Consider the following 71938-nt stretch of genomic DNA (forward strand, 5'->3'; position numbering starts at 1 on the left):
AACTAAAAAGCCCAAAGGAGCACCTCAGATGTGAAGTTTTTTAGCAAAAATGCATCAAAAGGACTGTCTTTTTCTTACCTGTAGTTGAAATATATATTTAAATTAATAAATAAACAAAAATATAAAATACAAAATGTTAAAATATTTAAATAATAATCTCTATTTATCTTATTCTGAAATTTAGACATAACACACACAATTTCCATCAGCGGAAAAGAAGAGCAAATCATATCTTCTGGGAGACCACTAGCAGTCTTTCTCTTTAGGCCTTAAGACATAGTGTACAAGACAAGGTGCTGGAAGATGCAATGATGGACACATTCTGACACATTTCTTCTCACCTCGCATTAGAGACAGATTACTGTAGGTTCATTTCTTTTTTGCACTATTGTCTTCTTCAATACTTTGGAGCAGTGCTTTGGGGAAAAGAGTATTTTAGATTTACAACAACATGTTCTTTGGTCTTCCCCATTTGTGTGACCTTGAGCCAGTTTCTTCATATTTCTCTGCGTCAGTTTATCTAGAAAACAAAGACCCTCCTACTTTATGTTAGTGTTGCATGGACTTAGCCACTGATGCTCAAAAAAGCTTCAAGTTTCATACACTACAAAACCTGCTAGATTCCCTCTAATGTTTCCCTCTTGCAACACCCAAGCAGACCTGAATCGTAGTTATTTCTTCTTCTCTGCTGTTGTCTCCCTCCTGCTGTAGAATCCCCTTTGCCAAAAAGTAACAGGTTTAATTTAGGGTCTGCTGACCAAGTGCACCTGGTGCTTAGTTCCGTGATAGAAGAAACATGTCCTACCCTTGCAACGCACCCATGTCTACATCTCACAACCATCCCTTGTCCTGCAATGTACATGCTGCTCCTTTCCGCATTGCTCTGGGAGGGTGGGTTTTAAGCCTTGGAAAAGCAGAAGCCTGAGGAACTCAGAAGATCTGATCTGAATCCCTGTATGAATAGCCTCAGGGTAAAACGAGGTACTTGTTTGAGGAACCATAGTTCTTAAAGGTGAGGCTAGTCTCTGTGTTTTTCTAGTGTATAGTGTATATGTCCTCCTTTAGAAATTTTGCCTTTTTTGATTTTTTATTTTTCAAGAAAATTTTGCAAATTAAAGAGGCGTGTTCACTTTTCTTGACCTTTTAAGTATGTTTTGCTTGGATAAACTTTCCAAGCTGTTTCTTTTACACATGTTAAAAGCTTGTGCGGACATGCAGGAGACAGGCAGGTGATGTACAGAATGCTGAAAGGTTAAATGGCAGGTGTGCAAAACACTTCTGTAATTTGCGGAATATATGAGGGACAATGATACATTGTTCTTATTATAAGAAGGAAAGGAGAACAGAAAAATACTCTCACGATCCAACTGTCTGTAGTCCTACTGTGAGGATGACTCATCTGCATTCATTTTTCTAGTATTAAACTATTGAACATTTTTATTCTTGTGACCTAGGCAGCTGATGACTTTTATTCCTGCATGCTAATATGCATTTCATTTTTCTCTCTGTGTTTCATGCATCAATAAAGTCATCTAAATATAGCAACCTAAAGTGAAGCTGCGCTGCCAGGAGTTAATGGACAAGCACTGACGTGACCAAAATTAGCTAAACGAGAATTGTTTTACAGCACTTGAATCCTAAAGGATAGATGCTTACCAAAAAATTGGAGCATAGCACTTTTCCAATTGTAACCCCTTAGCAAGGTCCATTTCAGAGAATTAACCAGCACGAATAAGGCACTATGAGGCGCTCTCTCAAGCTGATGGCGCATGATGGGTTTGTACTGGTTGCTGAGGATGGCCTCTTGCTGTCATAGTGATGACAGGCACACACGAGACAGGTTCCTGTAATGACTGTATAATGTTTTTGTTTCTCAAAGCCTACCTTTGCAACGCACTGAAGCTCCTTAACACACAGAGTGCCTCATGGGACTCACACTGAGTGAAAACTTTCAGATGTGCCCAAGCGTTTGGCAGGCAGGGGATAAGAGCACACGTAAATCTGTAGCGTACTCACCATCCTGTGGCAAGGTGGTTCACAGTTTAACTGTGAGCTTGGCAAAGGAGTAGCACTGCCATCGGCAAAGTTTTCACTTCGCTATTTACCTCCTTTCCCAAACATTGATTCAGAGTGTGCTGAACAGCACCGACTCCAGCCAGATGCCTTTTGCACTCGGTGAAAGCTGACCCTTCCTTCCTACCCTCTGTTGTACACATATCGCCCACGAGTTATCAATCAATGCACAGACCTTTCTTTTTAATACAGCAGAGTTTATTTTTTTAAGAGCACCTGCAGACGCATCTCACTGAACTCCAGCAGAGGTGTGAGACCCGACTGTCCCTTACAGAGATGTGGTGACTTTTTGTTAACGTTTTGCATTTATTCCCTTACATGCTGTAGAAAAAAACCCACGTAAATTAAGTATATTATTATACAGGTATACTTGAGAACAATATATTGTTTGTATTCTCTAATGCGGTACGTTGTCTTCACTAATTTGATTCCTCTGCTAGAGACTCTATTAACTTGACTGGCATAGATGTCATGTTTACTGTTTGGTAGTTCCTTAAATGACCCTTCGAACCGCTGTTAAAAAAATCCATGTAATTAATTACTATTACAAGTATTTCTCCTCTTTTTGCATTTCTCTTTCTGCTAATTCAGTAGATGCATACTTTCAGCCATTACGCCTCACTCCAAGGTTACAGAAAAGTTACAGGAAAATATTTTTACTGTAGCCTCTCAATCACCTGTGAAATGAATAATAAAGCCAGAGTCTGCCATTCATTATGAAGTCAACATGCCAAATCACAGCTTTTCAAAGTTCTTTTCCATGGAAAAATGACCATGTTGCCGTAGTATCAAAGTTTTGACTGCAAATAGCAAACTGTCTTCTGTTAGCCAGACTGAATGGATGACGCTAGATTCTTGCAGGTGGTGCAATTACGCAAAACAAGTCCGCTGTGAAAAAAAGGATCACTGATGACCTAATGGATGTTCCAAATCAGAGATCATATTGGGCACCAAATTGAAACCATGTTTGTTTTTTTTTTTCTCACATGAACACTGTGTACTAAAAGTATTGAACAATACTGGGAGTAGGGGCTAGAAGTGAGAGAATCACAACCCTGTGCATACTTGTACTCGGGTTCAGCCAGAGCACTCGGGTACTGGTGCTTGGGTTAAACCAGAAGTGTGCTAAAGGGGTGGGGGAAATATACTGTGCAAAGTAGACTACAATCCAGCGTTTTGGATGATTTCCTCGAAATAGGTGATGCCCAGCAGAAGAAATGGTTTTGCATGCTTAGGCAAGTATTCAGGCCATTGCCCTGCTAGACATAGGGATGGGCACATGATAGGGAACAACACTATTTGTGTCTCGAAAGTGATAATTGGGACTGCACCTTCAGAGGCGCTGATCCAGTCTCCATGGTTTTACTAAACTGAGAATGGCTATTGGACTGAGCTTTGAAGGGTGAAGGTGGAAGAATAACATATCTGGCTTAGGTAAGAGAAGGCACGAAGTCATCAATGTTTTCACTGCTGGGATGTTTTGGGGTTTGGGCAGAAGTGTCGTTGTGGACAATTGACTTTCACAGAAGGAAACCTGATGTGCCTCCATCTTAGATAGGGGCTGAATGGTAACTTATGGGATCACTGCACAGGCTTTTGATGCCTTCCTCCTGCAAGTCCCATTCAAAAAGCTTCACCCCTTGTTCAGATTACCTTGTAAGCCCTTTGTGCTTTGGTTTCTTTGTAAAATGGGTAGAGTCATATGTAGCATCAATGTAATTTGAAATCACGGAATCTGTTGGGTTGGAAGGGACCTTTAAATCTAGTCCAAATGACTGTGGGAGAGGTGAATATGTTTATTACGGGTGCCCGATGGACTCAAAAGAAGAGCGGCAAGTGAGACATGCCATAAAAAGACAGAGCAGAAGCAGGAAATGCAGAATGCCACAGGACAGAACACTTAAAAAAGAGGAACAGGTTAAAGTAAGGCCTAATGCTGTCTCTCAGCCCTGAAATAAAAATCAGACTCGAACAAGCTTTCAAAGTAACAGATTTCTATTCAAGATTGCGTGATTTCCATGCTAGAGATCAGGAATCGTGCAAGCGTTTCTTACCAATGTATGTAAGCAACTTTTAAGAACACAAACATGTCAGATTAAACCTCAAAGCGCCATGTGCTGGGTAATCCGCAGGATCACATTAATGGTTGTGTTTATTCCAGACTGGATGACACGGAGTGTGCACACAGCTTAAAGAGCTTTCTTCTGCTACACAGCATAAAGAAATGCAAACGCTGTTCTTGGCCTGTGTCTGAGGTCTAAGTGCAGTGGTCATATTACCAAGAAATCAAGTTTTACTGTGGTATGAAGAAAGATCAATTTTAAAGGAAAAAAATCTTATGGTGGAAGTATAATTAATCAGCGACACAGTAATGAAGATCCTCCTTGAGTTAAAAAGCACTAATAGAGGTAATGGCCAGGTATAATTTAAAGAACAGCGTATCCTCTACATGGAAAATACAGAGACCCTAGCAAAAAAAGACGTTAACTGTAGACATCTCCAGGCCAGCATCTACATTGGCTGTCGTGATCTGCCCAAACACAAAACTCCCTGACCTGTTTCTCTTTCCTCTGCCTTTCCTGCTTATACGTTAGCAGAATCACTCTTCAGAATAATTTCTAAATAGGAAGTGGTACGTCTATGCCCTTCATCACAGCATGACTGGAAAACTTCACTCAGCAGCCGAAGACAGCAGTTTTTTTTTCTCATAAACATGGAAACTTAAGCCTGTAGTTTCTGAAATACTTGGTCTTTCGGTCTGAAAAGTTTCCTGCTCCGTTCGCCTGTAGAGACAAAGCCCAACGTACACAGGCCACGTTTTCACAACAAAAGAAGCAGCTGTGCCGGGTGCTGCACCCCACTGAGGTGTGCCTGCGGAAGAAGGCGCCCGGTGCAGCTCACGAGGTGAGGGAGAGGTGTGACACAACAGGCCGTCACGCCCGTGACGCCACACGATGTGGCACAGGCAGTCAGATCTCTCTACCAGGGGCCCAGGAACACCTGCCCGCTCTCCAGCTGTGGGGAAGAGCCAGCTTTCCCACATAAAATCATACACGTATGTAATGCGTACAAGAATTCGTACTCTAAAGATGTACAGACAATGAAACACGTACAGCCATGCGCACACACGACCTACAGAGGTGCCGGGGTGCCACAGCTCCCGCCCTAACGGCCACCGCCTCCAACGGCCGCGCGCCCGCCCCGCCCACCGCGCGCCTCCCGCCGGCGGGCGGGGCGCTCTGGGGGTGAGTTGTCCCTCGGAGGCCGCCGTTGTGGTCAGGTGAACGGCGTCACGTGACGGCGGTGGCGGTGGGGAGGCTGCGGAGGGCGGTGGAGCGCAGCGCAGGGCACCGCAGCGCAGTGGCGGGGCCGGCCTTCGGGTGCGCGGGCTCTCCGGCCTTGCCGGGCTTCTCCCTCTCACAGCCCTCGGCCGCTGGCGTGCCCTTGGGGTGAGTGAGAGCCGCCCTCCACGGGGGCGGGCGGGTGGTCCCGGGGTGGGGGCCCTGCCGCCACACGGCCTCTCACGGGGGCTCTGGCGGGCCCGGGGGCGGCAGGAAGGGCTCCGCGGCTTCCCCGAGGGATGGGGCGCCTCCGGGCCCCTCAGGAGGCGGCCGTGTCTGTGAGCCTGTGCAGGGAGTGGCAGGACAGGGGTCACGGTCCTTCCCCTCTGCCCCAGGCGCCTTGGGTTCTTTGGCTTGTCTGTGTGGCTTGGGTGCTGATGAAACCCTGTCACCCACCCTGCCCTCCTCTGCGCCTCAAGGGGTATTTAAATGGCGCTGTCTGGGTTCCGTCAGAGCTAGGAAACCTTCAGTGGTCTTTGAAAGCCGTAGTAAATGGTGCCGTCTTTGTGGGCACAGAAGTAGTTTCAAAGGCAGGACAGTGCTGCAGCTCTATTTGTTCAGGGTGGTTCCTTTTTTTTTTTTTTTTCTTTGAATCATATTTTCATTCAGTCAAACGAACGAGGTATGCTTGTTAGGGATGGGGCAGAACGTGCCAGTTTGCTCTTGGTTGCTTCTGTACAGGGAACTGAAAAAGTCCAGAAACAGGCTGCGTGGAGAGGCTTGATGCAGTTTAGGTTGTAAGGAATTCCTGCTCTGGCTGGGTCTCAAGCTTTTGCAAACACACTTCTTGTTTTGGCATCAAAGTCAGGTGGAGATTAAACCATAAAGGAAGGAGAAAGGAGAAGTGGTGAAGGTCACTGCTTATGGTAACGTAGTATGTTCCGATTAAGAGCTTTTGTATTAATTTTTAGTTTGCTTTCTGGACAGTGATAATTTGAATTTTCCTGTTAGGCTGTGTAATATTTTTTTAAATTTTTATAACTTGTGTTTCTCTTCTGAAATTGTAGTTTATGTGTTTCTAATGTCTAAATACTCTTAGACAAATACCTGGATAAAGTCAGTCCTAATGTGTGGGGGTGGCACTGAATTTTAACCCTGATGTGGAAGGAAGACAGCTTCTGTTATCTGTAGGCCTACTTTAACATTGCAGAAGCGTAGTTTTTATTTAAATAACTTTATTCGATTGCTCAAGAATTTAAGAGACTGGGAGTTATTTAGTAATGGTATATATCTTCTATTTTAGCAAACTTATTGGTTAAAGTTTAGCATGTAGGTTTGGCTTCTTGTTTCTTTTCAGAGAGGTCACATTTTAGATACTTTGTAAAACTTTGGTTTCTCAGAAAGTACTGAGTACAGTTTTAGAGAATTGGATACATGAAAGTAGATTTTCCTTTTTATTTCTTTAAAATAGTGGACAGATACTCTGCTCTTTAATAAGAGGTCTCAAATCTGACTTGGTATTTCTAGGTACACTTTAATTATCAATCGCGATGGATATCCGAGGTGCTGTAGATGCTGCTGTCCCAACAAACATCATTGCTGCCAAAGCTGCTGAAGTTCGGGCAAACAAAGTAAACTGGCAGTCGTATCTCCAGTAAGTAAAAACTTTCCACAATTTTTTTCTTTTTTTTTTTCCTTCCCTCTTAAGTGTTAGACTTTTTGAGATTTTGTGTTACATTGGAACATTACATTACAGTGAGGAACATTCTGTCTTGGTCCCATGAAAATAGTTGGAAAAAGTCTATGTTAAATGGAAATGGTTGGGGAAAATTTTCTTATGACTTATTACAAGAAAGGGAACTCTACTTCTGTGAACTGAATAGCGTAATAACAAATTATATAAGTTTGCACAAAGGTATGGTAAGACTGTCTGTTTTTTTCCTGTCATCTTTCAAATGACATTCTCAAACTTATCCTTATTGGATGAGTACTGATGTAAGAAAAGTTTGCAGTAAGAGTTGTCTTATATGTAGATACGTTAAATCTATTGCTGAAGAGTCGTTGTGTGAATACAGGTTGTACTAGCAAAACTTGACTGGTAGTCTAGGAAAATAAGCTGTACCTCAGCTAAAGCAAGAATAGTGCTGGAAAGCAACTGAAAGAAGTAAATCGGGGAGTAGGCCAAAACATCTTCAGTGTGGGAAGAGCTGTGCGTGCCATTTTAGATAAGGTCAGAGTTTACTTTGGAAAGTATATAATGGCACTGGGAATAGTGAGAGAAATGTTGTCCAGAGAGCATATAGGGACAAGCTGAGGAAAATAGATTTATGCATGAGGTAGGGGACAAGGAGAAGAAACAGACTTCTGTATTCTGAAGTGAAATGCAGGATTCTTGCATCCATGCATTCCTCGTGACAGGTACCTATGAAGAATACTGGCAAAGTGTAAATTAGTATTATCTCTTGAGGGTCCACGTATTACTTCAGCATTAGTAGCTTTGTAACTGAATTAGCAGAAATCTTGATGAGTCTAGAGGTACAAGCCACGCAGATGCTGCTTTGTGATTATCAACGTTACACCACTTTGCAAAAGATAAGGTTTTTTCAGGTAACTGTGATACATAAATATATACTATATGCTAAAATAATGTTGCAAAACTGTACATATGCAAGCTGAGAAATGCTAACATGGTAGAATCTCATCAATAACTACCTGCGTTGCTGTGTGCTGTGTAGCTCAGTCTTGTCTATTCCATTCATTCAATTGTGTTTTTTTTTTTTTTTTTCTCTTTGTGATTGTATGTCTACATGGTAAACTGGATTGAGGAACTGATCTGCTGAGGAGGCTTTTTTGTTCTAGCCTATTTTTTCATATGTATCGGTTCCTTGTTAAGTTTGCAGAGAGACATGACAGTGGCTTTGCAGGTGAAAGAAGCTGGTGTGGTAACTTGACAGCAGCAGCTACCAAGTATTTGTCAAGTAATCTAAATGGCTTTGGCTGTTACTGTGTGCCCTGTTATCCATCTGATAGGATGCATGTCCTGGGGAAGCCTGGGCAGCTGTTCCTGTGCTGTCTCAGTGGCAAGCGAACAGCTAGTTTGCAGTTATTTGGGATAAAAGTGGGAGTACAATTGTTCACTGTCAATCTAAGTGAATATCCCAGATAGTCTTTTTCACAGCATCTCCAGTGGTTCAGGCTATAAGGCTGGTGAGATTCATCTGTTGCTTTTGTTAATATAAGGGATGGTTCTGTTTGGCGAGGAGTTGTATTTTGAATGCATATGTGGTATTATTTGCTTGACTGTGCTTTATATGGTCTACCACTTATAATTTGCCTTCATTCTTGGGGTGTTCTCTCTGGTGCTGAAGAAGGATGAAGGAGTTTTGTTTATTGATCTGCCATGAAATTTCTGTGCAACTTTTCCTGACCAGGAGGCAGGGTTGAGGGTTCTTTTTCAGATTGTAGATGTAGAATTTGACTCTTTTGTTCTGGAATCCATGAAAGAAAAATGTACCAGTTATTTCCTCTCTTTGATGGGTTAGCCACGTTTTGTAGGCTACTGTATGTAGTACATCCGGCTAGTGTTTGTGACCCTGTTGTGAGACTGTTCAATGCGTGGTGCCCTCTGTATGTCAGTGACAGCGTGTCCTGTTTATTATTGCTCCAAAATGAATGTAATCTTTGTGTCTTGTATTTACTGATAACAGCCTGGCTGTCTGGCTAAGGTAGCTTCAAGGATGAACTTAAGTGGTGCCAAAGGGATTGTGGAGCATCATGAAGGCTGAGGAGTTTGCTTATCATTAGTTATTGGAAAATATTAGCACAACTTCTGGTGCTTCTAAAGAGGGAATAAAATTATACCTGTTTTTGGACATGTCTCTTTTACAACAGGCTTGTTTGGATGTGATGGTGTCTTTGAGGATTTGTTGAAAAGTCAGTTAGTGCAGCTATATTGACTCACTTCTGGAATGAAGCACATTATTAATGAGTGGAAACTGCTTGCTTCTGATGCACCTGTTAGAGGGAGGTCAGATGGTTTGTTCTGGTCTGTAGAGTAGAAGGAAGATGGGATGTTGATGATTTTGAAGGACGCTTCTCTTGCTTTCTTTTGAGCTCCTGTTCTGGCAGTCTGCATTTAGTTTGGTAAGCTTGCATATAAATACATGGAGGTGTACTTCAAGTCTTCAGACATTTTTACATTAGAGGAAGGATTTTTTGTTTGTGTTTCCTAAACTAACACATCAACTCAAGCATGACATAACTTGTGTTCCTTGAACTATAGATAGTGTTTATGTAGTTGGGGTTGAAGAACTTCACAAGAAATTCTGATGAATTTTTCTTTTTTCAAATCTGGCTGTGACAGTTTTATATGTATAAAGATTCTTTAAAGATTACATCATTCGCAACAGCATTGGAGTCTTGGTCACGCAAGAAGGCATTCTGAAGTTCTCTTCTGCTCTGTGTTCTGCAGTGCAAAAGTAAAATGGGTTGCTGATAGTTTGTCAGACCCTAGTAGCCTGAATTCTCTTGTAAAGTCAGTTCAAGCTAAAGATTAACTGGCGTATTGTTTATTCCATCTCTGAAGGTTGTAACTGTAAACTAAATGTCAAACTACACTAACACAGAACTGCTGACTTCTGATGTTTTCTATGTATACTGTTGGCAAGGAAGTGAAATATTTAGCTGTTACAAGTGTATGTAGTACTAGTTTGCCACTGTGTTCAGTGCTCACTTCAAAATTAGGCTGTGGAAAAAGACATTTTTTTTTTTAATGTTAAAATTTACGCTTTCTTTGTGTTGAATTCCAGCTAGGGTCAATGTCTGAGGGAGAAGAAAGTAACAAATCTTGGAACAGTGGAAGGTGATGTGTAGGTCTAGCTACCTTCTGGAATCTAAGCATCGTTTAGGCCATTAGTTCTGTACAGACTTTCCTGCCTTTGGATCTTGAGGCTTGTAGTTTAGAGGTGTTGATGCCATCTGCTAGTTAGAAATATGGTGCATCGCTGTTGTGTACTGTGCAGTTGCTTTCAGCATTTTCTTCAGGGTGTCGGAATGCCTTTGGAGGGTGTGTTGGCTTGCTTGAAACAAGTTTGGTTTTGCTTTCTAAGGGTAGTAAATGAGTACTGTGAAAAAGTGAACTCGTTTTAGAGTTTAACTTGCATCTTACTGCACTGTACCTTCTTTAGGTATACAGCATTTGACAATATTTCATATTTAATCAGGTGAGATAGCTGATGGCTAATTTCTACATGGTTTCCCATGTGTCTTCAAGTACTTTACATGTATGTTTGTAAATTCTGATGTTAAAACATCTATTTTAGTTTCCTGGAGGCAGGGAAACTTTCTAAAGTGGGGTTAAATATCTCGGACTTTAAAAAGCAAATCTTGTTTTAGAAGAAAGAGAGAAGTTTCCTAACTTGTTGTGTATGTGTGGGGTTCTTTTTTTGGTTGTTTTGTTTTTTTTTTTAAATTTGGTCCGGTCTTGCAGAGTACATTCAGCCTGTTTTACTGTTTTAATTTTGCAACGTTAAAGCTGTTGAGCAATTGGATCAAATGAATGTCCTTTAGGCACATGCAAAGTAATATAGATAACGGGATAAAAGAAATTATGCCTTGACATGATGGCTTCATATGAACTTCATATTTGCTGCAGATGTAGTCAAATTTTTTTTTAATTAAAAAAAAAAAACCCAAACAACAACTCCCCCCCCCAGTTAAAAACCAACCAGACAAAACTCAACTAACCTCTGGAATGACTTTTGTTAAGTCATTCAAACAAAAAAAGGAACAAGAGCTGATGGAGGAAATGCATAATAAAAGGAAGGAATCACAAGTTTGTGAATCATCTTGAGAGACCAAGAGGTTTTAAAAACGGTTTTATGAATTCATGCTTTCTAAATCTTACACGGCTTCAGTTTACTGTCCTGTAGCTAGTGCTCTCAAAGGCAGGCCTTAGTATCAAGCACAGCACTTTAAAGTGTGGTTACAGGGCTCCTGGTCTGAACCTGATATATCCAGACAGCTGAAGCTCAAAGTGACTCTTATCTGTTGACAAAAGGCAGTATAGACACATCCTGAAAAATAAAAAACTAAATGGCTGCTAGGAAGAGGGAGGGAGGGAAGCTTTGGTTATTTGCATTGTTTGCTTAAAGCTGCTGAGAAATTTCTGTCTCTTTGAAGAAGGGATAAGGAAAATGCGGTAATAGTGTCATGGTAGCCAGTACCTGCTGTCTGAGGCTGGTTTGCATTGTTGTTGGTTTTTTTTTTTTTTTTGTATTGATTGCTAAGGTTTACTATATAATCAGTTATTTGAATTTTAAAATGAGATGAGTGGAAATGGATGAATTTGAAATTAATAAAACTATTAATCAGATACATGAGATCCTTGATAAAATATTAACAACTCGTTTACAAAACTGTCAAATCCCTTGTACTCTTGTATGGGTTGGAAAGTGTCTTCGAATGGCACTTACAAAGCAATAAAGTGTAAACTCTGACTTCTTTTCTTCTCAAGGCAACATCAGTCCACACACTTCTTTCTTTTTCCCTGTGGTCTAATGTAAGATGAAAGCAAAAACTTGAAAGCTTTTTTTCTTTGACAGTTGGCAGAGCTTTTGTAATAGCCTGGCTATAAAGAAGCATATCTCTTCCTGGGCTCAGGCTTTTTCAAGCATTGAAGCTAAAAATTAAGGGTTCACCTTATGTTGTCTTTGAAGTGCGTCCTAAATGGCAATATTCTTATAAACATCCTGATCTGGTTACCTTATATCAGTATCATCCGGGAGTCCCTGGCTTGGCCAGTATTGATTGAAACATGAGAGGCTTCTAGTTACGGGTCGTTAAGTCCAGTATTTGCGGTGGATGAATTGTCCTCATCTTTCAACAACTACTCAAATCCACCCTTAATAGGCGAGAAAGAACACAAGTCAATCTAAAAAGCATGTGATAGCAGCATGGTCATCATTGGCTACTTACTTTTTCTTCTATAATTAGTTAAGTTTTAGTAGAAATTAGTTGAGGACTATCTCTTGCTTTATGAACCTTCCATCTAGTAAGTGTTAATTGCCTTTCCTCAGTGCACATAAGAATATTTCATACAAAGCAGCTAGAATACAGGAATGTGGTACCCGACTACTTATGTTCTTTGCCTGAAAAGTTAATAGGTAAAAGATGACTCTGTGATGAGGTCATCTTCAAGACTTAACCATTTAAGTAAGAGGAAAGATAAGAACCCATTGTAGGTCTTACTATTTATGTTTCTGTGAGCCAGATGAGCCAATTAATAAAAGAAAAGTGAACATGTCCCGTAAGTTTACAAGGATTTTAAAGGAACACCTCATCATGGATTGTCTGGAAACGGACCTGGAATGTGGAAAAGATGGATTAAAAGAATCTGTGCTACATAAATTTGCAAAGTGGAAGAGGCATTTGACTCAGTGGAAATGTGAGAGGAGATGAGTCTTGGAAATAACTGAAACAGAACAATGTCTAATACTTTCATCCCCTGTGACTTTTGTGTTGATGATGTGCACAATTTTCTTCTTTCATGAAGCACTCCTAGTATTAACCTCCTAAAGTCTTGGATGTTTTCAGGACTGCTTGATTTAAAATTATTTTTTTTACCTGAAGAGTACCTGATTGTGCCATTTCAACAAATTTGTTATTTGTTGTGATAGTAAGCTTTATATTATAACAAAAAAACCCCCAACATATTCTGCCAGCTGTTCAGCTGATTCAACAGCTTTCTGAAATAGCACTGATGATGGCAGTAACCCCTTGAGTATTAATGTTGCAGAGAAGATCAAGTAGAGATCTGTTAGCTTGTAAGTGTCCACAGCAGTTTACTATATCAAGCCCCCTTGCTGTATGTTTGGATGAGCTTACATGCATATCAGTTTTTAAACTACCAGGAAAAGCTGAGACTTTGTAATTAGTGAAAGCTAAAAATATATTAGGAACCAAGTTCTCTGTAGTCCTTAAAATTCTCTTCAGTGCTTATGGCAAACTTAAAATAACAATTTTATTTTTCAGCACTTCTTTCAGCTAGGACTAGATTATTATGCATGTTATATATTATAATTTTGGCATAATGTGCTAGCTGTGTGTATTTCAGTTCTTACATCTGTTTCCACTGACCGTTGCCTTCAGCCTCTGGAAGTTCAAGAATTATTTAGAGAATGCTGTTTAGCAGAGGCAAAGTGTAGGTAAGGCTTTAGAGAGATTATTCTGTCATTAGTTACAAATTCTTTGCATGTGAGACCTTTTGCAGAAAGGAGCTTTTTACGTTCTACTGTGGGATGTAGGATTTGTAGGGCGATACTGTTGAGATACCAAGTTGAAGAAAATAAGGCTTGTTCGGTGGGTTGACCTTGACCGGTTACCAGGTGCCCATGAGGCTGCTTTATTACTGTCCCGTCATAAAAAGACAGGGGAAGAAATATGACAAATAGTTCTTGGGTTGAGATAGGGACAGGGAAATCACTCAGCAATTACCATCATGGGCAAAACAGACTCTACTTGGGGAAATTAAATTAATTTATTGCCAATTAAACAGACTAGGATAATGAGAAATAAGAACCAACCTAAAAAACACCTTCCCCCCACCCCTCCCTTCTTCGCAGGCTCAACTTCACTCCTGACTGCTCTACCTCCTCACCCTGAGCAGTGCAGGGAATGGGGGTTGCTGTAAGTTCATAATGCTTTGTTTCTGCTACTCCTTCCTTCTCATGCTTTTCCTCTGCTCCAGCACAGGATCCCACCCACAGGTTACAGTCCTTCTGGGACTGCACCAGTGTGGGCCCTGTTCCATGGGTGCAGTCCTTTAGGAACAGACTGCTTCAGTATAGGTCCCCCCATGGGGCCACAGGTCCTGCAAGAAAACCTGCTCTAGTGTGAGCTCCTCTCCACGGGGTCACAGCTCCTGCCAGGAGCCTTCTCTAGTTTGTTTTTCCCATGGGCAGCAGCTTCCTTTAGTGCATATGTACCTGCTTCAGCATGGGGTCTTCCACAGGCTGCAGTTGGATATCTGTTCCACCATTAACCTCCATGGGCTGCAGGGGGTCAACCTGCCTCACTGTGGTCTTCAGCATGGGCTGCAGGGGAATCTCTGCTATGGTGCCTGGAGCACCTCCTCCCCCTCCTTCACTGACTGCAGAGTTGTTCTTGCTTACCTTCCGGCTGCAGTTGCTGTTCCACAGCAACTTTTTCCCCTTCTTAAATGTGTTACACAGAGGTGCTACCACTGTCGCTGAGTGGCTCAACCTTGGCCAGTGGTGGGTCTGTCTTGGAGCCAGCTGGCATCGGCTCTGTCGGACATGGGGGCTGCTTCTCGTGCCTTCTCATAGAAACTGTCCCTGCAGCCACCCCCCTACCCAGGTGTTGCCATGTAAACATAATACAGTTTGAAAACTTACTGTTCATGTTGCTTATGGTTTTGTATTTTGCTTTTCAGAGGGCAGATGATTTCAGGTGAAGACTGTGAATTTATTCAAAGATTTGAACAGAAAAGAAATCCAGAAGAAAAACAGGAGTTGCTGCAAACAGAAGGCAATCAAGTAACTTTACTTTCTTTTAATAATCTGTCTTTTGAGGAGGATGGAAGGAAATTCTTCTACCAACTCTATTTTAATGTTGGCTGTATACAGTTAAGATGTTATGGAAGAAGTATAAAACTTGCTATTATATTTTTTCTATATGCAGGTTGGACATTCTTTTTAAAATCTATTAAATTATTACTAAATGTCATCTGACTTTGAAGGACTCTGTTGTGGGACAAGCTAGCTCAAGTCTTTCCTCACCCAGTTTACTTAATCATGCAGTTATACTTGAGTCACTTTTTTTGAGCTTTTTTTCCTTAGAGTTTATATGAGAGCTACTGCCTGCGAAGTTTCTGCTTAGCTAGGTGAACGATTATAACGTAGATCCAGCAACAGAGCCCACTGACTACTAAGGCAGATTCAGTTATTTAAACACAGGTGTCATTTTGGGCACTGTAAGATAAGAGACACCTGCATTGGACAGAGCTGATATAAGATTGATAAGTGACCTATGCCGTTTGACTTATGGAGTCCAGGCAAGATCCCCAAAGACACTTTAATGATATTTCAAGCAGTAGAATCTCAGCCTTGAAGCCTGAGATTCTATCAGATGATGTCAGACGTCAAGAGGATTGGTTGAGGCAGAGCGGAAGAGTAGGAGGTGCACTCAAGACACAAAACTTTCCAGCCCTTTTTTCTACTTTAATTTTAGGCTGTTCTGTTTCATTTCCCCCTCCCCCCGCTCCTCCTCCCCCGAAACTGTATTGTGGGACTGCTATGGAATGGACCGTAATTTGCATAATGGCAAAAGCATATATGGTGAACATTATATGCTACTACATAATTACAGTGTAGCAGCTCAAGAGTTCCATTTTTCTTTCAGTCTTAGTTGAATGGGGTGAAGGGGAAGGAGGAAGTGTAAAAAGTAGTGCTGTGACTGTTCCAGCCTATTGTATCTGTTTGTTCCTGAAATTGTAGAGTAGAGTTGTTCAGGAGGCAGAAAATAGCTCAAATATGAACAAAGATTTGCCTACAAGGTGTAGGAAGTGAACAGGTAAGAGTGACTTGTCTTCCCTCCCTCTGCTCAAGTTGCTGAAACTGTCTTATACCATGTCTAAATTTGTTGCTGTTTTGTTAGTTTACTTGGTGGTTCTCCTCGCTGCCATAAAAAGAGATACTGATGGAGATTTTTCTAATCAGTCTTTCAACAAAGCACCTTGCTGACTTACACTAGCGAGTGCTTGTTATTTCATTTGAAAGCCATAAAACAACTTGTAAAAAGGTAACGATCAATGTGACAGAAAATTTTCTTTGTAATATAATGTCAAATGTATTCATCTCTTGCTGCAGTTGAATAAGATGTTGGGATGTTCAATGCTTATGTAAGACTTAACTGTGAATTAATGAGGTCCTGTTTTATATTATCAAAAGGCATGAAGATAATTTTTAATATTAATTTTAATGTCTCTCTTATTTTTCTAGTGTGCTAAAACATTTATAAACTTGATGACTCATATCTCCAAGGAACAGACGGTTCAGTACATTCTGACTATGGTTGATGATATGCTGCAAGTAGGTCAATAACCTGTCTTATTTTTAAGTCTTTAAATGCATGCTTGAATGTTTCCATAGCCTAATTCAGGTCTCTTCAGGTGTTTGTCATACTGTATTAAAAATATTCTTTTAAATTTTTAGATCTTGTCTTCAGAAGTTAAATGTTAGGACTAAAGTTGTATGGGTGTTGTTCATATTCTGGAAATAAAAAGTACCTGTATGCCTGTCTGTTGGCTCTCAACCATGTTTGATGCAAAACTTGGATTTAAGGGGATGATTTGTGACCTCTGCCCTTTCCTGTTGTGTAGATAGGGTATGACTTCTGACTTGAAGTTGTTGAAGCTTTTCCTACAGAGGTGTCTATTTGACCACCCTCAGCAAGAAGGTGTAGTTTCCGCAGCTTCGGATTTCCAACTTAAGTTAGACTGTTTAGGACAGCATGTTCTGAAATTCTCCATGGTTTAACTATAAAACAGGAACTTCTGATTCAGTGACATACATAGCTCTTTGTAGCTATGGGGTACAGTGACTTATAAGAGTAGGCTATTAAATTTGGTGTCAGGACTGCTGTGCTGACTTGGATGAGTCAAGGGGAGACTTTACTAAATCGGATAATCTCACTTTTGCATTTCTTCACTCTTGAAGACTAAGAGAAAGTGGTTGAAGTAATGATTTAACAAGATGGGTTGCGTCGTGTAAGGTTTTCACTTGGTATTCACATAGCATATCTGGCTGTTTGACAGTTTCTGTTCTGCTGTTTTATGTTATATTTAATGCAAGGTTACAGTGAAATGTGTCTCATGATAACTTAATCATTTAGGATATTGCCCTAGGAGGTGAACCATGTGAGTTCTACTCCCAGCAATACCTATAACGTGGGGATTATGGTGTTCTTTCAGGTGCCTGTCTGCACATTAGAGCCATGAGTGAGTGCCCCGACTGCTAGAATAATAGCTGGTGGCAGCAGTTTCTTCGTGCCCATCTGCAGCTTTGTCACTCTGACCCTCTCTTCTTTTCTTTAGATCTACTTTTTCTCAAATGTGACACAAACATTAAGAAGCAGAGAAGACAAAAGGGAAGCCTCAGTGTCATTTCTTGGTTAGGACACTAAGTTGGGAGTACCTTGTTTTGGTTTATGCATTTGATGACAAACTTTGTTTCAGTGTGAGAGAAGTCTGTTTATTATGGCTGCTTTTGTAAGGAATTGTTCTCCTTTTCTGTGTGAGACATGTTGATGGCCGCAGAGGTAATCATTTAGTTTGCCCTTCTTTGGAACTTTTTGTGGGTGTTAGTGGGTCTTGTGCTGCTTATGTGCTTTGACATTAGCACATAGCCTATGGCTGCAATATGCGATAACCGATATAATCTCCTGTGCTGTGGAATTAATGCTCCACAGGTTTCACTGGCCCACTCTAGAACTAATGCAATTGTTTGAGGTGGTTGCAGAAAGTATTTTTAAGTAATCTCTTACTGCCTTATTAGTTCTGTCATATGTGTCTAGATGAACATGTTTTCTTGACTTTATGGTCATGCACTGACATTTCTGTATTCAGGGCCTTGCCCTGCCACAGAAGTGGCATATGTGGAATTCTTAACGTTAAACATGATGACTTTAAATTGTCCAGGCTTTATAATGATACAGGAGAATAGAGATGTTTCTGCACAGTATATATTTGGTTTTGTTTGAAATTGGATGCCTTTTTCACTTTAGAAATTCTTTTTCAGTGTCTGAAAGGCTGCACTGGCTTTTGCAATGCTCTGTATGACTTGATTATTCAGGGATGTCTCGCTGCTTGTAAAGAGGGCTTGTGTGCATGCGTCTGCCTGGCATCATCCCAGGGCTTCCTAACTCTCCGTGCCTCCACTAGGCAAGGCTGAAACAGGACTTCTGTTTTCTTTTGGTTGTGTTCAGATGGTACAACATGCTGTCAGTGATGCCTTATGGAGACGTAGTTGCATATTTTCAAGGTGTTAATTCGGAAAGCAGCATATAGGCCATTGACTCTGTGACTGTGAGCTTAGCGCAGGGTCTCTGCAGACTGCATGGACAGAAGAATCCACAGTAGTGGATATGAAGTCTCCTGTCTTTGTCCAAATAGTTTCAATTCAGTACATGCAAAGATTTTAAGCAAGAAATTAGTTGTTCAAGGGCATGGCCTGTCATGGTGCTACTGACTCTTTCAGTAAAACTGTTTTGAGCAAGGCTGTTCACTGCAGTTTCATAAAACAAACAAACAGTATTTGAAAGCTACCTTTGATAGATGAAACTTCAGAAACTATCGCAGGTAACAGTATCCAACTTTTGTCACTGTTGATGATGACTGTCTGTGGTTCTTCTATTGTCTTTCTGTGGTTTTCTTGTGATGTTGTAAATATCATTATCAACTGTGTTGTGAGCACACCAAAAGCCTACCTGGGTGTCTAGCATTATTCCAGCAGTTCTACTAATGGGTTTGATCATCGTTCTAAGAAAGACTTATTTCAGAGGCTGTCAGAAGTGAAATTAATCTGGTGATTGCCTTAGAAGAATGTGACCATATAGCTTATTTCTCAAGGTAGAGAGTGTTAGCATACTAGAATCCCTGAGGAAACATTTCTTATTCTATTCATATGATAAATACTTGTAACAGTTTCTCTGGATTAGTGACCCCTGCATGGTCTGTTACTTGTGAAATCTTTAAGAACCTGCACTGTAGTTGGCTCAGGTAGCGATACCACCCAAGTGAGTTTCATTATGCTTCTTCAGAATAAATTATTCAACTGTTGATGTGAGAGCTTCAGGATTTCCATTTTATCAGCATAGTCAGTAGCTGCCTAGGAAGGTGCAGCACTACATATTTCAGGGCTGTTGGCAGTTTTCCACTCCTTCCCTGCACCTTAACAGCAAACCAGGCTAGCCTTCTGATTGACAGCATGTTGAAGTTATTTCAGCTTTTTTGCTTCCAGACCTGCCTGTCTCCTCTTTAGTTATGTTTTAAACTGAACTAATTGATCTAGTTATTTTTGATCTTTTTAGCTAGACTCTGTGTGGCATATGTGTAGATGCTAACAGCAACTTATTTGATCAAACTGCCATTTTTCATCAAATTAGCCGTCAGAGTGGAGGCTCTCCAACAAGGCACTGTGTTCCAGAGATGATTTTATTTATTTATTTATTTCAAAGTTTGAACCACAAATTTTGAGAGGGTTTTTGAGTGCTATTTCACACATGCCATATAGAACATTAATCATAGAATTGCCTATGTTGGAAGGGACCTTTTAGGTCATCTAATCTAACCATCAGCCTAACTCTGACAAAAAACGTTGCTAAACCATATCTCTAAGCACTATGTCTACCCATCTTTTAAATACCTCCAGGGATGGGGACTCAACCACTTCCTGGGCAGCCTGTTCCAATGCTTAATAACCCTTTCAGTGTAAAAATTTTTCTGACTATCCAGTCTAAACCTCCCCTGGCGCAACTTGAGGCCTTTTCCTCTTTTTCTGTCACTTGTTACTTGGGAGAAGACACCAACCCCCACCTCGCTACAACCTCCTTTCAGGTAGTTGTAGAGAGCAATAAGGTCTCCCCTCAGCCTCCTTTTCTCCAGGCTAAACAACCCCAGCTCCCTCAGACACTCCTCATAAGATTTATTCTCCAGACCCTTCACCAGCTTTGTTGCCCTTCTCTGGATGCGCTCCAGCACCTCAGTGTCTTTTTTGTGGTGAAAGGCCCAAAACTGGACACAGTACTCGAGGTTGGGCCTCACCAGTGCCGAGTACAGGGGGACAATCACTTCCCTACTCCTGCTGGCCACGCTGTTCCTGATACAGGTCAGGATGCTGTTGTCCTTCTTGGCCACCTGGGCACACTGCTGGCTCATATTCAGCCAGCTGTCGACCCACAGCCCCAGGTCCTCTAAGGGTTATGACTGTCAGATAACTAGTGACACCTGACCTTCCCGTCAGTGATCAGGACAGCAGTTTGCGGCCTATGTGGTGCAGTAACTTTGATCTTTTCAGTGAAGGGTTGCTTGCAACTCTGTTGCTTGGTAAGATGCCAGATGTTTGGATCCTGGATACATTCAGATCATCTTCTGCGTAATGAATTGTATTGCAGTGAACAGGCTTGCCTAGCTGATTCTTGGTCCATAAAATCAGTAATAGAGTGCTGAATTGATGGAGGAAAGCCCTTTAGCTAGGGGAGTTTGAAAATTAAATTCATTGGGTAGTGGAGACTGAGATACTGTTCTCATGCGAGTTTCCCAATTATAGTGTTTAAAACAGTTCTCCCTGCCTTGATGGGAGTTGTATGCTTTGTTGTAATAGCTTAACTTCAATGGGGAGACATCTCTTTAGAATGAAGGCTTGGTGTCCACCAGACTAGAAATTATATGGAAATGCTGGGGAAAAGCAAGAATCTGGGTATTTGATTTTCTGAAAGACTGTCTATATTCTAAGCTATTAGGAAATGGCAGAGCTCCTCTTTCTCCTTCAGGTTTGCATGGCCTCTTTTCTGGTCTGCTTTAAGGAGAACCGTAACAGCTACTTTTCATGGTGGTTATTAGGTGAAATGCTTGAAGAAACTGTGTGTAGTGCTTGTTCAGGTACTTGTGGTCTCTTGTGGTTCAGCCTAGAAGCCCTGGAGAACAGACTTCTGGTGACTGTGTCCTCTCCTAGGTATACAGGTTGCCTGAAGTAACAGCTGAACCAGTTGCAGCCTCATCTGGGAGAGAAGAGCTCACTCCTCATTGAGAGGAATGGAGAGGCAGGACTATTTTGTGTCTCTGAAGTTTCACTTGTAGCACACACAGCCAAATTGAACAACAGGCTTTTGTGTGGAAGTAGCAATGTGTGGAGAGCTTTGTATGGACTTTACTCAAGCATAATTGATTGCATGAAGAGTAGTGTTCCTCTGGAGAATGTCAGTATTTAGCTAGTCTTTCATTTCTCTCATTTTGCTTGCTTGATCAAAAGGGTACATCCAATTTTACTCAAGTAGGTGTTGGAGTACTGAGATATAACTAGGGTTTCAAAGTTTATTTCCCCCTGCCCCAGTCTCTAGCCTTAATGTTGGAATGCTGAAATGAACTGCATCCACAAGTAACAGTCAAAATGAAAAATTTCCATGGGCTGTTACAAGCCAGGGTGCACTCTGATAATGTATGCCAACATAATGAGGAGCAAATATCTGTTTTATGTTGAATGCTTTTACAAGTCTCTCATCTTTTTCCCTCTCCCCATTTTTACAGGAGAATCATCAGCGTGTTTGTATCTTCTTTGATTATGCAAAACGTGGTAAAAACACTGCATGGTCCTATTTTCTGCCAATGTTGAATCGACAAGATCTTTTCACTGTGCATATGGTAAGTCTTAAGTGAACCTGTCTGTGAAGATGGTAAAGAAAAATGCTGGTTTTATTTTTCTTTAGGAGAATTTGGAGCTCGAAGCTAAACTACTGCCTGGACTGGAAAGTTTTCCTCGTGCAGTCTAGATGAGTCATTCTTAATAGAAGCTTCACTTGACCACATTTTAGAAAGAAAAGTTACATTGTTTATCGGCATTGTTTTTTCTGGGAGATTAGAGCGGGTTTTAAAGGCTCAGAAAAGCAGGAATTTTAGAATTATTTAAGCACAGTAAGAAATAACTAGAAAAATAACTTTTGTCACAACTGCCATGCTGTACAAATATTAGAATTCAAGTTCTTATCATGTGAAAGGGAAATAGCTTTACCTTGAACCTTATTTTCTCATATGCTCAAACTACTATAATGCCACTTGAAATCTGCTTAAAATGGTTTGTAAGCATACTGAGGAAGAAATAACTTCTGCTGTTGTAGTGGGTAGACCCTGACTGACAGGAAAACTCCCACCCAGTTGCTTGCACAGTCCCCCCCAGCAGGACTGGGAAGAGAATCAGGAGGCCAGAAGCAAGAAAACTCATGGGTCAAGATAAAGACAGTTTAATAAGTGAAGGGGAAAACAGGGAGGAGGGTAGGAACCCAAAATAAATCCAACAAGAAGTGATGCAAAAGCAATCACACACCAGTAGACTGATGCCTAGTCAATATATCTCTTTGGTCAGCTGTCCCGGCTGTGTCCTCACCCAGCCTCCTGGCCCCCCCATCGAGCTGACTTTACTGGAAGTGTAGAGCAAGAAACAGAGAAGTCCTTGATGTTTTGCAAGGACTGCTCAGCAACAGCTAAACCATTGGTGTGTTATCAACACTGTTTTTTGGTCACCGGTCTAAACCACAGCATCATATGGTCTGCTGTGTAGAAAGTTAAGTCCATTCCTACCAAACCCAGTATAATTATGTGCATTGTATTGTATCTGCTGTGCTTTGAGCCACTGTGTGCTGCTGGTGTATATGGAGTAACTTTTTGGAATTCTTAATATTCTTCTGATACTGGGGGTGAAAACTGGCCATTTCATCTCAGCAATTTTTTTTCCTTGGGGGTGTGGGGGGAATATGGTTGTATTACTGTAAATTCCTAATGAAGACCATAGTTTCCAGCAATAAAACTTGTATTATGGCTTGAAGAGGGTGAAAACTGCATGGCTATGAATTGTTCTTCACTGCATATGTTTATGCTGGCATGGTATGGTAGAATCAAATCAGGCCTGCGTTATGTTGTGGTGGTAGTACTGGTGCAAGGAATTCCAGGCAAGTCATGGTGTTTGACCTTAGGTGTGGGCAGTGTGACTGTGTTTGGGGCTGTGCTGTGACTTGAATAGCGAGCTGGCCTGTTTTCAAGAAAAATGTCAGGCTTGATTGTGGTGTGTGTCGTTTTTTTTGTTTTTAATATGACCTGATTCGTTGCACGGCCGTGGAATCAGGTTACTTGGTGCAGCTGGAGGAGGAGGCTGTTGAGGGTTTTTTGGTTGGGGGGTGTGTGTGGTTGTCTGCAAAACTGCAGTCTGAACAAACTCGGACAGTATTTACTTGTCAAGCATGCAGGCAAAGTGTAATTTTTAGACCCTTGCAGTGCAAACTAATTAGTTTCCCTGGAATGGTGGCTTTCAAATGTGTAGTACAGAAATTTCTATGTCCAGTATTTCTCTGCTCACAGATGTGTTATTCGGATATTGCTTTCTTTAGGTACTGCAAAAATATACCAATCACTTTACAAGTCACACAGAACCTCATGTAACATGAATCCACTTTAAAACGCTAAATTTGTTCCCTTGTTATGACTTTTAGACTTTTTTTGTGCATTTTTTTTTTAAAGCCCATGAGTGTTTTCAAAACAAAGTTTTACACTTGTGTTGTTTTTGTTGTGGTGTTTTTTTTCTTTTTTCTTTTTTTTCCCCTCCTTACTGTGCACACTGGAAGACTTTTGATACCACATCCTTGCATCTGCATATACAAATAAAAATACTTGTCCTCTTTGTCCAGGCTCAAATTCTGCTAGGCATGAATGGTCTCTCATTCAGGGGCCAGGTAGCAGTTTTAACCCAGGAGCACGGTAAACTAGAGATCTAATATCTCATGCTTTAAAGAGAAGGGATTTTATAGTGTTACTTGGTTGCGTTCAGAAGTGGATTTGACGCATTTCAGTGTGGAGATTGTTGTTCCAGACTCTTGTAATCCCTCTAGAAATCAGTGGTGGTGGTGCTGTACATCTGAATGCAGTATAGTGGAAAGGTGCCAGGAATAGTCACGGAGCTGTATGCAGGGAAACGAACCCCTCCTTCAGTAGTTTCTTGGTTAGATGGCCTCTTTATATATAAGCTGGCTCAAATATTTCTGCAATTAAGCTGCAGGCTGCAATGTAGAGTTACTTCAAACATAATTTGGAAAGACTGGCATAGAAATATAGTCTTGTTATATACATTCTTGTGCCATAGGCATAATGAAAATTTTTAACTCCTGAACTTCATTCTTAAATTCTACCTTCCCTTTTGGTTTTCTGCTCCTCTTTTTCTGGGCTTCTCCCATCTTGAAGATGACTTGCTTCATTTGAAGTACAAAAAACTTTAATATGTTGCAATCACTTGTGTTGGCATATGCCGTAGTTGCGTAAAGTAAGCCTGCTCATGTATGTGTTACGCCATTAAGGGTCTTACTGTTGATGGATTTCTGACTTTAATGGTGTCCTACAGCAGTAGCCCATTGATAGCTCCCCTCCACTCCCTTCCAAGTTCTTTGTTGGTGTCTTGTGAACGTCATCAACTACAGGTATCGGATAACATTGTGAAAATACGCCAGTTCCTAGGAAGTAGAAGAAGCAGAAAGCTGAAGAAACAAAAGTACTAGGCATTAAGAGCCCCTTACATAGAAAACAGGTAGATTTCTGTAAGGGGTCATCTTTTACCTAAACTTGGTTTCCAGAGCTTATAGGACTTCTCACTGAATTCTGAATGTTGCGTTTGAAAAATCTGTTTATTGCATTCTTTTTCAGGCAGCAAGAATTATTGCCAAACTGGCTGCTTGGGGGAGGGAACTTATGGAAGGCAGTGACTTGAATTACTATTTCAACTGGATTAAAACTCAACTGAGTTCACAGGTAAAAAGCTACTTTTGTTTAAAAATTACACTGACTTTGGAAACTTTTTCAAGAATGCACACGTAGATGTGCAAACAAGAGGTATATTTTCATTTTAAAAAAAAGAAAAAATTTTACTTTGTCATTTTTAAAGCTAAATATCCTTTTTTCAGGCACATAGTTTTTGACTTAATATTATATATTTTCTACTCTAGTCCTTGAAATGTAAATTAAAAATAAAATATAAGGCTTTTTGCCTTTTCTCTTGGTTAACATTGTTTTGTTTTCCTGTATTGTTTTGTTTCTCAGAGCTTTTTGCTGGGAAGAAAAAACACATGGCAGCAGAAGTGAATATAAAAACTTTTTTACAATTTACTGTAGTACAAAGATTTTATTTTTAGTGCTGTCTCTTGAAATTAAATGAAACCTGACTTATTTGGACAGTATTTTTATGGCATTAGCTCAGTATGAACTGCTTACTGCTGGCTTGTCCGTCAAAGATGAATTATTCTTCTTAGTATTAGTTCTTGGAGACTTTCCCTTCAGCCCTTATTAAAACCCAGTGATTTGTCATTCTCTAAAGTAGTGTTGCAGCAGAAGTGGATTCTGGAGAGCAGAGAATCATTCAGTAGGTTTTGTAACAGTGTATTTTCCATAGTTTTCAAAACTGGGTTTATTAAAAAGGAGTTTTATTTTTTTTTCTCTGAAAGAAGATTCTTAAAGTTGACATTCCGTTCAGAAAGATTAAAGAGAACAGTTTTCAAATTCTAAGGTGAAGACAGATGAAAGTCTTGAGTAATTATACACTTAAAAAAAATTAAATAAAATAAAACTTGATTTACCGGGATCAGCTCCGAGCATATTCTTTCAGACATGATGGTGTGTGTGGGAAATAAATACAATATATTATCATAATATGTTGACCAGGAAAAGTATCTAATACATTCCTAATCTTTTTTTTCTACGACTAGAGTCATTGGAGAATTGAAAGAAACTTGGTAACAACTATTCTATAAGGGTGAAGGACAGCTCTAATTTAAAACATTTTTTTTTCTTTTTTTTTTTTCTAGAAATTGCGTGGTACAGGGGGTTCTGTGGAAGCAGGAGCAGTCTCCACAAGTGATGTGAGTATATCTTTGCAATCTGTCAATTTGCTGTTTTGGGCAGCTGATATCCACTCCTCAGATTAAGGTGCAGAGTTGTTCTGGTGTCAGTAATAGAAAGTGCTTGGAATCAGAACTGTACAACAGCAGAGTGCCAGGTGATGGCGCCAAGAAACAAAAGTACTTTTAAAACAATGATTTCAGAGAAAATCCTGGCAGTGGAGGTATATATTTTACAAGTTGGTTTGGGTTATTAAAACTGTAGATGTATTTAGCATCCTCTTTTTTAAAACTTGAAAAAATTATATGCAATTAATTTAATATTTGAACACTACTGTTTAGCACTGAACTTTCGGATTTGTGGAGGAAACCTGAGATTGCCTCTCAACCTCTGTTGCATGAAATTAGGAGTGCTTTCAAAGCTGTGTGCTTTTCGTATTTGAATAGCTTGAATTAAGGGGAAAATGGATTGTCCTTTTTGCATTGGTATTTACTTATGTTGAATTTCATGTAGGTATAACGTCTGTTGAGTTTGGAGATAAACTGCGGCAGTATAGCAAACACAAGTGATCACTTTAACTGTATTTTCTGTTTTGTTGTGGCACAATGAGGCACTTTATCATAACTTTTGAATGTGGAGTAGAATTCAGCTTGGTCTTTTGTTCCTTTTGCAACCTGAAAGTGTTTACAGTCTTTCAGAAGATTTAAATATGAACCTGGAATTTTTTTTCTTCTAAATGTAGTTGTTGCTTTAAAACATTAGCTTCCTGTAGTGCCTCTTAAATTACCACCTGATTGGGGTTTAAAATAGGAAGAGGTGAAAGACTGTTATGCGTGACCATGGATAGTTGGCAAAATTATGGCCTGAGCATAGAAGTTGGAGTATTTCAGTGTTTCATGTGCAGTTCTGCATGCCATACTGTTAGGTTTTTGATAGGCTGACATCCCTCGGTTATACTGCCTTAAAGAGTAAATAATTCTGCAGTACACACCAGCACTCATTATAGAGCTGTGAGCTCTTCTAAGCTTAGAAGTCTGTATTCATTGTACTGTAGCACTGCATGGATGTGCTGGGCCATTGCAGGGTCCCAAAGCAGCTGAACTGATAGTGCCAATATGTTCTAGGATAATTAAGTTAGGTAAGTATTGCCTTGACTTCATTAGTGTTCTGATTTCAGATCTAGCTTGTGCAGGATTTCCAAGCAGGTCCTGACTAATTTATTTCAGAGTAAATTAGAGATGCAGTTTTAGCATTTTACACAGGAAATGAGGCCTGGGATCTATTATGAAATTTCAGTTATAATAGCATTGGAAGAGAATGCTTTTATGACAGACTCTTTAAAAAGAAAACACCAAGTTCAGTAGTAGACAGGTTGGTGATGCAGATAAATTATTATTCGGGGTGGGAGGGCCATGTGTTTGTAGCTGTTTTATTTGCATGGTGTATGAGAGTGAATATCTACCCAGGGAAATGAAATGTTGTGTATAGTGTTTTGGGCCTAGATGTTCAGACTCAGTTTTTACATAAAGGCCTTAACTTTGAGACACACAGAATGAATTAATCTTTATTTTAAATTCTGTTTATTGTCTCTTCTCTTTTCATATGGAATTGCCTAACTTCTTTACTCTATTAAATGTTTGAAAGGTTTGACCTTGTATTATCTGAGTGATGTACCATATGACTTTCAAGACACTTAGTAAAGAAAAAGTCTTATAGGGAAAAAAAAAACCAAACCAAACCACCCCAACATTTTTAGCAGCAGCACATCTGAGTATGACTGAAGATGATGCCAGAAGTTGAGGAAGAAGAGAGAAAAAATTGCCACTTCTGTTGTACCTTGGGATCTTTCTGTTGCTGTAGTGGGAGGGACAATGTGTTGACCAAAACCCATTTTTGAACTGCAGCCCATCTTATGTGTTACTGCACAGAAAATACATGCTTTTAGAGATTAAAAGCTGCTTAATGATTCTGGTTTTGTGACTGTTTGTATAGGAGTCTGAATAAAAATAGAATTCAGTGGTGCATCTCTCGGCGTTTTCCTGATGGGAAAGTTTTAGTCTTAGTGTTCTTTTCTTAGCACAGTATACTGTGCTAAGCTTTTAATGAAAAGAAGAAAAAATTAAAATCTAGAGCTAAACTTTGAGGATGATTTTGAATACTTGTTTTTTGAATGGTAATTTTTTTTGTATAAATATCCATCTCATTATGATAAGCATGTTACTGTGTGGCACATGTGTGGGAAAATATACAATTATAATGACACCGCTGCAGTTTTAAGTTGGAGAATGGGAGTGGGAAGAACCTGAGCTCAAGATTCCTCTTTCTACAATGACCACTAGCAAACTTCTTCAAGCTTGGTAACCAGTTTGCGGATTTATTTCCCAAAGTTTTCTCAATGGAATAACAATTGACTCTGTGGATGAAAGGGCTCTGGTACTATAATCAAACAGAAGACAAACTTCATTCATAGATGCTGAAAGTTGGTATGTTCAAATGGGCTATAGAAGTCTGTTACGGTAATGTAAAATAGTATCACTTGCATAATGCTTTCCTATTCAGAGCTCTTCTCTATTTATATTTTGCTTCTCACCTTTTCTTGTGAGTAGCTTTTTTTGTTGTTGTTGGTTTTTTTTTTTAAACAGAGGGATATAAAGCATTATAAGAGTGAGCCTGTTTAACCTGGAAGTGATGCTGAAGAAATGTGTGTTGCAGTATGCTAGTAAAGCCTAGTTTGGAAAACGGAACTTCAGCACTTACTACCTAACTCTGCGCTTACTTTTCACACAGAGTTCCCAGTATGTACAATGTGTTGCTGGATGTCTGCAGCTGATGCTCAGGGTCAATGAATATCGCTTTGCATGGGTAGAAGCAGATGGAGTAAATTGGTGAGCATTTATTTCAATTTATATGGATATACTTGCACTTAAAATAGCATGTTCCCCAGTGACCTCTTTTGCAATAGAACTCTCCTGCAAAAGACAGCTGCTCTGTTTGAGTACAAAACCTATTTGTTTTCAAATATTAACACAGGCAAATAGACAAATGAAACTTGCAGATCCAGGTACTGGTGTTGAGGCTTTAATGCTACTTTACTCTTCATGAGGAACCATTTAAATAAATATCTAAAGAGGAATACAGCCAGTTGTCTTCAGCTGAAGATGCTCTGGTTTTTATTTAATAGAACAAAGACTAATGAAATCAATTTCTGCTAATATTCCTTCTGTTCAATCTGAAAATATTAGTGAAAGGAGAACCAGGTTCTAGAGCTAAGCTCGATTTTTTTTTTTTTTTTTTTTTCTTCTCTTCTTTTTTTCCCCTACATATGGCTTCAAGTAGGTAATTCTTTTATCCAGATTCTCTTCTTGAGTAGCTGTGCATGAGGCTAGGATGTTGTCACTTATCTTATTTAAAAAATGCTTGTCTGTAATGATTTTTCTGCCATGCGTGCCTCTATTGGGGATGGTGGCTATATGATTTGAACTTTAAGAAAAAATACCTCTGTACTCTGAAATGGAGAAAAGTCAGTTGCCAGTGAAGTGAAAGTTCAAAAGTTGTTCACATGTGTCAAGATAACACTATTGAAGCAAACTTTTTCACCAAGGAAGCTTTTTAATAAACTATTAAAGTATTACAATAAGCCTGCATTTCAACAGGTTTGAATTTGTCTTAATTTTGATAGCAATGATCTTGAAATTGGGTTAACTTTTTTGTAATGGACCTGTAAATAGCTTATTAAATTTTCAAAACTTCAGCTGAACAAAGCTTCTGCATGACTTCTTCTAGGAGATCTTGTGATATTATTTCTTCTCTAGCAGTGCTTCGTATATCTGTGATGTGTTCTATCTACAAGCTGTTTTCTGAGAACTCACTTGTTAAATAATGACTACTTCAGCTCCTTTCAGACACTCCTGCGGAGAGACAAAATTAAGGAAACCAGTTTAATTTGTGTAGATTTTGTTCTGTCTGTTTAGTTCTCTTTCTTAACTCTGAAGGAGCCGCTGTGTGTTTCTCTATTTCTTCTAGAATGACAAATAATGCTCTAACATGCCAGTGTAAAAAGAGTCTCGGTGAGCCTGAAGATGGATACAGTACCACATCAGTTCATGTGGGAAAAGCTGCTTTATGGCTGTAAGGCTAAGGAGGAAATAACTATATCTTTAAAAAATGACTGTCTGAACAAGCTGCTTGTACAGTGATAAATACTGGTGCAGGATACTGTGATGCAGGTGTTATATACTCATCCTCAGCAGCTCTTTCCAATAAGTTCCCGTTAACTATTTCTTTTAATGTTTCAGGGTAGATAAATGCAATCTGTGCAGTCATTACTTAAAAACTAAATATAAACTATGTTAATTTTTCAGTATCATGGGGGTCTTGAGCAACAAATGCGGCTTCCAGCTCCAGTATCAGATGATTTTCTGTGTTTGGCTGCTGGCATTTAGCCCTCAAATGTGTGAATATCTCCGTCGGTATAATATTGTTCCAGTGCTGTCAGATATTCTTCAGGAATCCGTCAAAGAGAAAGTAACTAGAATCATCCTTGCAGCATTTCGGGTAAGTGTCTGTTGACTGCAATTGCACTGTGCTTCCCTCTCAAATGAGTAGGTCTCAAATATTGCTGATGCACAGCTGTTTCTGCTAGACCGTATCAGTAAACTGGATTGAAAGCTTAATTCTCCTTTTTTTTTTTTTTGTGAACAGAGTTTTGCTACAGGCAATAGACATGCTGTTACAAGTAATAGACGTCTGCTATTCAATGTTGTCTTGAAATACAGTTGACTAAAAAAAAATATGTTAGCATAGGCACTAGTGACGTCCTTTCTTTAGTTCAAGATTCTTTTTTTCTGCTGGTACTAGTGTAAAACACTGTAGGTACTAATATGTGTTAAATTTTGCCTTACAAAGCTTTAATAAAAAAATACTATATTAAACACACGTATTTGTTCGACTGACTGACTTAGAAATTATTTTTATCTACTAGTCCAAAAATCTTTTCTTGGTGGCTATGTCAACGTGAATGAGAATATCCATGTAAAAGTGATTAGTTGACTTATGGTGTCCACTTTACCTGAAGATCACTGGTCCTATTTAAGATAATGTGGAATAACTGAGCGCCGAGGTTTGTTTTCATTGTGAGAGTACCAATTTGTCTTCATGGATGCTAATTGTGCATGTGCATACAGTTTTACATGCATGTTTGTCAAGTGTCTTGTATGTAATACAGCAATGCTATAACAACTTGTAGTCCTGTTTTAAAACAGGACTTGTATCCTCAGTAGGAGACGTAGGTCTTGGAAACAGAGGAGACAAAAATGAAGCCAAGTTCTTTTAATAAATAAAGGCAAAGAAAGCATAAGTTGGTTCTGTTACGGGCTTTGGGGGAATGAACTTAGCTGTTTTCTTTCTCCAATGTTAAAGACATGTTGTCATGAAAATGTAGTTATAAATTGGCAGCCAGGAAATAATAGATTAGAAATTAGACATCAGAGCTGTGAGTACTGAAGCAAAATTAAAATAGGTAGCAGAGGCAAAATACCTTTTTTCCTGTGTGAGAGGCCACAGTATCAGATCATGGGGGGATGGGGTTGGGGAATAAATATGTGAATTGCATAAGGACTAGGCTTGATGATTTCCCAAGTCATCCCTACTGCCTGTGCATTACTGAAGCTGTGCCACAAGTCTTGACAACTTGCATATGTCTTCTCTACTACTCAGTTTCTCCTAATTTGACCTGTTGCACCTCTTTGGCAAATTGCTTGCCTGAAGCATGTAATTGTAATGTAGTTTTTTCTCCATAAAGCAACAGTTACTGGGTACTTCTGTCTACTTTGAATTAATTACTTTCTCTCTTTACCCGTTAAAATGTTTTTTCTTCATTTTTCATACTTTTGTTGTCTTTTATGTCTGTTTCCTGCCTCTAACTCATTTTGTACCTTAAGATTTTTTTTTAATCACTGAGTAGTTTACTGATACATTCTATTTAATCATATGTTCTTGTTTGTATTTTTCTAACATATCCTTTTGGTTTCACTGTAATAAGCTTGAATATCTCACTATGGTATGAGATGGGTAATAATATTTGGAGTAGCTTCCACATCCGTCTATAAGTCTCTTAACTGGAAGTTCTTTGGAAACTTTATCTACCTGCTCCTTGAACTTGTTAAATTTTGTCTTTTAAGGTTTATTATTTGTTGTTCTGCTCTCATTAGCATTTATAACTCTTAATTTAGCATTACTTTCTGTAAATTACCTTTTACTTCTCATTTCTCTTGCTGAAAAAGCAACTGGATTTTTTTGCATATTAAAGCTAATTGTATGTGGCCATTAAAAGCAGTAATATGTCTTATTTTCTGTATGCAAGTTTTAACACTTATTTGCAGTGTTCTGTCTTACTAATATGATATCTGATATTTTGGAAGCCTTAAGTGTAATGGTTCTGTGACATGAATGAAAGTGATGCAGTCAGATCCTTTCTATATGGTTTCATTGCTATTTCTGGTAGATGTTAAGGCTTATTTATACGAACACATGTTCTGTTTGTTAAGGACTTTGTCTTTTATATGGAATTCATGTTGTCAGCTTTATCAAAAAGTGCAGGTGGCTAGCTCAGATTGAACAACATAATTTGAAGCTGATTAAATTGAGTAGAAATGTAATGAATAAATGACATTGGAACTTGACTGTTACATTCTGTGCTTGTAATTCCAGTCTTACCAACAAGCTTCTGTTTGAATAAAAATGTCTAGTTGGAATATTCCCAAATTCAAAAGAAGCTGATGTAATCCAGATAACTCTTGAGTTGGACAGATGACTTCAGGTTGTTTTTTGTTTGGTTGGTTTTTTTAAGGCTTACCTGCTTTATGCTATTGCTGCACAGAAAGCTAAAATGATGGTCCTACATAAAAGTAGTTCTTTATGTTAGGCTCTGGATTTGGGACATAAGCCTGCCCTTTGACTAGTCTTTGTAGTAAGCCCAATTTGATGTGGAAAATGATCAAAGCAGGTGAATGAATACTTTCTAGTATTGAAGGTATCATACCATCTAGGAGGAAAAAGGTCGAAGTGACCTAAACTTGAATGCAGTGGTGGTTATGCTTTTCAGCACATACAGTTGCATTACTTCTACCTTGCAACACAGAGGGCTTTTTTTTTTTTTTTCCCCTTTCTCTCTGTCTCTCTCTTTCTCCTCCCCCCCCCCCCCGCCCCGCCCCGTAGTGAAAGATACTAATACTCCTCTTGTGTGGTAAGGTCAGTCATAGGCAATTTGTACTACTAAACGTAGGTGTAAAACCACTGTGTGGTAGACTGGTACTTTACTACTTTGGAGAGATTATTTTGGGAAGCTGTCAATTCTGTCACTTACTAAATTAAAAAGTGCCAATAAGAATGTCTTAAAAATACCACTTTCTTTCAAAGTAGTCTGTTCTTAAAACAAACAAAATAAATGAATTTTTACTTCCCTAGAATTTGTTAGAGAAATCTACTGAGAGAGAAACTCGCCAAGAATATGCTCTTGCCATGATTCAGTGTAAAGTTTTAAAGCAGCTAGAGAATTTGGATCAGCAGAAATATGATGATGAAGACATAAGTGAAGATATCAAATTTCTACTGGACAAACTTGGCGAGAGTGTGCAGGACCTTAGGTATGCTTTGCAGTGTGAACTTTAAAAAATTGCAATTATACGAACATTGGTAAAACTTTTTTCTTTTTTAACGCTAAATAATATACAGAATTATGATATGTAAATGCTAGTTGATAAGTTAGAGTGTATAGAGATGCTGGTTGTATATAAAAGTTTCCTATCCTAAGTGAATATTTACAGGCTGAATAGAAAATAAATTTCACTTTTGGATATGTGATATTTGTAACCGATATACTGTTAAAGGACTGAAGAGGGGTCTTATGGGAGTTTCAGTCTAAGCTGAAGACTTCCTGATTAGAAGACATTTTACTGTCCAAATTAACTCAAGTTTTTGCTAGTGTTTACCTAGTTCTTGCTCTTGTCCATAAATTGAACTGCATATTGTAGTTCATGTCAAAGGTTTAATTGGGTGAAAGGCAAGAACTGGGATCCTTGGTTGGGGAAGTTAAAACCTAGAAAACAGGCAAACCAACCAGTTCAATTTCAAAATGTGGTTGTGTGGCTTGTGTATTTCCCCTTTTTTCTTTTTTTTTTTTCCCCTTTCTTCAGGAATTGTGTTTTGGGGTGGATGGAAGGGTATGTTTTTCTGTTGCCTTTTATGTCTTTTCTAATTTTTAAAGTGTTGAACTCTGAGACAGGGAACAGTTGTCATGCTGTGCAGAGAGCCGACTTCCAAATGTGTTGTGGCAAGTCGTGCTCTAGCTTTGTCTTCCTAGGAACAGTCTTGGGCATGTGGTTCAAACTCTGTTCATAGATGCTTAGCAGCCAATATTTCATTTAGGTCTTTTGTGTTGCAGCTCCTTTGATGAGTACAGTTCCGAGCTCAAGTCAGGACGACTGGAATGGAGTCCTGTACACAAGTCTGAGAAGTTTTGGCGGGAGAATGCTGTAAGACTAAATGAGAAGAATTATGAACTACTCAAGTAAGTTTTTAAGTCTTGAATCACATAATTCTGTAATATTTTCTGTGTTTAACTGGACTTATATCTAATACAGATTTTAAATTTCAACATGAAGTAACGTCTAGAATGAAAGCAAGTCAGAACATCTTGCCATTTTTAGAACGTATGGTCCTTACTCAGTATGGTTCATTTTGTTCAAAAGCAGAATAGTTTATTTGCTCTTACTGGTCAAAATGTACTGATGATGGTGAGATAGAGGGAGTATCTCTAGCTTAACATGTATGCAAATTTGTGCTGTTGACTCTGTTCATGCTTTTACTTGAAAAACAGTTGTAATAATTGATGTAATTACAAATATTTTTACCATACCTTAGACTTAGTTTTGTGTTGTGTTGCTGTTGATCTGAGTAATGAACTCCTGTCTTGCGTAATTGGGGCTTGAAAGTTGCGGTACCGTTCCATCCAAAATCTGACTTGCTGCAATACGTTGCAGCCTGTCTATTTTGCCTTGGGACTGTGCTTGGTGTACGTACGTTGTTAAGTGAAGTGAAGTTGAAGCCCGTCTTTCCTTTTGGAGTCAGGAGTTTATTTGCTGGCTTCTGAAAGTATGTACTCAAAAGATGTCTAGGTCTTAAATAGCTTGTAAGAGCTCCTAGTTGTTTAACTGCATTGTCATTAACTGGTAATACGTAGACTTCTTCCTGTTCAGTATTTGCTAGTAAGTGCCAGACCTAACACAAATCAGGAGGTCAAGTGGAGCATGTGAGATGTTTCAAGGCGTGGCAAGAGCAAGCTGATGCCAAACTTTATATGCGTTTCAGTCTGCCTTGAAACCTTACCAAAACAAGTCTGATAAATCCTTCCCTGAGGGCGTATTGCTAAATATATATGATTATAGCCTTAAAAATTTTAGATGCTGCCAACTGCTACATGAAATTGATATTGAGGCTTAGTATTTCCTGTAGCAATTGCAATGTTTTGCTGTATTTGCTGGAACTCTTCTGGTTCTAGGTCTGTTAAGTAAATGTATTGTACTTGTGCTGCCCCCAAGACAGTGATCTACTATAATTCCTCTAAAAACAAACAACCAAAAAAAAAAAAACCCACAAAAAACCAACCCCCCCTTCTCTGCCCAAGGCGGTGGAGAGATTCTTGCACCTTAGAACTTCTCTTTTGCATTGTAAGATGTTTGACAGGCAATCCTTTCTTTCCTTCAAGCCACATAATTTTATTTTCCATTATCTGCCAGCTAACTTGTTTTCTAACTCTAATACACTTAAGCTTACTGTTAAACTTACTGTTTATTCCTGCCTGGCACCATTATTGATTTCTTAAGCAAGGGATGCTGGACTAGTATTTTGTTCAACAACATTTTACGGATCTTCAGTGTCTTCTGATCAGTGTTATGGTTCAAGTTTCTGCTCCTACTTTTTGTCCAAATTAGAAGTTCTTTTAAAAGGTGAAGTGCTTCATCTGTCAATTTCTGGCCTCTAGGGAGGTGGTGGCTCTAGTAATTTAATTTTATTAGAATGTTCTTTTTTTAATTCCAATAGAATTTTTAACCTACCTAACTATTTCAACTTGTTATGAACTTTCTGTGATTAGAACAAGTTTGTCATTTCAATAAGCGTAGATGAATCTAATTTTACAGTGATCTGTGTATTTAACCTTTTAAACTTTTTATTAGTGCCTAACCTTAATATCTATATAATTTTTCCCCCCATTCTCACTGCTGGCTAGAGAACAGTGTTGCTGGTATCCATTTTCCACTAAAGCTGATTAAATTACTTAATTTAAAAATGCAGACAATATTAAGAGTTGAGAATCTGTTTTCTAATTCCTACAGCTCTGTATTTCTGGTCATGCTAACAAAATAACTAGTACATGAAATCAGAGTCAATTACAAGGTATAGCTTTCATCATTGCAGTCTTTGAGTTAGGACAGAACTGCTTTTGAGACCACAACAGTTGACTGAACAGGTGATGTTGTTGAGATAAAATTGATGGTCTTGAACTGAGAGAGGTTCATAGTTGCACAGACCAAAGAACATGGTGTGCCGCTTTGTTCTCAACTGCTAGTATGCCTTTTAACTTTTAAATGACTCTGTATAACAAAGTTCTGTATAAAATTCTGCCTGTTTTGTCTTTCTACCCTGCATTGAGCAAGGCTACTGTTGAGAGGTGAGGGGAGGAATAGAGTTGGTGAAAGGCTGGTAGATAATAGGCTTGTCATACCCCCCCCTGCTGTGTCATGAGCAACGTGGCCTTATCGTGTTCTGAATCCCACAGTGCAGGATGCTGAGTACAGGAGGCAGGAACAGCATGCAGGCATGACTGGGGTCTGTTGTATAACAGAAGCAGCAGCATCTGTTGGCCTTGGGTAGGCTTTTGTGTTTGTGTCCCACCCCTGTCCTAGTCTGTAAATATTTATATGTTTGGTTCATACAGCAAATCTTGGACTCAAACCCTCAAAACTGTTGGTCTTGAAGCCAATGTATAAAAAAAAAAAAAGAAATATTTTGTAAACCTTGGTTTACAGGTATTTGTAGATGCGGCTCACTAAACTTACTCTATTGAATGCTTTTGATAATTCTGTTAATTAGGGCAGGATCTCCATTGTTTTAAATGCAACTGCACATTTGGAAAAAGTTCTATTCTAGCTTTGCTGTTTGGGTGACTTGTAAAGCACTTTTATGGTTACAGGATTTGTTATTTCAAGTTATTGGTGATTTAAAAAAAAACAAACCAAAAACCAAACAAAAAAACAAGGACAAAGAAAACCCAAAACAAGACAAAAAGGCCCCCAGACCAAAACCTGGGACTTGATTGTTTCAAATCTTTTCCTAGAATCCTGACAAAACTTCTGGAGGTTTCTGATGACCCACAAGTGCTGGCTGTAGCTGCTCATGATGTGGGAGAATACGTACGACACTATCCCCGTGGAAAACGGTAAGAAAAATGCCAATATGTTGGTACTCAAGAGACTAGCTAGAATATATACTTTGCCTGTGGCTTTTTTGCTTATTTATATTAAAATATGCTACATAGGGATAGCAGGTTATGCTTAAGTTTGATTCCCTGGGAAGGTGAGAAAACACAAACTAAATCAGATGAGCAAATACAAACTAGGTCTTTGATTTAATATATTGCAGTGCCCCTTGACAGTGAAGGGAGCCTATGCCTAAAGAAGTTTTGGATAAGTTGTTTAGACTAAAGCAGAAGACGTGCACGAGAAGAAATTAGAACTACCAAGAATTTAATCAACATAGCATTTTTAGCCTCTTATGACTATTGGACTATAATTAGTTGGCTTACAGTGGGGATGGACTATTTCAACAATGATTAAGTATTTTGTGACTTAAGATTACTGAGACAAGATTTTTCTCACAAACAATTGCTATTGTAATTTCAGTGATGTTAGTACAGATTCAGTTATCTATCACTCTTTTAGCTACTCAAATCCACGTTTTGGTGAAAGTGTTAATGTTTATTGTAAACCTGAATTTCTGTCAAAATATACAGACAGACATTGCTATTCTTTCTTGCTTTGTTTTGTTTTAAAAACATGTGAGTAAAGATGTTTGTTTGCTGAGTAATTGCATCTTGCAGGTAGGAGACCACTGAAGCAAAGGCCTTTGGTTTTTGCAGGAATCATGCTCATCAGTCACTCAAAGGGATGTGACTTAATTTTTGTAGCAAAGCGGTGGTCTTTCTGGTTTCTGCATAGGGTTTAATGGAGATGATGAGGCTTGTTGGGAATTTCATGAACACGTCTTGTTCAGACTGCTGGCTTGACAGTAGCAGAATCACAAAGAACAGACAAACTTCATGCTGTGTATATGCTAGAAAGATTTGTTCACTCCAGAAAGATTCACAGCCCTTGTAGTCTTGTAAGCAACTTGAACTGAAGATGTTTTTAGAGTATTGGAACAAATTAACAGTTTTCTAGGTCCACTGAGAAAGGTCAGAGGTGTTCAGTGTGTACCACTTGTACTGAGCAGTGCTGTTTATTGGCTAATCATCTGCTGTGTCTTCCAAAAGAGATTTTTGACAACTGGTATTTGGAGGGGAGGCGAGATATCCTCCAGTAGGTGGAAACTTATACTGCTGCCTGCAAGTGGCAAATCCGAAGGAGTAATACGGGTTGCTCCTGCTTTGATCTGCCCTTTGTCTGAAACCATTTCATTAGGCATTTGCCATGATCTTTAGACATCCTGCACACATCTACCCAAATGTAGCATAATACTTGAGCTAGCGTAGCCATGCAGTTGCTGGACCAAAGCTATGAAGTCAGATGAGTGGATAAACAGGACCTGTATCTCCTAGTCTGTAGTTGGGAAAATGTACTGCTGGTGGGACCACAGCTCTGCTCAGCTCCCAGGCTTTTAAACCTATTCAGAAGCGTGTCAACGTTCAAAAGGAGTGATCATCAGCATCAGTGGTCCTAGATACTATTCTAACCCACGTTCTTATATCAAATTCTAATACTTTAGCTGCTTTCTGCTTACGGACTTGGCTTATTTAGCTTTTGGTTCTGATGGATAAACTAAAATGCCCCAATCTTTCTTTTAAAGAATTTCCTTTGTAATCTGGTTTATCTTTACTAAGTATTACTTCAGCAATTTTAGGATTAAAAGCTTAAAATACCTAAGGACTGTGTGTGAGTTTCCATGTAATAGTCCTTTTTGTACCATGATCATTTCTGATATGTAGTCATTTACTGCTCCCACGCCTGGTTGGCATTTCACACTCTCATTGCATGACTCACTTTGAGAATGGATGCTATTCGTTGGTTTGGAAGAATAAGAGAATTCAGATGTCTTAAATATTTTTTGTTTCCTTTAAGTGTTTGTCCTCAACTCTTAACAGGATCATCCTTCACTCTCCAAAGGTTGCAGAGGCGAATTAGAACCTAAAACTTCCTGGTCTACCTGCTGCGCACAGCAGAGACCTGGAGTTACAATTCTGTCTAACCTTTCCCTTTTTCAGACAAAGTGTTTCATAGAATGATTAGGGTTGGAAGGGGCCTTAAAGATCACCTAGTTCCAACCCCCCTGCCCTCGGCAGGGACACTTCCCAGTAGACTAGTTTGTTAAACTAAATACTACATTTTTGCTTGGCTGTTCTCTAATGCTGTCATCTTGAATAACTTTAACTTGCCTTTAAAATTGCACATTGTGGACCAAGTTCTCAAGGCAATAGCACCCTGGGATTCTAGTGAGGCTCACTAACATGCATTTTCTGACAATGTAACAGCATAAATAAAGTACAGTATTGGTGTTTCCTGTCATGGAAAATAAATGCAGGCTAAACATCAGCTTCCAGTAAAACTTCTGTTTGCCCCAAGGGTCACTGCTATGCGAGGTCAACAATTTAAATCACCTGAATGCTGTGAATACAGGTTTTACGTTTTGCATGTACAAGAGATTGGGACCTAGAGCCATTCCCTTCTTTAGCTCACGATTCAGAAACAGCCTAATTGCATTCCCCTTTTCACCTTGGTCTGCTTTTAGATATGTAGTGTGGATTTTTTATTAATATTTTCTGCTCTAACAGTCTAAACTGTTCTCATTTGTCTTCATCTTAGGTATCTTCTTTCTCCCTTTAAACATGTCATGTTAAGATCTAACTCTTCAGCATCCAGAAACTTGTTTGAATTGTCACTGTTTTGGCTAGGTGCACTGTTCTTATAGGGAACAGACCCTGCGCAAGATGTGCACGTACCATAACTAGCCCAGTGGGCTCTCTTACTGCTGTAAAGTAAGCAGAAGTTGAGGAGAGGGAAAAGAGAGCTAACAGTAGTGTTTTGAGCAGGTTTGGAGTTTGAAGGAACAGGATTCACTGTGAACCTTCCTGTAACGAGTCAGTCCTGTAATGAGGGAAAAAAAAATTGTGTTTCACAGTCTTTGTGTGCAGTGGTTTTATATTTAACTCATGATTAAAAAGGCGAGGCAGCCTAAGGCAAACATAAAGGGTTTTTTTTGAATCTATTACATTAGTAATAACTTCTTGGTGAGGATTTTCCAGCTTGAAACAATAGCACTTTTCTGAATGCGTTCCTGTTGTATGTAACATCCTTATATGTTCTAATGCTATTGGGGAAATAATATTCCCTATGGTCTCCAGGATGGTTTTGACAGAGTTATAAAATGAAATAGGAAATTCTCTTTTTCATCTCCACGCTATGTCTTTATACTGTTCTGCAGCTTTACAAAAACATATTGTGTTGTGCAGTAGTAATGCATTAATTGGGCCATGAAAAGAACAGTAATAAAAACAGACAGCTAATGAAAGCTTAGAATGGCAGGATAGCAGCAGGTTAAGAGTAATGCAAACGGTAGCCTCCTCACAGAATATATTAACTACTCAGTGACCTGTGAGAGAACAGATGTAAAAAAAAAAAACCAGAACATACGCAAGTCAGTGAGTAATCAGTTTATATATCCTTGCAAATTCTTTCCAAACTTTCTGTTATGACAGACCAAAATGCTGCATGTAGAGAGACATGGGAATGGTGATACTTTTTCAGGCTTTAAGTGTGTTTTGCTGTCCAGTTTTTGTGTGTGGTGTTTTTTGTTTTTTTTTTTTTTTTTTTTTTGAAATTATATATACATGACGTGATACGAGGTTTCATCAGTATTTCGTGAGGGATTTGGTATAGCTATTAAAAAGCTATCGCTGACTACTATGGTGAAGTTTGTAATGAAAGATACTGTTTTTCTGTAAATGGTAACTTAGCTGCATCTTGTGCAAGAGTAGCTGTGGCTCTAGTACAGTTTGAATGGCAAAAAGCACGACCAAGTGGCTGGTTTAATAGGTGTTGGTGTGATTACAAGCATTTTTCACTGTGGGATTGGGGCTTTAATCTTGCAAAAAATGGAGTGACCTGGTTATTATCGGTTTATGGAGGGGAGGGCACTACCTCCTCCTAAATGATAATTGATCGTGCTGTACCCTGCTAACCCTCTCAAGCCAATATTGAGTTCTTTACTAAACTGTGTAAAGCAAATAACCCTCTCTGCAAAGCACTCCTTTCTTGACGGTTGTTTAGTTCAAAATTTATGGAAGTAGGTAGTGGGTAGTAAACAGGGGAGTCCAGTACAAACACTTTCTGATGTTGTGAATTTTAAAAAAAAAAAAATAAATTCATTAGGTAGTATGAGAGATCTGCATTTGTAAGATGTCAAATAAGAATGTATATGTTAGGAAATAGGTACTTTCAATAAAACAAATATTCTGTGACTTAACCTTTTAATGCCTTGAATGTGAAGTGGTTGGATAGGATAGCTACCCAGAAGCTGAAGTAATGTCAAAAAAACTCCTCCCCTCCTCTCTTTCAGAGTGATAGAACAACTTGGTGGTAAACAGCTGGTAATGAACCACATGCATCATGAAGACCAGCAAGTTCGCTATAATGCACTACTGGCTGTGCAGAAGCTGATGGTTCATAACTGGTATGTGAAGATTATTTAACATACTACTAACAGTAAGAAATATTGGGCTGTGGAGAGAGGATTCAAGACAGTAGATTATTTTTTTTTTTTTAAGGGCAAATAACACTTTAATGTGGTAAGACTCCAGTTCTTAAATGATAGAGCAATATGATGCTGATGTGTAAGTTCTTAGCTAGGTTTTCTGTATATTTTTATTGCAGTTGAATTGAGTAGCTTGACCTTACGTGACTGAATGTCACATGAGTAATTCACTCAATGTATTTTATCTTATTTGAACTGCTTTATATTTAATACAAGCTGTAATTTAGGCTTGCAAAACTAGCCTTCAAAATGTTAAGGATGTGTGCAAGTATTTTAGCAAGCTTGCTTAATCTCAGCTGAAGGAATCAGTAGCTTGATGTAGTTGTAAGAGTTGATGTTTCACGTATTTAATTGACAGTTGCTTTGCAGAGTGCATGCCTGACCGTTCTTTTGCATTGCTCTAGTCCTTTCCCCCACTCTATACTGTTATTTTTCTGTTGCTGTTTTAAGGGATGCAAGTATAATTTTTCTTGAGCTCCTGGAGTAGCAGAAGCTTACGGACTGGTTGATTAGATGTAGTTGAAAATTGCTTGCTGGTGTCTCTTTCATCAGTTGCTGAGAATAGCATTTCAAATGAGGTTTTTCTTTCATTGTTTGTTGACTAGTTCTCTAATTATTTCTCTAATAAAGTTCCAAAAACCCTGAAGTCCTGGTGTGTTCTGCCACAGAACTTGCTGGTGGGTGACGTTGCCTTTCCAACAGAGCACAGGACCTTTATAGTTAAGCATTGAAGGGCTGAAGTTGTGAAAAACCTCAGTATTCACATGACAACTTTGTATAACTTGCCAAACTAATTAGGTATGCTAAGCATAAAGCATGGAGACTTAAAAATACTGATTAGGAATTCTTAATCTGACTATTAATTATGATTTCACTAAAGTTTATATTTCCAATTCGGCATTGCCTTAGAGTAAGATAAAATGCAACAGTACATCTGAATACTTTGTAACATAGATGTTGAGATACAAACAACTAATTTAATTTCGAATTTAAAGCAACCTTTTATTTCTGAAAAGCTTGGTGCTTGGAAGTACCTATAGCTTTTTGTAATTTTTTTTGCTTCTGACAGATTCTGATCTTTTTAAAATGCTGAGTAGTAGTGATGCTAAGAGTGTAAAACTTGTAGGGGAACAAGGGCCTTAAGAACTCATTCTTAAAGATTTAAGTTGTCTAGTTGCTGTAGAAGACAGACTAGCAAGCTAATAAAAAAAATCTCCTGTCCCCTCTCCCTGCAGTGTATCTTCTGTAAAACAAAGCTAGTTTCCCCCCTTTTCTTCCAAAGAATACAGGTTTTGACTCTCATGCATATCATAATGTTAATTTTATCCTGCTTCCTCCCTCTCTCATACTGTGGGAACCTTCTATAGCAGAGAAAAACTTACATGTTTAAATAACCTACTATGAAAAATCCAGAGTTAACATTCTCCATCTGTAAGGAGGACTTCAGACTTGAATTTCTGAATGTGTGGCGATGGAGACTAAACGTGTGGTCATGTGCAGCCTAATTTGTGGGCAGTATTGTATGTTGTGCTCTGCCCTGCTTCTCGGTTTGGTGATGTACTTCTTTTCTCACAGTGCTGTTCTGATATATTTGAAGCATTCTGAGTATTATAAACTGGCTATAGCTAAATCAAGTTTACAATGTGGAAGGCTTAGTTACTGAATTTTTACTTTATGCAGGGGAGACAGGTCTCATTTCATGTGTGTTCTGATGTCTTGAAAATGCGGTAATAAAAATATAAAACTCCAGTCTTTCTCCTGCACAAACCTCACTGGTAGTAAAAGCTTTCCTGGATGCCTAACTTCTCTTTTTCTCATTTTCAACTTAAGTGTACTAATTTTAAAAACATCACATCTGGTCTTCTAGATTTGTCTTGGTTTTTTAATGTCATGAACATTTCTGTGCCTGCTTTTCACAGTTTGTGAACCTTTAGACGTGAGACCGAGAGAGATTGCAATTACATCTAGTTTCAGATATTTAGAGGTGTCAATAAAAAGGATCTGTTTAAGTTACTGCCATTTTCAGATTCATATTGTCATCTTCAGAGAATATGTTCTTGTTTAATTCTTACTGGAACAAACCTCTGGGACACATTGTCCTTGGCTCATATTTGCCAAAGTAGTGTTCCCCCCTGGAATGGACATCAGGTAGCTTGAGCTAAGGAAATGACGTATCATTTGTATGTGGGAAGCTTGATCTGTCTTTGTATAGATCTGGCATTTGAGGTGTGTCAGGAGCTCTTCCGTTTCATAGCTTGTGTGGGGAGAAGAGAAAGCAGAGTCCCCTGACTGCTGCACAGTGCAGTTCAAGTGCCTACTTATTTAGCTTTGCTTTACTATAAGATGGATTACTCAGCAACTTCATGGTTTTGCTTAACTTGCGCTTCAGAGCTGGGGAAACAATAAGCATTTTCCCCCTTTGTTTTTGTTTTTTTCCTTGAGTTTAATTGACATGGAACAACTCTCCATTACTATCTGTGACACAGGCATGACAGAGGTAGTCAGGCTTTTCCTCGATCTGGAGGCTAACCAAGAGAAGGATAAGAAAATAAGGGCTTGCTCTGCTGGGTTGAGGTGCCTGAAGCAGCAGAGTAAGGAAAACTTGTGGTACCTGAACCAAGGGAGAGTCATGGGGCAGCTGAAGTGGCATTCTGCTTAAAATACAGTTGTGTCATTAGACTGCTAATAACTCAACTTGGAGACAGTTAACTCCTAAGTAATAGTTCATTACAGTAATAGTTCATTACAGGCTGCTCAACTGGCTTTTCCTTAGGGGTTTTTAAGTCAGGGATAAATGGGGGGAATCAGACTGTCAGGCATTTCGTTTAATGGTAAAACTAGGTTGGCAAAAGCAGTTACTGCTGTCAGCTTTTCAGATGAGGTAAGTTCAGGTGAAATATTCCAGCTACATTTGCATGTTAAATGATCATGCGCATGATGAAGCAGGGAGTGAAGGTATCGTTTTAGCATCACTTAATATCTTTAAATGGTAATTTATCCTGTGTTTTAATCTCACTTGAACTAACTATATCACTCGTGGCACCCCATGCTGATGTTATTGGCAGATAGGGGAGTTTGGCATGGCAACGATGGTGCATGTTTTTTTGTATGTCCTGTTTAATTTGTGTTTTAACTATGTATGAGAAACATCATCTTCTTATTCTTTGTCTTTGCTGTTCAGTGGCAATACCCACCTTGACCGTTTTAATATTAGGAAATGGTTTTGGGAACGTAATGCTGGTTGGAGCAATGTTTTTAATGATGCAGACTTTAAAAGAATCAAATCACTGTAAGTTCTACACTGACAGCACTTACATATCACTTTAAAGAAACCCAATATGTTAATCTCTACAGATAAAGCATGTGCCTTTGTGCTTCACAGTACAAAATTTTACTGAACTTCAGGGCTGGCATGGTGTGACTCAAAGCACCTACGGTTAGAAGCCCAAGTACCTTATATGAATCATAGAATGGTTTGGGTTGGAAGAGGCCTTAAAGATCATCTAGTTCCAACCCCCCTGCCATGGGCAGGGACACCTCCCACTAGACCAGGCTGCTCAAAGCCCCATCCAGCCTGGCCTTGAACACTTCCAGGGATGGGGTATCCACAACTTCCCTGGGCAACATGTTCCACCCTCGGAGTAAGGAATTTCTTCCTGATATCTAATCTAAGTCTCCCCTCTTTCAGTTTAAAACCGTTACCTGCCTCGTCCTATCACTATGCTCCCTGATAAAGAGTCCCTCTCCATCTTTCCTGTAGGCCCCCTTTAGGTACTGGAAGGCTGCAGTAAGGACTCCTGGAGCCTTCTCTTCTCCAGGATGAACAATGCCAGTTCTCTCAGCCTGTCCTCATAGGAGAGGTGCTCCAGCTCTCTGATCATCTTTGTGGCCCTCCTCTGGACCTGCTCCAACAGGTTGTTGTGTTGGGGGGCCTCAGAGCTGGATGTAGTACTCCAGGTGGGGTCTCACAAGAGCAGAATGCGGGGGGGAATCACAGAATGGTTTAGGTTGGAAGGGACCTTAAAGATCATCCAGTTCCAACCCCCCTGCCATGGACAGGGACACCTCCCACTAGACCAGGCTGCTCAAAGCCCCATCCAGCCTGGCCTTGAACACTTCCAGGGATGGGGTGTTCACAGCTTCCCTGGGCAACCTGTTCCAGTGCCTCACCACCCTCACAGTAAAGAATTTCTTCCTGATATCCAGTCTAAATTTACCCTCATTCAGTTTGAAGCTGTTACCCCTCATCCTATCACTACACTCCCTGATAAAGAGTCCCTCCCCATCTCTCCTGTAGGCCCCCTTTAGGTATTGGACGGCTGCTATAAGGTCTCCCTGGAGCCTTCTCTTCTCGAGGCTGAACAACCCCAACTCTCAGCCTGTCCTCATAGCAGAGGTGCTCCAGCCCTCTGATCATCTTTGTGGCCCTCCACTAGACCCGTTCCAGGAGGTCCATGTCCTTCTTGTGCTGAGAATCCCCTCTCTCAACCTGCTGGCCACAGTGCTCTTGATGCAGCGCAGGATACAGTTGGTTTTCTGGGCTGCAAGCGCACATTGCTGGCTCATGTTGAGCGTCTCATCCACCAACACTCTCAAGTCCTTCTCCTCAGGGCTGCTCTCAATCCATTCTCCACCCAGCCTGTATTTGTGCTTGGGATTGCCTCAGCCCAAGTGCAGCACCTTGCGCTTGGCCTTGTTGAACTTCATGAGGTTCACATGGGCCCACCTCTCAAGCCTGTCAAGGTCCCTCTGGATGGCATCCCTTCCCTCCAGCATGTCAAACCACCACAGAGCTTGATGTTGCTGTCAGACTTGCTGATGGTGCACTCCATCCCACTGTCTGTGCCTCCGTTGTATGAACGATGGAGAGAAGCAGATTGTTTTTCAGGGCAGTGCAGAGCAGCTTCAGTGTCTGAAGTTGAGCAGTGGGAATAATCTTCTGTCTTTTAAGATTTGTGAATGTATAGTCTCCTGGCTTCATTCTAAAGGGGTTAATTCCAACCTTCTATTAGCTCACTAAAATAAGAGCTTGATGAAGAGCTAGGTGAATTCTAGATGTTCTGCATTTAATATGTAATTTATGACCCTACTGGTAATCTAGAACACAGTGCATTAGTTTCCACGACTTGTTTGTCTTCTAGCTGGTTTACGGCCAGGGAAGTTTGCTCATGACTCAATGTAGTAAGTGCAGCATATTACTTTTTTTTTTTTTCTTGCTCTGTTAGCAGCAGTGCTGTTGGGAGTTGGAGACCATAGGTCAGAGGAGATGTTGTTAAAACATCCAGTTTAGCTGAGATGTGCACAGGTGGATCATGTGTCCTCTTTGTTCATGCAAATGTAAAGTAAAAAGCAGTGGTTTTACCTCTATAGGTCAAAAGTTCTTCAGTATTCATAGAAGAGCTGCTGACACCAGGGTGGATCTCGCTGCAAACTTGTTTATTTTTCCGATGGCTGAGTCAGGGTCATGGCAGAACTTGTGGCATCTTTTGGCATTTGCTCCCACTGACTGAACTACTGGTCTGTGTTGCTCCGTATTTCTGCTTGTGCCTTAGTAGTAAGGTGCTGTAGGGATTGCATCTCTGGGTTCAGGTATGATGCCTCATCTCCCCAGGGTCCTTTGAACTGTGCAGGCTCTGAGCTATAAACCTTCTTTAAATAGGCAGACTTTTAAAATAAATTGCTATTCAATTAATTGATACCAACATGGAGAGTATGAGTATGTTGCAGGATGCTAAACAATGGGAGTTAGGATGCGTCATCGATGCATGATCAAGTATGGTATTGGAAGTAAAATTAATAAACGGCATACTGAATGAAGCAATAAATGCAGATAAGCTTTGAATATGCAAACAGATGGATATGGCTTTCACAGTGCACATTCCAGACAAAATTACTTGCTTTCCATCTTTTAAAATGACTGGTAAAGCAGAGAGATGTTAAAAAATATGAAACTGCCTAGGATTTTCAGTATGCTGTATTTAGAACCTGTTGTTCATCTATAGAGTTAGCATGGAATATTCAGCATTTGTCACTCTTCTTCTTTGGTGTAAACTTTGTTCTCTGAAGCTCATGTGTCTCCTAAGATAGCTTCTGTGTGCTGCTTGCTTTCCGTAGTGAGAAGTGAAAGTGTAATGACAGTTAACTGGCAGCCATGAAGTTTGCTGCGCTGCCCCCCCGCCCTTTCTTTTCCCCCCATCCCAGTGCTCAGATGTGTAAAGCTTAATATAGTAGGCATAAATCTAGGAAACAATGCCTACATGATAATGCAATCCACTGTATGTATTTACCCTGTTTCTTAGCTTTCATCATCAATACAATTCCTTTTTAGTAGTTAACAGAAGTTAACTAACTGAAAAGTCTGAGAAGATATATTGTGTTCCTGATAAAAAAAAATATTTTTTTTTTAAGAGGACAGTTCCTAGCTAGAATGAGACAAGTTAGGCAAAAATCTAATTAGTTGTAGGCACGCTTGATATCTAGTATGAGTGCTCCGTCTTTTTATTTGAACATAAATATGTATTCTTGTAAAGCTTCATTCCATACAAGTAGGGACTGTGGCTTGTATTGTGTGTAGGCTCTCTGGGATTTCACACTCTGATTGTATTATCTGTCATGAGATCTACACTGTTTTTAAAACACACTTTAATATTTCTGGAGCTTCTGTTAGTGTGGAGCAAATATTTTGCAAGTATCAAACATCCTGCTCAGTTTGCATTTTCTTTTTTCAAATAAATTGTTCATTTTCATGTGCTATGCTGAAAAAGTATGTCACCAAAGAAGTAACTTCATGGTAGTTTCACTTCTGATTAGCATTACTTTAGAGATTGGATTTCCTGAAAGTAAAAGTCAGTTAAACTTGATCTATATCAGTCATTCTGAAATATTCTGTGCAAACTTAAAAGCTCTTAAGTATTGAAAGCATTTTGTTTCCTGTTCATTGTGGCAACTAAATCTTCTGATTCAGTATAAAACCACTTTTAAACCAAGTTGCATGGTTCAGTTAAGTGAGAATCATAGAACTGCCTAGGTTGGAAGGGACCTTTTAGATCATCTAATCCAACCATCAACGTAACTCTTGACAAAAACCATCACTAAACCGTATCTCTAAGCACTATGTCTACCCATCTTTTAAATACCTCCAGGGATGGGGACTCTACCACTTCCTGGACAGCCTGTTCAAATGCTTAATAACCCTTTCAGTGCATAAATTTTTCCCAATATCCAGTCTAAACCCCCCACCCCACCCCCCTGGCACTACTTGAGGCTGTTTCCTCTTGTCCGATCGCCTGTTACCTGGGAGAAGAGACCAACCCCCACCTCGCTACAACCTCCTTTCAGGTAGTTATAGAGAGCCATAAGGTCTCCCCTCAGCTTCCTTTTCTCCAGGCTAAACAATCCCAGCCCCTGCAGACTCCTCATAAGATTTTTTTTTTTTTTTTTTTTTTTTTTTCTCCAGACCCCTCACCAGCTTTGTTGCCCTTCTCTGGACCTGCTCCAGCACCTCAGTGTCTTTTTTGTGGTGAGGGGCCCAAAACTGGACACAGTACTCGAGGTGGGGCCTCACCAGTGCCGAGTACAGAGGCACGATCACTTCCCTACTCCTGCTGGCCACGTTGTTCCTGATACAGGCCAGGATGCTGTTGGCCTTCTTGGCCACCTGGGCACACTGCTGGCTCATATTCAGCTGGCAGTCAACTAACACCCCCAAGTTGATTCTCAGAATGCCTCTGTCTCAGTGTTAGCTCATAACGCATCTTATAAGTGAAAAATGACTTATAACTTGTCTCCGTAATAGAAAAGGCATATAGACTTTCATGGATTTTTCTTTTAAAATCTAATAAAAATCTTTGAGTAACAGCCTTGTAATAGGAACTCATTGATCTGCTGTTTCTTTATAGCTTGCATGTAAAATTGTGAACCGGAAGACTAGAATTAATCTTCCCAAAAATGGACAAAACCCCTCTGAAGGGAAACTGCTGAATGAAAAGGAGGTTCTTGCAGTGTCTCTTTGTCAACAAATCCAGGTTCTTATAACCATAGTAGAAACACAACATAAAGATGTCAGATCTCTCCAATCTATTCCATCTGATGCATGTCCTTTGAACTTGTTTCAGAGAATCATAGAATGGTTTGGGTTGGAAGGGACCTTAAAGATCATCTAGTTCCAACCCTCCTGCCATGGGCAGGGACACCTCCCACTAGACCAGGCTGCTCAAAGCCCCATCCAGCCTGGCCTTGAACACTTCCAGGGATGGGGTGTCCACAACTTCCCTGGGCAACCTGTTCCAGTGCCTCACCACCCTCAGAGCAAAAAATTTCTTCTTAATATCTAATCTAAATTGTATCTTTACGATTTGTCTTTAACAATGTATGTTGGCAATGTCTTTTGAGTTGCTTAAGTCATGTGGCAGACTTTTTATTGTAGTTTTATTATGCATCTGTACTCTTGCATAAAGGGAAGAATTGCCTTAGAAGGAGCTTTTCATTTCCACTTTCAAAAGCGTGTGACTGTAGGTTTATCTTTAGATAGAGAAAAATAAAATCAATACTTTGATATTGTTCTTTGTCAAAGGAAAGTATTCTGCCTTTTGGGAAACTAAATCTGCTAAAACAAACTAGAAATTACAGATGTTCAAGGTGGTCAAATTTTTTTGGGGTAACATAATTCTTTAATAAATTGAATTTGAGAAAGATTTTAGGTAAATGTTGTTAGCAAAGAGAGAATAGGAAAATTCCATCCTTCCTTTCTTCTATGCTTCGTCTACCTCTCTTCCCTTGCCTGCCAAAAAGAGTTTTCCGTTTTCCTTAAAGGACAGGTAAATCTAACTGCACTAGAATTTGGAGTATAACACTAAAAGTAGTAGTTCTTAAACTGCAAGGCTTGTTTCTTTTAGCATGTGACCTCTAGAAATCTGTTGAAACCTTAAAACTTTCCCTGTCTATCATAGTTGGTTTGTTGTTGACAATGGTCCTTTGCTCAATCTGAAAATTAGTATAGAATTTTCAGTTAAGGTCTTGTGCTAGTTTGCAATTATCTCCTTATTTAATTCTTGCTGAATTTGATGGCTTGCAGGTTGGATCAGTTTCTTGTGCCTTTTCCTAAATGACCTTTAAGTTTTTGTTACAATTACTGTGGCACTTAAGTATATCTCAGCTTGAGGGTGTCAGTGTATCTCATATGCCAGCACAGCCAATTAAATTAAACTGAACGAAGTAACAAATTGGAATAAGGATTTGAGATGAAACAAAGTTGTGTATTCACCTCCAAGTTTCCTTTTCTTCTTGGAAAAAGCATTTTGGATACTGCAGAAAATGTGTGTCCAAAGATTAAGCCTGAAAAAGGGGAAATTGCTAGTGTGAAAGGAATCTCACTTAGTTATTCTAATATGAATGAAAAGATTAATTTGCAAATGAAAATTACTTATGCCTCACTGTCAGACTTCCGAATGACCAAAGAAGTGAGAAAATGTGGTGTTTGAAGTTTTGTTGATCTGAGCTGTAGTTGAGAAATGAGGACTTGATATTTACTCTCAGAAGTGATATACTAAACTTGCTTGTTTTTGGTGCTTTTCTGCAGTGTAGTGGTAATATTTTGAGCACCTGTAAATTTATACTGCATCAGTTGTTTCATGTTTGAATGCAATTAACTGTAAATGCAAGCTGATCTGGACCAGCTTTGTAATAAGGATAGTTTTATGTTGAAGGAAGTCATAAGGGGGCTAAAACTGACCTTTATAAAGGCCTTTCTGTTCTAGTGTGAGGAAGATGGTCAAAGTGGAGCTTCTGGTTCTAAACTTTGCAAGACTTGCAAATTTGAACTTCCTAGGTACTTGGGCCTTTGCTTAATGAACTTTACATCTTGATTACTAATGCTGGAGGACAAATTTGCATTCTTGCTCTTTGTTGTATGGTTTCTAGTGCTGATTCCAAGTTACTGCTACTAGGAACTGTTGCAAGGTACCTTAAAAATATTCATGGAGTTCACCTCTACAATCCCAGTATGGGGAGTATACCAAAATGACGTGCTTAATTTTAAGTCTATTTATGTGGGAGAGCACAGACTCTTCCAGATGCTTATTGACTTGAGGAAACACCATTAAGCATGTGGTAAATTTCCTTCCCTTTCTGGAAAGCAGTTAAGAAATAAAGCATTATATAGAGAGATGCTTAATACTACTGGACTACTGGTGCATAGAGTTTCATTTCCCTTCATCCCCTTAAATGATTTAGAAGAAAAATGAGCCTTATATAATGGCTGGACAGCTGGTGTATTTATATTGAGAAAATGTTTACTACTTCTGACTGGCTTTTGAAATATTATATACAATAATACAATGCCTACTCAAGGTAAAAGGCAGCTTTCTAGTGGAAAGAATTGGTGACTGAATTTGTTGTTGGCCAGGACAGTATTTTGCTCCTTTTCCACAACTTTGTACTTGAATTTTGTACACCTTGTAGAATGCATATTGAGTGACACCCTGCATATCTGCTTGGCCCGGTTAGAAGGGAAGAATGGTCTTTCTTGTAAGATTGTGTATTGAAAGACAATGGGTACGTAGGCCCCAAAGCTCAGCTATGTCGAATAAATGATAGCAGGATGTGTTTTGTCTTAGTCTCCAATATGAACTGATCAGGCCTGCATGAATCTCTGCCAATAGTGGCGACGCTTGTATGTTGTATACTCTTGCTTCTGAGTTGAGCCACCTTAGAAACTTGATATACTTGCAAAAGACCAACCACAATGCCTTTGTTACAGTAAAGGTGGTCATCATCTTCACTTATGAAGGAAAGACTAACAAAATAAGTTTAAAATAAGGAAAAGTGGTCCAATTAATGTGTTTATAGCTTGTAATTTTAAAAATGAAGACTAATACCTCATTACTTTCCATTGTAGCGTGCATCTCTAATCTGTCAGATAGTGTTTTGAATATTTTCTGCAGTGATTTGTTATCTTGGTGACAAGATCTATCCTTCTTTCATCATACATGCTCTTACAGTGCAATGTGTTGAATGCTTGCATTCTTAAAGGTAGTTTTAATTTTGTGGGGTAAACAGTAATTCTAAAATCCCAGGTTTTCTTGTAAGATTTAACTAAATAACAGTGCAGGATAAATAAAAAAATCTTAGATGCTTGGTTTGTAATAGCATAATGATGGACATCTGCATCCAATTTATGTGTGAAGACTGAATCTGACAGTTCTACTTAACCTTCTGCTATGATGAAATACCAGGATTTAAAAAACATACTTGAGTCATCTTGTCCTTTTAGTACGTATATTAACAGAGGGAGAACAGGAGCCTACTGAAGCTACTCTTAGTAATTTGGGTTTTAGTGGAAGATGGGATGGAGAAGTGAGCGAAGGCCTGGCAGAATAACCTATCAGACTTCTCTCCTAAGGCTGCATGTGAAAGCTTCATGTTGAGAAGGTCGGTCCCTCCTGTCAGTCTTTTACCAATCCCGCTCATCATCCGGTACAGACCATGCAAGAACTTGTCCTTGGTTAACCAGTGGCACTCAGTTGGAAACCATAACCAAAAAGAAAATTAACTGTTACTTGTAGCAGCAGGTGGGACAAGTTTTTTACATTTCAGTGGCCCTTGGTGGTGGCTGAAGAAGCGATGAGGTAGGGACAGCGTGGGCTTTTCACCTGGGTTTGCAGCATGGCAGCATAGAGCAGTAACTGTGGATACTCATTTCTGTGTGGGGAAACAGGATAAGAGCTTTTCCTTGTCCCTGGACTTGAACCTCACACCTGCAAATGAATGACCAAAATAAAAGGTTCTGTAGGGAAGGTCCTGTCCCATCTACTGTGTATCCTTACAAGTTTAATGTGTCTGTTAATGCAGCAAGTACCTACAAAATATGCTACTGCTCTGCCGTCTCGGAGATTTTTGCTGAATACACTGTATTATGGTTAGACTTTAGTAAGCCTTGAGCATGCATCTGAACCAGTGTAAGCTATGTGATAGTTGTACTGTTACGGATTGTTAGCTTGATTGATTTTCCTACTTCTAAGTAATTGCATAGGAATTTCACATTCAAAATGGTTCATGTGCGCTTTAAGAATAAATAACTTCGCAGGCTTGTGAGCACAGCTGTGTATGCAGCAAGCGGCAGTTGCTTTCAAGGCTGGATGTTAGACAAGAAACACTAGAATCAGTACATGCATACGGGCATGAAAAACAGAAAAAAAGCTGTTTGTGTTTTTTTGGATGGTTGTCAAATCTTGTTTATTTTGGTGGAACAATTTTGAGTCCTGCAAAACCACAAGAGAGCAGCTCCTTTCCTTCTTTGCCATCAGGAGCCTCTACTTTGAGGGTGGTAACCTACCTATTATGTTCGAGTCATACCTATTGAGTATAGACCAAGCATTAAAATACTGTGATCCTGCAGCAACACCCGATAAAGCTGTGAAGGAAGGCGCTAAACCATAACGTATAGCTCAGCATATAAACTATATGTTATTTTCATTGCTAGTTAAGTTTGAAGTTCTAGATACTTAACTATAAAACTGAGAAAAGTTCTGTTGGGCGGTACAGTTGTGATGCTAAACTTCATTGTGCAATAGGAATTGTGATGCATAGGGAATAGCTGTTCAACAGGACGCTAAGCTGAAAACTAGTTTTTGAAATGTGCAGTAAGAACTGTGGGTTTGGTTTTTTTTTTTTTTAAATAAAGCAAAAGTGCATACTCTTGAGTTATGGTGTTTTTTTTAAAAAAGGTTTCATTCTGAACATCATTTCTCTGAACGGCTTCTAATGTTTAACCTGAGTAGGTTGAAATACCTGTGGAGTGAGACAAACTGTGCTGCTAAGTGTATGATCAACAATGGAAAAAGAACGCCTACGTTTCACAGGTCCTAAACCCTCTCTCTCAGATGATACAGTGGTACAATTCTTGAAGTTTATTTTCTGTAACAAGCAACAACCCAGATATTACTAAAGACCTCTTTCAGCTTATTGGTGTTTCCGTGAAGTGTTGGGCTTTTATAGGAAACAGTGAAAGATGGGAACGTACCTTGAACATATAGTTCTTCAGTCAGTGTCTATTTTGCTGGCCTATGGGTTAAATTGCCAGTATGTCCATCAGTATTACTTGTGCTCATGCAGCTGGGTTATAGGAAGAGATCCTTTCAAATACTTTGACACAGTTTCTAAAATGTATATTCAGCAAGCAAAATCTGTGGGCTTTGTGGGTATTCTGTAACAGTTGCCAGGACTTCTAAATATTATGACTCGGCTTTTTCTTTTTCCAAACAGTTTTGTTGGAACCTCATTTTCAGAGGGATAGATGGTGGCTACCTAAAGCTTAGGTACTCTCATAGTAGCTCCAGTTGACTGTAGAATATTAGTAGACATTATTTCAAGGAATAATTCTAAACTTAAGGCTTTTTCCTCTTTTCTCTACTTCAGACTTCCCACCACTGTCCTACTCCCCGCATTCCAGAATGTTTCTCAATGTATTTTTTTGTTCTATTTCAGGGAATACCTTGGAAAGCAGTTGCAGTCAGAACAACCTCAAACGGCCACCGCACGGAGCTGAACACTTCCATCAGTTCATATTTATAACTACAACATGTTTGTCTTTAAATTACTGTCAAGGAAACGCTGAAATCACATGTTCTTTGCCTGATACTAGTGCATAAACTTTCCAGCTTTCCTCCAGTGTTGTTGGCTTAGTAAAAATTTGTTTGTTCAATTAGTTCTGATGATTATGGCTATTAGCTTCCTGTTGTATTCTGAATGTATATGAGGAAATGTGGCTAATATATTGCATTTGTTTCATGTATTTATTCTCATAATAAAGAATGTTATTAAAGGATATTAATTCCATGTTATAATTAGCCTAGAAAAAATGTTCTTTTCTTTTAGTGGCTTATCAGTGTTGTCACTTTCCAAGAAAAGCAAGCAGTCCCTATATGTCTCCAGACAAATTAATAAAGCTTTGACGTGGCGTTCTGTGGGAAATGCAATAGCCTGAAAAATGCTGATTATCGGTACTAAAATATATACCAGGTCTTGAAACAGTGTTAAAAATGTGTGCAAATGCGTGGGGTTTTTTGCGGGGTGTGGGACTTCTCTCTTGTTAGAGACTACATTAAAAAGTCTGGACATGAGAAAAGGAAAAGAAAGTGAACACTCCTCTAATGAAAACTGATACACTTAAGATTATTAGTTGAGCTGTAAAACATCAATGTTAAGGCTGTAGACAGAATTCTGTGATCAGAGATCAAGTTGGTTTTTTTTTTTTTTAATAACAAATGTGTAGTAACTGATGAACTTGGAATTTCATGAAGTGTTTTCGTTGTTGAAAATACTTGTAAATGTTAGGGTTCTGGTGTCATTCTAGAATGCATTGTACTTTCTTGATAGCCAAATTATTTGGCTTAGTATAAATTTTTGCTGTGTTTTGTAGCTCCTGATAGTAAAAAAGATGTAAGCATCAATAAATCAAAGGTGGTATTGGATTGGCATGTGAAAACAATCTTGTTGCATGTATAGGAGCGTGGCTTCAGGCACTTACAACACTAAGCAGTTAACATTCTTCTGATTCAGTTTTAGAATGAAAAGAAAATATGAGAGGACATGGTTTATTCTTTTCAGTAGTCTTGTGTTGTGCAAGTCTCTGAGGAGCTTTAGGGTACTTTGTCATCAAGTAAAAAAAAAAATCGGGGAAAACTTTTCTTACCCAGTCTGGATTTTCATCATATATAACTAAAATTTGACCACTGTTGCAATGGAGAGAGAAAAGGCCTTTAGGGGATGACAGTTTGAGCATTTCTTGGCCTGCTTAACTAAAATAGGAGTGTGTAAATTAATGACTGTTGCTTACTTATACATATAGGAGGATAGATGCTGAAGCCTGAAAAGAATTAAACTGACTTTACTTGGAGTGAGGGTTATCTGAATGGATCTTAGCCCAGCCCTGCATGTTCCCACAGTGATGAGGGATGCTGGTGGTGTGGAAAGCTGTTGGGAGGACAAGGTGCACCTACACTGCCATTTTTATCTTGGATGGGTTGAGTGCTCTTGAAATAAATTGGAGTCTTCCCCACTTTTCACACTTCAGTTTGCATCACATGATGGTGTCAGTGCATAAATGAGGCGATTTGCGGATAAACTGCAGGATGCGTCCTGTGTTTCTTGGCTACTTGGCAAGTGCTCAGCCCACCGGACCAGGTAAGATTTTCTTTGAAGTATGGACCTTTGAAATGCATTCGGAGTGAAAACTGGTTTCTTAGCACCAAATGTCTTGCCCTACAAGTCACATTCTCATGTCATGCTTCTTGCTGATGTAAACATAGCCTAAGACTTATCTTGAAGGGGCTGTAAAAGGTTGGTCCCACGGTTACGGCTGTAATGTTGGGCACAAGAACCATGACAGGGCATTAATGGGGAGGCAACCACTTGTACTTTTTGCAAGCTAGAAATAACCAAGCTATTCACAACGTGAAACAGAATTGCTTACAGGGGTTGTCCTCAAACATCTAAATGTGGTCATATATTATACAAGTAAATTCTCTCTGTTGCCTTGCTAGTATTACTCTGTGCATAGTTTAATTCTTTATTATGTGGTCTGTTTCTAAGCTACGCGATACCTGGTGTTCTCCATTTAGTTAGAAATCTGGAGACAGAAAAAGGTATGTAAAGAAATGATGGTGATGTTTCACTTATATCAGCGTCCAATTTTGATACTCTGGTGTCTGTGGAACCTGAAAGCCATGACACTTCTAGCCCCTGGTGGTAACATTTAGGTGGCTCAAGGGTTGTGATCTCAGGGGGTTTGTGCCAACAACTGTACAGTTAGAAGCCTGGGAACTCAGTGGGGTGGGGTTATGAAGGATCTGTCTGTGCAGCTGGTAATTTGGACTGTGAAGTTGCTGGAGCTGAGATTTCTGCAGGAGTCAAAGTGCTCGCTGTGTCCCTAGAGGTCCTGGGGAGTCTCGGCATAGAAGGGAGCTGCGAACCAGTTCCCATCTCCCATCCTATGGCAGGTATCTGTAGGTGCTGGAAGGCCTTGGATCCATGATCCCAAGGGAGAAAATGGGGCAAAGCTGTCCTTGGAACCTTTAACCTTTGAAATCAGGAAACTCAAACAAACCTTTTTGTTGAATTTCAACCAATTCATAAAACTTCTACTGCATCTAGTTTTTGTCTGAGAAGTTATAATTAGCTGTAGCTACTGAGCACTATTTGTACTGTTCATCTGTTTGCGTTAGCTCACTTAACCTGCGCAGCCTCATTCTCCCAAAATCTGGCATGGGGCAGGTAGGCAGATGCCATGGTGGCAGATTGAACGCCTCAGGGCGTGTGATGGCAGCGTGGGCAGAGCTCGGTGTTAGGAAAAGAAGTGTGTGCCAGCAGCTTGCTTCCTTCCCTCTGGTGACATGAAGATTGAGAGATGACTGGAGATTAGCTGCCATAATGATTAACTTCCTTCTAAAGCAAGGAGATAGTTACCTTTTTCCAAATTAAGGTAATCAGTCTTTATGAAATTTTTTCTCAATTTTCCTAATTCTTGTTTTCACTCTTATATTGCACCCAGGAATAAATGGAGTTTAATTGTCCTGTAATGAAAGTAACTGAGTCTTTGAGATCTTTATAAGCTGGCTAAAGTTTTCCATTTGAGGTTTCTTTTGCTTTTCATGATACGTCTGCTTAAGTGATTTCCTTTAAACTTTGGTCTTGGTCTGAAATCTAAATGAAAATAAATTTGAATAAGTTTGCAAGATGCAGCAACTGTGGAAAGAATTTAAACCTGTCACAATTCAATGCAGGAGGGATGGAGGGGAAACATGACGAAGAACAGTTCTGACCTCTGGAACTAAGGCTTAGTCATATGCTTGGTGCATGTTTGTTATTCCCACAAGCCACTTGAGATCTTCAGGCCTGCAGCTGGATGGAGAGGAGGCCTGATCTTGGTCTTGGCCAGTGTGGGCTACTCTGCTAGAAAGAAACCAGGGCTGAGCAGGAGATGAGCCACCTGGCCCCTGGATGTACCATGTTTCATCGAACCTCTCTTCAGTAGCTCATCGGAGCTGCAAAACTGCCTTTGTGTACCTGCGTGATCAAATGAAGATCGTCAACAATTTCTAATACTCAATCTGCTGGGTCAATATTTTTTCTGGTGAATATGATGGTGAATTCTGATGAATATGGTTTTAGATGTGGTGTTAGGGGATATGGCGTAGGGGAGGACTTTGTAAAGTGGGGTTGATGGTTGGACTCGATGATCCCAAGGGTCTTTCCAACCTAAATGATTCTATGATTCCATGATGTGCTAGCTTTAGCCTAGTGACAGGGTCTGAGGAAATCCTGTTGGCTTATCTCTATCCAAAAGCTTTTGCTTTTTCCTTTGTCAGCTTCTGCAGAGTCGTCGTGAGTTGTCTTTCTAGAACCACGTGCTGCGTCAAAGTCGAGAAATGGAGCTAGTGCTCTTGCGCTGATCAGGTGTGTTATTAACTTGGTTTTATTTGCTTCCTCTTAGACTCCAAAATGATTATTCAAAAAATGCTAGGTGTAGCATTTAGGGAGTTACAGTTACCTGGGAACTCTTCTTACCTTGGGATATACATATTTCATTGGTGCAGGCGGTTCTGAGATGCGTCAGCCATCGCTGCACGCAAATTATGTGCTAAAAACTGTCAGCATCCTTTGTTTAAGAATATTTTTCATGACCTGCCCCTTGTCTTACTGCTGCTTGTGCGGTAAGTTACTGTACAGTAAGGAGCATAATAAAACCAGAAATGGAATAATGGCTGACTGTTATGCAAAGTATCTTGTTTCTGTTACTTGGTTGTATCCAAGAACATTTCTGTGCTATGGGAACTTAATTTTTCTTGGGGGAAAACTTGGAAAAAAAAAAAAGCCCTCTTCATATAAAACTGGGCAGTGGGACAATAATTATTATTATTATTTTTTTCTTCTGATAATCTTACAGATTTTCCCAGAAGTACCCAATTTGTCCCTCTGCTGCAGAAGGGAATAATTAAGTTTTTCATGAGTCATCTTTGGTGCTGTTATGTGCATATTTATAATAAAATTTTTTCAAGGTTCTTCAGTCAGTTTGCCTTGTCTGGATTCTGTGTAGAGACGAATCTGTTAAGCTGAAAACTTAACTTAAATAACTTTTTCAGTGTCGTCATAAGCTGTTTTAAAAAGGCCACGCACATCCAACTCTGCCAAAAAACGGGCAAAAAAATTGGGTACCCAGTTGTGGTGATGACAGTTAAAACCAATTGATTTGGAAATCACAGAACTCCTACAGTATCAGATTATTTTGTAGCAAGAAAACATGACGAATTGCAAACTTGAAGGTCTTTGTTCTTTAGATAACTTTCATGGAAAGGAAGTGTGCAAAACAAGCCTGTTCTGTCAGGTTCAGGTGGCTAAAATATAGCTTTGGATTGTGAGTCTGCCAGTGTGGGGATCACAGTGAGCAGTTTGGGTGTGGATGCATGCAAACACAGGGCAAGGGACTTCGGTCATCAAATAAAAAGATGAAATAATTTTGACATGACATTTACTGAGTTGAAAAATAACCTTTAGAAACGTTCTTTTTTGCTTTTAAGATCTTTTTTTTCAGTTGCAACTTTTTTTTTTTTGCTATAGGATATTTTAATCTCAAAGTATTTACAAAGAATCGTTTTGTATTTGGCTTCCCCATCCTAGCGCACTAGAACTGAGCTGATCCTTTCCTGCCCAAATATACAGGCATGAGACCACTGGTGAGACCCTGAAATTCATCTTGTATGTCTTCAGTTGGAGAAATTGTCCTTGCAAAGTGCACAAATTGTTCCCTCTGTTGTATTTCTGAATGATACTCCTCTCTTAGATGGCACTAAGAACCGAAATACTAATTCTGTCTATGTTACATTCTGGTCCCTCTTAGAATTGGAAGTATTTCCCGGTTTAAATGCATTGTGGTACTACATCAAGCAGATGATGGATGAGATGTAGAAAAAGGGAAACATTTTAGAAAAACTTAGTTATCTTTCTCTGCTGAGAAAGGGTTATTTATGCCTCTTCTGTCTTGTTTTATTTTACCTGTTTTCCTTACATATTCCGATTCAAATTCTGTCAAATACTATTTCTAAAGGAAGAGTCAGGATTTTTAACCTATTGATATCAATCTAGCAAGCCTGTTTAAGTCCAGATCGTTTCTCTTTTTTTTTTCCTTTTCCGCTTACAGGCATTAAATCTCCTAAATTTTATCACCCCTGATTTAATATGCATTGTCCTGATTCCGCCCCCCCCCCCCCCCCCCCCCAAGAAATCTCGAATAGGATGAAACCTTCCCCTAAAGAGAATGCATTAAGCTCCCTAGATTTTGTTTCTATGGAAGTTTCCATTTCCTTACTTTAATTTTATTAGTCTACGTGAATAGCCTTTAGCCTGGAACAAAGCTGAGCCTGTACTTCAGGGCTCTGAGTGCCCTGCAGGGACTTGGCACTGTAACTTCTTTACAAGAGCCTGTTTGTCCTGTCATGCCTCTTTGCCCTTTCTGGAGATGAAAGGGATTCTGTTGAAGGTTCCTGGAATCTTCCTTTTTTTTTCTTGTGTCTTTGTTTCCTAATCCAGTATAGCAATTGATAATTTTGATAAGAATCTTATGATGCAACTCAGTGTGGAGGACAAGTGGTGGATTATTCCACTGAGCCACCGAGATCTTTTTCATCCTGTTCTCCATCCCGTGTCCCTGCTCCCAACACACAGTCTGAATTTCCTATTAGGTGGTTCATTGCATGAGAAAAAAAGTCTTCAGTCATGGACAGTTGCATCTCTTGCACATGGATGAACCTCTGGTCTTCTCTGGCTTTCCTTTCTTTTATGTAGTCTTTGTTTGGTGCCTTTTTTTCCCCCCATCCCTTCTTTCTGCCTCATTCTTCTTTGTCCTGCAGTGTTGCAAGGCTGGTTTTTTTTTTTTTTCTCCTTCACCTGATGCCTCTTTAGTCTCATAATTAAAGACCATTTTTGTCAGGTGTTTTTATTTAACCCGTAGATACTGAATTAACTGTTCTCTATTTCCTCAAATTTGCGTGTGAACTCCATTTCCAGATCCAACTGTAGTCTTCAACTACTCAAAGCTGTATGCAGGGGAAAACTCTTGTGTGTGCCCGTGCAAAACTATTAAGCAGAACTCTTACAGCCATCTTCACTGGGTCTTTTTCAGTGCGGCCTCAGTTGCCATCACTATCCTCTCCCTCTCTCCCTCTCTCCCTCTCTCCCTCTCTCCCTCTCTCCCTCTCTCCCTCTCTCCCTCTCTCCCTCTCTCCCTCTCTCCCTCTCTCCCTCTCTCCCTCTCTCCCTCTCTCCCTCTCTCTCCCCCTCTTTTATTTTTTGAGGAGTAAAGACCATTCATTCCTTGTTTTGTAAAGCCACTTGCCAATTTTTATGTTCTTTATGCAAATGTGGATCTCTAAGTTTGTGTTTTGAGGAGGTGGAGATGTTTTTTCTACAGCAATGGGGGTGCAAACACATCTCTCGCTGGCTGTGAGACTCCGGCTTCAGGTTAGCATAGTTTAAATATTGTCTCTTCTGTTGCTTAAGTGTTGTAGACAGATACAGCAAATCACAATTTGGGTTAAAAAAGCCAATTCATACTATGGAGTAATCCTAGATCACCAGAGACAATAAATACAATACTTGAAATCAATAGATTTTTAAAATATTCCTCTCCACCCCAAGATGACTTGAGAAACAGATGTTGGAAAATTATGATTCTGAAGAGCACGTTCTTGAAGACCTTTTTCATGTAGTGCTTGTCATAAAAGTATTTTATATCCACTCTGGTCATATCTCACAAGATCCAGGCTCTGCAGTATCAGCAGCATGATACTTGAAATTTAATTTGTGCACCGTGGACTCCATAGCCTGACAGAATTAGGTAATGTATACTCAATTTAAATTAAAATTCTGAAATAAAGCAATAATAAAAAAAAGTAATACAAAGGTAACTTTTTTTTTTCTCGTCAGTGCCCTTTTAACCATAAATCAGTACTAGTGAAGTGTAAACCACTTCTGGAGAAACAGTCTCAAACACTCCATTGCTGCTTGCGTAGGTGATGCTAATACCTTACACGAAAGCAAGTTAAATCTTGGTCTTTGTCAAAATAGGCTGTGCCATCTACTCCTCCCTCTGCTCAGTGTCTCAAGCCGTATTTCATTTGAAATGCCTGTGGTGCAACATCTCTAGCTGTTTGCTTCTCCCCCGTGCCCAATCTGAATTCCACAGAAGTAATTGAATTGGGGACATTCGTCAGGTAAATGGATTCCAAAAGAGATCAGTAAATGGAGGATGATTTCTCAAGCCGCGTTTCAGCTGTCAACGCCTTGCGTAGCCTCGCATGGGTTGTAAAAGAATTGATATAGATGCCTTCCCCCGCCCCGCCTCTGTGGACAGACAGCTACGACCTTGCTTATTTTAAAAGAAACCAACAACTAGAACCCCTTAAGAACATACGCCGAGGCTTCAGCGTAGTGCACGTGTAGCAGTTGATTCACCATTCTCCTGAACGCGGCTAACCCTGCTTCCATGCCGTGTCTTGAGACAAATGCTGACTCCTAGGGCAGTGAAGAATTTCTTGCTCTTCCCACTTAACGTTTTGCCTTTCTGGGAGGCTGGCGAAGCAGCAGAAGGGGTTGCATGGCTTGTGCTGAATATATTTCCTTGCTGCCAACTTGTTTCCTTCTGTAAGCAGACCTACAGCTTCATTTTTCTCTTTTCCACTGCAGCCACAGGAAAACCTGCTCCCCCCGAGGCATAAACAGCAGGCAAGCCAGGAGAAGTAATATTTCCTCCTGGGGTAGTTATGGCTAAACAGCTCCATGCAGCTTTTCCAGGGGTGAGAGAGTTGTTTGTACTTCCTTTAAAGCTGCTTTTTCTTAATCTCGATTATATTTTTCCTGTTATGTGAAGCTGTTAGAAATGGCAGATAAAACTTGTCATTTTATGAAGCGGTAGGCAAGCTATTTCCTACCTGAAGCGCCTGGGGAGCGAGTGAAATAGGGCCAGACCTGATCAGATGATGCTTCTGAGAGTTACTCAATGGGGTTATAATAGTCTCGTGGCTTTCTACCTTGCGGCTGACGCGTGCGCCGTGCCTGAGAGGACACGATGCACCTCTACGGGAGCAAGAGCAGCTGGTTGGGTTGCGCAGGTAAAAATACCCGGCAGCAAAGAATCTGTGCAACTCAAGGGCGCTGCTGGGTTTCCATAGCCTGGTCGGGGAGTTGCGGCAGGGAGACGTGTGGCTGAAGGGGCTTCGGGAATAACCCAGGTCCACGGGGTGGTGAGGTTTGGGCACTGGGAGGTGGTCCTGGGGGGAAACATGCAGCTACCTCTCACTTCTGCTTGGACTTCTGTTTTGGTAAGTTCACCTCTCCTAAAGCCCCAACATCTTGGTTGAATTCCTGGTATTGGTCTTTGACAAGTTAAGCTGATGCCTTACATACCTGAAGCAGTATATATAGTCATTTCTGGTTTACTTCCAGAGGGGCTCCTCACTGATGACCAAAGGCTAAACCCTTAATGTTTTCATTGACTTTTCTGAGCTTTTAGAAACTCTTCTGCCAGACCAGGTAGCAACTCATCTGTCTGTTTAAAGTACCTTTTGGCTACAGGATTTTGAATACAGCAATTGCTGTGGAAAGGCCTTTACAACAGGGTCTGCATAAAACTTCTCTAAATCTTTGGGAATTTGCTTATAGTAAACATTACTTCGGCAAAAATACTTACTCTTCTCCTAACATTTTTGAAAATGAGTGACTGGTAAATACGAAGGGGTGACAAAAGTAGAGGACAGATGGTGCTTTTTCTCACCACAACTTCGCAGTAAAGGAGTTAAAGGTTGCAATACTATCAGGAGCTCCTGTCTAGCATAAATAACAGTGACACCGCTTAATTAGACCAGTGCTTGGGAATGCTATTTAATCACCACTATTGCAGCCCAGGATTTGTGATAAGCCAAAGAGGCTAAACAAAAGCAATCTGTGTTCTGATGCAATTTGTTATGAAAATAGTTGGTTATACACCATGCAGACAGAGCGGGCTCCACAGCTAATTTGCCATGTCACCTCCTTTCTGAGACATGGCATCCAGAGATAACTGTTTTGTATTAAACAAGAAGATTTTCATGAGAAAGGGACTGCTTTTTTAGCAGACGCCATGAGCAGTGCAGGGCTTTGCTTGGTAACCCCGTACTGCCCAGACCACTACGGCAGCCGGAGCAGGGCACCAGTGAGGGACCTGCTATTTAGCTGCACTGGTGGATTGCCCTAGAATGAAAGTTATTCTTGATTTTGTCCCTTTTAAAGGCTAATTAAGTGATCTGGTTTCCCTGGGCAGATCTTTGCAGAGACCTCTCCTGAACCAAAGGGTTCCGGCCGGTGCAAGTGTCTGTGCACCAGGTGATGCTGCAGCAGGGAATGGAGGAGGTTTGCACTGGGAGAGGCGAGGGCTCTGAAGCAAAGCCATTCCCCTGTTCCCCCGTGAATTTTTCCTAGGGCTTAACCCGTATTCTTCAAAGGCTGTGAATCCTTGAATTTGTGGAAGCAGAGCACTGTCTCATGATTATAGGAAAGATTCAGCAAAAGCCTGGCTTGTTGGTTCTGCTCCCCCATTCTCAGAGGCTGCAATATTAGTTTCCTTTGTCCTAGTGTTGGTTGTGTTTCTTGCTCCTGCTCTTCCTGTTGGGAGATTGGACCAGAAACCCTCTCCTCTGATGGCTTTAAACCTTCTCGCTTCCAGATTCACTGAAGATATGGTAAGAATATTATAACTTATTCTTGTGCTGATAGTTTCCTCTACCTACCTAACCTTTGGTGGCAGTAACTCTCCCCCCTTGACGCCTCCCAAAGTCACTTAGAGAGAAATCACTTAGAAACGCTGTTACCTCTGTCTCTAGTGGTTCCTAATAGTATTGCAAAATCTGCTTTCTTTTTCGAGTCAATATGCACAAAACAATTAAGAGCATCACAGGCTTGATGTATTAGAAGTGTTAGAAAGCCCTGACGTACTTCGCATCTGTGTTAGAGGGAACGGGTTTATGAGACATGGGCTGTAAACGCGTTACCTGTGATGGAGCTGATACCTCCTCACACAAATGAAAATCTTAAGCATGAAGAGCACAGGCAGAACTAATGAGCTGGTGTATAACTGGAGCCTTAATTACCGAGCTGAGATGCTGTGTTTCTACTTTCTTTGCCAGGTCAGGCTTGTGGCTTTCTGAGGAAGGTCGCAGTATTATATCTAAATTTAAAAAACGCATTAATTAAGCTGTTTACGCAAACACTTTTTTGTTGTTGTTGTTTGCTTTTATAGGGAAGCAAAACAGCTTTTGTAAATGTGGTACTTCATAATTAACTTGTGACTGAGTCTGCTGGTTTGACTTGTTTTTCACACAGAGTGAACTGCCCTAAGATACGACAATACACTTCTTGTGTGTTGTTACCTGAACTTGTATTTTCTCTTGCATCCAAAGAACTATGTGGTCAAATACATCAACCTTCACTTCCCCCTTACCCATCCTAAGTCACTCAGGTATTATTTACTATTGCATTACTCCGTTCCCATGGTAATGTTCTCTTAAAGATAATAGGGAAAGTCACTTCTGTTGTCTCAAAATCTTTTTCCCCAAAGCTGTTTTCCTTTTTTGAGTAGTTTCTTTCTGATGTAAGTGCTGTGATCTTCTGTTAACATCACACAGGTTTCATCGGTGCTTTTGCAGTGGCCTCATAATTTATTTGGTGGGTAGCAAGACGAAGATATGAGGGGAAGATATGTAGGATTAAGCAGGCGTTCAATCAGAGCTAATTCTCTGCCACCTTATTTATTAATCAGGTGGTCCTTCCTGGCAGTGTCATTGCCTTTTCTATGCTGACCAATTTCAAGTCAGTATGAAAGCTGTGCAACAATATTTGGTTTCCAACCCTTGTCCCCTATTTCAGTTGCTTGTTCTGTTTGGCCTTCGCTCGTTAGTGTCTCAAATCACAGAATCACAGGATGGTTTAGGTTGGAAGGGACCTTAAAGATCATCCAGTTCCAACCCCCCTGCCATGGGCAGGGACACCTTCCAATAGACCAGGCTGCTCAAAGCCCCATCCAGCCTGGCTTTGAACACTTCCAGGGTTGGGGCATCCACAACTTCCCTGGACAACCTGTTCCAGTGTCTCACCACCCTCACAGTAAAGAATTTCTTCCTAATACCCAGTCTAAATCTACCCTCTGTCAGTTTGAGGCTGTTACGGCCCAAACGTAACCCAATTCTTGACTGCACTGAATGAGCACCGTCTGTGTTCCTGATGAGGTTAACTAGTATAATACTATAAAAACTTGTAAGGCTTTGGAAGATTATTGAATGTAAGGGTAGAATTTCTTTTTTTTTAATGTGTTCCTAATTTTGTTAGCAGAGAGGATGAAGCTTTTCTGCTTTCTCTAGTTCTGGAGCTAAGAAGAGGTTAACTTCTGCTTGCAAAGACTTAACAGTCTTGTAACATGTTTTCCTGAAATGCAGGACTGTTTGTGCATGCGTGTAGCTACGTAAAAAGCTCTAATTAAGAGGATTTGCAGTCTTCTTCCTGAGCTGAATTGCTCTGAAATATTTCCAAAGTTTAACTGGCTGATTGCTAATGCAGCGTGATTTTTTTTTTTTTTATTTTTAAAAAACTTGTTTAGATGATGAGCTGTTAGTGATTTATTTACCTTAGCTAAATTACTTAGGTCTTATGGTATTGGCAACTACTCTGATCATGATACCAACTGTCCTGTAAGTGTACCTTTTAAGGAGATAATTAATAGCTGTTGAACTAATGAGGCAAATGTGAGGCTCTCCAAGAGACTGAACCAGGGGCTGGAGGGTTCCCACTGTGAAATTGTAGTCAGCATCTTTGGATGGTTGTAATTTATATCCAGCTCCAAGTGGACAGGGGAGCTGGTACTAGAAACAGATCGTCTCTTGGTAGATTACTCTCTACCTTCCATAGAAAGTAAAATATTGGGGCAGAGAATGGGACAAAGTAGTCTGAGAACTTGTTATAGACACAAAAGACAGAGGTTATAGCTCTCTTAGTGAATCAGCTGCTCCAGCAAAACAGATGGAGAAACTTCCCAAGAACACTAGGCTGGTCACAACACCCGTCTGGAGAGAGATACCTGGTTTCAAATTGGCATTTCAAATTAGGCAGACGATGAGGTGTTTGACCATGAGTGTTCCCAACCAGAATGAGTACTCCAACCATTATTTTGAGGCTTGCAGATTTTTCTGTTTAGACTTAAGTTCCTAAAGAGCTTAAATGCTTTTCAGAGTTAATGGGAATTCTCCATAAATAGAATGGAAATTGAATCTAGCCAGGCAAACTTGATTTCATTTTATATGGCAATATAAGTTAATCCACTTAACACCTGCATAAGAGATGGCTCTCATGCACACAGAAGAGCTGATATGATATTGTCTTGATTTTTAATGGAGTGGTTTATTGTTTCTTTCTAAAATTCACTGTAAAATTTCATCCACTTAGATAGAAGCAGTATTGAGTGGATAACTACAGAATTTATTGGATTTATTGAGATTAATTTTGCTCATAAAATGTCTACAAGCAAGTTGTGATTCCATCAGGGTTATTTGTTCTTTAATTTGACTTAACTTCATGTTTAGAACTGGGGTTTGTTCCTCTTTGTTATTGTTGGCAGCAGTTATGTGGTTCACTGATGCCATCATTTTGAGCCAGATGAGCTGCTGTAATTACATAAGTCACAATCTATCACTTATATATCTTGACTGGAGGAAAACAGCCTTGTAATTAGGAGAAAAATTGGAGGCTTTGGGACGGGGAGAAGGATTTGACTCTTGGGGAGCAACAGTAAATGAAGGGGATCAGGAAACTTCTTGACCTAAGCATTATCTAAAATGTCAATCCCAGACACAATAGCTTATTTTTATATCTGTTCTGAGTTCTGATGTGAAATGAAATCTTCTTTTGCAAATTATTTATATTACACTGGTTTCTCCTGGCCCCAATGGGGGCTGCTGCCCTTTTTGCTAGGCATTGTGCAAACTAACAGCATCTTTTTTGTTTGCCTGAAATAGGGTCCATCATCCCATATGTGCTGTATTATCTGCAGAGCCTTGGTGGTTTTAAATGTTGAGTGCTATTATTTATAATTATAAAACTTGAGTACGTGCGGTGGGTTGTTTTCGTCTGGGTAGCAGGCGTAAAAGAAACGCGATCATGTTCACGACAGTCAATTACTACTCAGCCTCATTCTTTAGGTGTACAAAATATAGCATAAGAATTACCGGAAGTTATGGAAGGTGACAAATGTTAATTTGTTGAATTAGTTTGGTAAGGTGACAGATCTCAGTATCAGGAGGGAAAAACACGTGTTCTAATAATTTTTGGTTATTGTACACTTTTCCCTGTGAGCAGCTGTCTGCCTCTGTGGGAAGAGCCATCAGTTCTGTGGCCGTTGTGTTTACGAGGTTATAATAATCTGTAAACAGAAATCCTTAATGTGCTTTCTTGCAAATCTGCAAGCTGTTTCACCTTTTAGGTTACAAAACTGCACCTTCTCCCTTATTATGTGTTCTCGGACTGAATCTGATTCGCGTCCCAACAGATGGATGTGGATGCTCAGCTCCTCAATTTTGCTGAGCAAAGCCAACAGAGGGGTAGTCATAGAATGGGTTGGGTTGGAAGGCACCTTTAAAGATCATCCAGTCCAACCCCCCTGCCATGGCCAGGGACATCTTTCACTAAATCGGGTTGCCCAAAACCCCATTCAACCTGGCCTTGAACACTTCCAGGAATGGGGCATCCACAGCTTCTCTGGGAAATGTCATGCTCAAGTCCCACACTGTCCAGTACAACCTCATTAACCTCCCCCCCCCCCTCCCTCCACCTTCTCATCCATTGATATAATACACAGATACCATTCCCTTAGTCTGTGGAATGCCGCTGTAAAATGTCTGTAAAGTGTCCATTGACAACAAGGTCTTCCTGGAGCCTTTTGTGTTTTTAATTCCAGGATTTCTATGATATTTTATGACCCGAATTGTACAGATGGGGGAATAAGGGTTTTACCAGTGTTCTGCCAGCTTTGCTGTGCCTGGTTTATCCCGTCCTTCTGAGAGTATATCTGCACTTGGTTTTGTAAAGGGAATAAGCTCTGGCTGCCCGAGAAAATAGGTGTCTGCAGCATCCTAAATCCTTATGTTCTCTGATAGAGCTGTTGGAGCAGAGCTTCTGCTTGGCTGCAGAAAGATGAACATCTATGGAAACAGCAGGTATTTTTCACTAGCTGAGGAACAACTACTTGAAATAAGGCAGGCAACTGGTATCTAAGAGCTAAGGTCAAAAAGAGAATTGAATCCTCTGCCTGCGTCTTTAGTGGTGGCTTCATTTGCATCTGTACAATGAGCTGTATAATCTGCTTGGTACTGGGGGACTGTGTGTTTTGTTTTCATTTTATTTTTAAGGCTAAAGCCATATTGTCTTGGAATGTCTCTTCAGTGATATAGAAAATCACTAATAACAAAGGTAAAATGAATGACTCTCCATGGTGTCTGAGCAATATAATTTTTATTTAGACTTCAATACCCATCCCTGGTTTTCTGTTCTGGAAAGTCCTGGTTCTTCAGTTTACTCATTTGCCTATTAAAATCTAGATACTTATCATGAAAAATACCAAAGTTCCCTATAGCTCTTCACAGAATTGTTTTTCTTTATGCTCTGTATCATGGGGAGTCCAGTGTTACACAGCAATATTTATTTCAAGTTATTAATTGCGTTTCCAGTGCTTTTGAAGCAAGTACTTTTATGCATATTTTTCCGTTTTTAGATCACTTGTTCTTACAAATGAGTACTCTAAAGCTTAAACTTTGTTCTCTGAAGGCTGACTGAAGTAAGAGAAGAAAGTAGATAAATTATTTGTAAGAACTGCAATCCGTTCTAACAAAAGAAACTATAATTTTCTCGCATTAAACTTTATGTTCCTTTTAAGCCTTTTTTTTCTATGGAATTGGTTAAAGTCAAAATAAGTACCTGATATAGTCAACCTAAAGCGTTTAGATCTCAAGGATAGTCTGGAAATGCTCGGTGGCAGAGGTTTGTTGAAACACTACCACTTTGTTACTCATGCTCAAACACAGACAGAAAAGGGATGCTGGCACACACTTCTTACCTGGTCAGCACCCAAGTATTCTGCTCAGTGGAATGTGAGAATAAGAATAAAAAGCAGTTTTTTTTTTCTTAGTTTAATCCTGCTGAATGTACAGGAATGATGATGAATAAAGCACCTGAGAATTTGGAAGAATAGGTTTATCCAAACAAGTTATTTCTTTTTTATTTTTTTTTCGTATTAAAAGGTAGAAAAACAAGAAGAGAGAAAAAAGCAAAGAACTGTTTAATGGAAAATTTAAACATATATCGACCATGTAAATTTTGAAAGATAATTTATGACCTGAATTTCAGAATGAAGTAGGCTAGCATGCGAAGACCACCATGGACTTCAAACTGCACAGAAGATCATGTTATTTCTGTAAACATTATTTGGGAAAAACCCCTTTATTTGCTCTCTGTTTTGTGCAATACTTTGCCAATGTGATTTAAAGCTTATTTAATGCAAGAGCACGCGTTATCACTCCTTTGCTATGTTTTTATTTCTGTCTTCAATCACCTTCAAAATGCAGTTCCCCAAAATGTAGTTCTCTAATGTTCCCTTAATATAGTTTATCCAACCCAAGTACCTGAGAGAAGATATTCCTCAGTTTCTAGCTATCGCTGCTGTATATGAGAGGCTCGTGTGTTCTTGATATGTAGAGCCACAGTTTAGCACTGCACAAAA

General features: G+C 39.7%; 1 protein-coding gene across 2 annotated transcripts; it reads left to right on the top strand.

Annotated features, from left to right (window-relative positions):
- The first annotated feature begins 5358 nt into the window (after positions 1–5358).
- On the top strand, positions 5359–55920 carry ATP6V1H (ATPase H+ transporting V1 subunit H). Of its 2 annotated transcripts, XM_054192239.1 has the most exons (14): positions 5359–5522; positions 6882–7008; positions 14806–14908; positions 16373–16462; positions 21676–21789; positions 24829–24933; positions 25983–26036; positions 28804–28901; positions 30378–30570; positions 33481–33659; positions 34457–34582; positions 37409–37510; positions 41902–42015; positions 55579–55920. In XM_054192239.1, the coding sequence occupies exons 2-14, from the start codon at positions 6905–6907 to the stop codon at positions 55637–55639; spliced, it is 1443 nt and encodes a 480-aa protein (XP_054048214.1). In that variant the 5' UTR covers positions 5359–5522; positions 6882–6904; the 3' UTR covers positions 55640–55920. The 2 variants fall into 2 exon arrangements, with proteins under 2 accessions (XP_054048214.1, XP_054048216.1); XM_054192241.1 differs by lacking the exon at positions 5359–5522 and having other exon boundaries at positions 6993–7008; positions 14806–14900.
- The last annotated feature ends 16018 nt before the right edge of the window (positions 55921–71938 follow it).

Source organism: Rissa tridactyla, chromosome 2, assembly GCF_028500815.1.
Source record: "Rissa tridactyla isolate bRisTri1 chromosome 2, bRisTri1.patW.cur.20221130, whole genome shotgun sequence".
NCBI classification, from domain to species: Eukaryota; Metazoa; Chordata; class Aves; order Charadriiformes; family Laridae; genus Rissa; species Rissa tridactyla.

Bases quoted from the DNA above. Each gene is read 5' to 3' on its own strand.
- ATP6V1H (XM_054192239.1), top strand. From the start codon at position 6,905: ATGGATATCCGAGGTGCTGTAGATGCTGCTGTCCCAACAAACATCATT. The intron at 28,902-30,377 runs GTGAGCATTTAT...TTAATTTTTCAG, and splicing joins GAAGCAGATGGAGTAAATTG to TATCATGGGGGTCTTGAGCA. The intron at 42,016-55,578 runs GTATGTGAAGAT...GTTCTATTTCAG, and splicing joins AAGCTGATGGTTCATAACTG to GGAATACCTTGGAAAGCAGT.